Raw genomic sequence first — 52,459 nt, 5'->3', positions numbered from 1 at the left:
AACTTCAATTAATCAATCATTATAGTTGGCAGTTACTTTGAAATTTATTTATTTTTATTGTATATATATTTCAGTATAATCACGAGTTTAAATTTGAATTTGATTTTTATTATAATGTCGGTGTAATGTTCATTAATTTACTACCAGTGGAGTTAACATTTGTTTTTATGAGTCAAAAAATGTACCAGTTGAATTTACATATTACTAAAAATCCGACCTTAAAATAAACTACCCAAAATTCGGTGGACTTTGCATCCTCACTCTTAAAATTGGTAAACAGCTGGTCTTTGTATCAGAATTTTTTTTTTTTATGCATGTGATATTTCAATATTTGATCTGTTTATGAAATACGTCCCGGGAGGAAATAATTTTGTTCTTGTTCTCACAGTTTACTGTTTAGGTAGTCCATTTATTTTCTATTAGGAAATATCCAAGTAGCTAAAATATATAACCACTCATTGCCGACGGCCACGGACCTGTTTATTAAGTAATTGCACAAACGCGTTTAAATTTTCTTGATTTTCACAATGTAGAGATTTTGGGTAGGTATGTACCTACTATGTGTATACAGTATAAGATATATCTGAAAAGTTAAAATATGTTTTTTACCCAAGTGATTAAACACTTTGACGTCACTGAGCAATCCATGTCACCACCGTCACCAATAACCAACCATCTTCCAGACATAATATAAGATTGTACCATCATGGTTTCCAACGACTGTCTGTCTGACCGTTGCAATTCAGACACCGAAAATGAAAACAAAATGGCAACGGGCAATGGTGCCATGGTGGTGGCGACGACGGATTTTAAATTAGAAGAGATTCAAGGCCGACCGTCGGACGATAGGCACATACAGCATGTCCCAGAATATCGAAAAGTCCCACTCGCAAGTTGGGACAATGATGTTTATTTTTTGTAAATTAGATTCCTTAAAACCTTTATTATACGACCAAAGCGCGTGTAGTTTTACGCTTTTACTCTTACTTACTTTCATTGTATAATTACTCTCTTTGTTATCGGATCAATATTATAAGCATATAGTAACAGTCGTACATTATTTGCATATACTGACGCGCATCACAGTGTTCTTTCGTATATGTACCGTATTGTATTTATATATTCTATTTAACATCCCGTTCGGATTCGGAATGGTATAGGTAGGTATACTATACTGTCTATACTACCAAATAGGTCGGATTTTTCGGTGGTCGAAAGACGACCGGTTGACAAAGCGAATAAGTCCCGAAAAGAAAATATCATAATGAGTAATATTTGTAACGACTACCTATACCCACATTATTTACAGTCTACACTGCACACTGTTGAAAAATCAATATTAAGAACTCGACTTTCCTACGATGTACGGACTGTTAACCAAACGTCTTCCAAGTGTACGATGTACAGATATTGTAATATTATAATAATAAAAATAATAACTATTATTATTATTATTTCTTTAGCGTTCCACGGCGAAGAAAACAGTCGACGGAGATCGCCGCCACCCGCGGGATTTGGCATCGTCTCTTGAGGCTGTTTTTTTGGCAACTCGGCTACGACGACGGGTGACGGCGCGCGTAATAAACGACTCTCCGGGTGCCGCCTAAAAAATCACTGGCAAAGCCGGTCTAATAATAACGCCCTTGTCGACGGACACGGCTTATCTTTCTGTCCCGTCGTCTATTATTCGCACCCTCCACTCTTTTTCACTCATTCTCTTTCTCGCAATAACAATATATTATAATTATTATTACGTTATAAGATCAAAAAATAATAATCTTCGCTCACCCTCAGTCGAAGGAGGAAATAATTTTGCATACGTCACTGTTTTCGTCGTATTAACGACACGTCCAATGGAAGGCTTCCCCCCTCCTCCCCAAAGTCAAACCTTTGAAATTTTAAAACTTTAAAAATTTTAAGCTCGTTGTTTTTACATAATATAGTGATAGATAGTTGCAATTGATGTGATAAAAAAAAAAACAAACATATTTTTCATCGCGGTTAACAACAAGAAGGCGTTGCAAGCAGACTTGGCTGTGTTTTTGTTTCCGCTCGACCGGCAGTGTGTCAAACAGTTCAAATTTACAATTTTTGATAAATTGGTGTGACATTACGTCTTTTATACTTCTGTATTACCGGATTTTGTGTACTTGATTTGTATGTATGAACTGAACAAGCAAAAGGATAAATAGAAAATCCACAGATTCGTGGATAATCTGTTAACAGTAAAAAAAAACTGATGCGATCGAGACCAAATGCTCAAAACAAAAATTTGTCGTATGAAGCTATATAATGGGTAAACGATCCGTTAAAAAAAATCGAAAAAGTCTACGGCTAGAAGAGTGTTATCTCGGGTTGTAATATAATGAATTCATGAGACACAAGTTCAAGACGTTCATCCGGTATTGATTATTATTACCGACGGAGGTCTAAAATATTATTGTTGAAATTCGTGTCCTAATAAAATAATATGTTCCTTATATTTCGTAATAATAATATTGTATTACAGTCATATAGATGATTCGCCATCTTTCTTCCCTCGAAGACCAGTTCGTCGCAGAAGTAACTGGAGGCCTTAGTGTAAAGAAAACAACTGCACATTACTATTTAGTTATTTAGCATATATACTGTATAGTAGGTACGTGCACAGTAGTTTTCGTGAATTTGGCAATGTATCTGCGATCTGTGGTGTTACATTGCGCCCATTGCACATCGTACGCGCGGTATAGATAGTCACTATTTGGACACGTTTCAGCTTATTATTACGATTTGCGAGCCGTCTCGTCATTATCATCGCAATGTACACGCTTGTTTAATATTATTATTATCGCTGAGTGAGATAAAATTGATTTGTTTTCAAGCACAGTTATTGAATCTACTATAAAATTAATACAATATAAAAGCGGTACAGTAACACTCAAGTCTCGTCGAAGCTCTAAGCTACTGAATGCTATTTGAATAATATAATAATATATAGGCAATAAGTACCATAAAAATCCAACTGTTATTGATTTCTAATATAATATATTATATTCTGTTAAAAGGTACTCACATAATATAAGTGAAACGACATAATAATAATATGGACAATAGACATTTAAATATGCTAACGAGGATACTATAAACATAAATCATCGCAGAAGAGACATATTCGATAATAATGTTTCTGTTCAAGGATCGTTCAGTTCTCTATCCTCTAATGATTTGTCCAATCTGTGACTGTCCGTACTTTAACAGATTTGCGTATTCGCTCGGTTGCATTATAGTTTATAATAATTATACAGTGATGACATTTTGTCTTGAAACATTTTACTTGACACGGCGTGTGGGCAGTGTACATATAATATTATATAAAGTGATCACAGATGAGTTTTACTGCAGACCAACACAACTATGCCTACGTCATATCTGTATTCTCGGACGCAATATTTGATAGATGATCAAACCCGTTCATCGTATCATCACACGCGACGCGTGATTTTATAAAACTATTTTCTTTTCTCATATTTAGTCTAGAAATAATTTTGACTGCAGAGTGTTTCCATTAATTAAACTAATTGCTGAATAAACCGTGTGGTTTAGTATAATAATAGAAATGTTCAAGGTCAAAAGCCGATTTGTCATTTGGTCTGTTGAAAACTTCGTTATGAAATTTAGCAATCAGTTATTTTTTAGGTTATGTAGATATACCTAATATTATAATCTAATAATCGATCGATTGATCGTAACTAAGTTCAAAAGTATTAATCGTTCGTACAATATTTACGTATAATATGCTTCTAATATACAATAAATTATCGAAGGGAATGTGGCATGTGCCTATAGTGTTTATCAATAATAACATACTATTATAATATCAATTATGAGACACAAAAGTTAATTACGTTTTTAAACAATTAACGATCGGATACATTTACTATTTTCTGTTGAATTTTTTCTGTGAACGTGACCCGAATTGAAACAAGCAATAATTTCTAATGCTCAAATACATTATATTTACTGTTGTCTGTTGTACATCACGTTTATGTATCACGTTTAGTCAAAGGAAAATGCAATGTTAAACGTGTTCATTTTTTCGTAACTTTGCGTCATCGTGCCGTGCTAACCTACCTTTTTTTTGGCACTCGAATGGCTTAACACCAGTATCACATCAGAAGAAGCAACATCGTTCCATGACGTTCATTATAATTTACACGTTATAAAACAAAATAAAAATGTTTTTTTTATATTTAAACAACTGTTATCACATAATGTGCAATCGGAACAGAGTCGACTCGACTGTAATTATTAGTTAAGTTATAGAAGTGTCTTCTTACTTACGGCTATGAACCGTGAACTGATCATAGGATCTGCGTATTTGAAGTTGATAAATTATAAATAATGTCTACATTTTAAAACCACACCAAAATTAATTAAATGTATGTACTACTTCGAAGTTTTTCCTATCTATTATAATTTATCACATTGTCGATATTACTCGATACACACATATTTTAAGTTCAATTTTCAATAATTTTTATTTATGTTAGATTTATTAAAATAAAATATTGAATTACAACTTGTTTGTGGTCCCTATATAGATTCAATGTATTATTATTGAACTTGGTTTTTTCATTTAAAGTATATTTTAACGATAGAAAAAAAAACAATAATACATTTTAATATTCGAGATTAAAAAGAAAATCAATCTAATTATTGAATGACTTCTTATTTTGAATTTTAAAGAAATTCCTTATTTTTAAGTGAAACTAGCAATAACACTAAAAACAACCTTCAGCGGATTATTTCATTTTAAATATTCTGACACTTTTGATTAAACAATTATTTTTAAAAATTAAACACGCGCTCGAAGTCCAAATAGTTTTGCATTTTTAAAATTTAAAGGTTCAATAAATAAATTGCCCTTGTACCATATATTATTCATAAAATATAATTATTTTTTAACGCTTCGCACTCTCGTTTCATGCCAGCGGTTAATTATTAGATCCGCGAGGATAAAATATATTGTGGGCAAGAATTGAACATTTTATGTTCGCCTACGCATATCCATCGTACATAATTCAAAATAACTTCATGAGCCGGCTGTATTAGAAATAATCTTATACATAATCATTCAGTTATTACTTACTGACTTACCCAATGAAGGTAAGTCGTGAAAAGTATTTTTAGAATTTCTAAATGATGAAATTTTTTTTTTGTATACAAAAACTATTTATTAATTTATTATTAATCCCCGTACTTAATTATATTAGGTAAGGTCACTGCCCCAGGTTTTACTAATGTCACAACATTGTTTTATTTTAAATGAATTAATATACCATAATTACTACCTAGTTAAAAATACGATATTCCTACTTGTGAATATATTTCTTAAATTAAATAAATAAGTTTTATTGAAATTAATTTGCAAAGAATTATATTTTACAACTTATAAAAAAACCTAGATAAGTTAAGTATAGGCCACAGGGACCATATATTAAGCCTTCATATTTCATAGTTTTGTTATATCACACGTTTATTCAATAATATGTTGATAAAATGTTGGCTAGTGGTTACGAGCTTTACCACTTATATTATTATAGTTTGCAAATTGTACTATAAATATGATTTTGAATGAGTATACATATCATTATAATTATTATTCAAGTTACACTATTTAATACAAAAATGTTTTAATGAGTGAATTTAAATTAAAACCAATTTTTATTTTTAACTGCTAAAATTGATAATATTAATATATTATCGGAGCACTTAAGTTAGTTGTGAAAAGAAATTTTAAAAAGTCACATTTTTTATAAGGACATCTAATTACTAATGAACATAACAATATTTCATAGAAGTTATTAATTAAAAATGTTAATAATTGGGTGTAGGTATAAGATTTCTGCAATTTTTTAAAGGGTATATTGGCTATTATGTATAAAATTATGATATATTTGTAGCATAAGTTAAGAGGTTTTTGTTCATAGCAATTGTATATTTGTATAGTGTTATGTTCAATTAAAAGAAAATTATAAAATTTCATCGGTATCTATAGGTAAATAGTATTTATAACTATATAAGTGTAATTTAGTATTTTAATATAATTTATAGTTAGTATATACTATATTTTATATTTTACTGTCTACTTATTATCAAAACAATTAGGAGACATTTGAGGAGTAGACCTAAATAAATGGTTATACATTCTTAAGGGTACGTAACAGTGATAATTGTTGTCTCAGTCTAACATAAAAAATTTTACGCTAACCTCTAGAACAAGTTATGAGTATTTTAAACTGGCTTCTAATTTAAAACATAATAAAAAGTCTATAGCATTTCTCAGATAACAATCTTACCTTTAAATTTTATAAGAAGTTAATTTACTCTAATTTTTAAACTAACGGAGATAAACGTGATCTGCTGAGCATACGATTTGCGATATTATGCACTTGTAAGACGGAGGAAACAAATGTCACTGCAGTAACATCCTCCCAAAGAATTTTTTTACTTAACATCATACAGGCGATCTTCAGCATCATACATCCCACGACAAAAATTTATCACTCTAATAATATAATCATAATCCAATTAATAAAAATATGTCTGATTATAGAATATAGATCAGTATATTATTATCTTTAAGAAAAGTACCTACTTTAACTGCTTTTAATATACCAAATATGTATAGGTATCTGTTGTATGTAATTAACCTTATTATCTACAAGTCATTATAAATAAACGTTGACCAACTGGCATGGCTTATTGTGGCAAATGATTAATTTATTGCTCTTCAAACGACAGCATATTATGAATAACATTACTACTAATCATACTATAATCAAATAGTTCAAAATTGTTATTGATAATAATAATTATTAGTAGTATTATATAATAATAAATAAATATATTATTACGCGTTGTATTTTTCAGATAGTGAATTAGTTAATCCCCACAATGAAGATTTAGTGAATTGCAATATCGTTATCGAGTGTAAATCCAACGAATATTTTAGTAAGTAATAATATACCTATCATTCTTAGTTTATCTTAGTAGGTATCTATATTATATTTAAGTGAAATTTATTTTTATAATAATGAACAAGGTTTGATAAAAAATAATAAAGAGCTACAAAGCATAGAGTTGTTGGGTTCGGCACTCGGGAGTGAGGGAGGAGTGAGTATTTATATACATATATAAACAATAACTTATATTATTATAGAACTCAAACCCGATTTTGAGCGGATCTCATCGGATTTCTTAAAAAACTGATATGTGATCTGAAAAAAAGCTTATTATTTGTTATTTGTGTGTATTTTTTTCGACATTTGCTGTGGGATGTTGATGTACATGTTTAGAATGTAACAGAAAAATCAAAGAGCTCATATTATAATGTGTCAAATATTTATCAACAATACAGTAGTACTAATAAGTAATATAATATACTGAAAAACATTTTGTAAAACGATCTACCTGTATGTATAATAACTAATAACTCTTATTGTTATCAGTGGCATATCCAGGGAAGGAAGGTTAGGAGTTTTACCGGGTGGGGGAGCCCTAATGTCCGATAAATCCTCTTATTTGTGTCTCCAATACAACATTTACAACTAATTTTAATTGATTATTCGTTATAACACCTCCTCGTCCTATTGAAAATTCCATGGCACGCCAATGATAGTATACATTTTTAAAATGTAGATATCAAATAATTAATCTTAGGTAATTATAAATATTAAAAAAAAAATACTGGTAATATTGATAGGACCAAAAGTTATTACCATACATACATTATACAACCTACTCAGTGTTAGCACAGGATATATGTAAAATACGATTCGTGTTTAATTTTAAATCTAAAAATGGATTAACAATAAAAAACGTGGAAAAGTATTAATTATTCCTGTGCCCAGGCCTCGGATTTCATTAAAATACAATACAATTTTAAAAACGTATTGTTATAATTCAGACTATAAAATATCTAAATAAATAGCTAGTAAATACTATTAATAAGTTGCGAAACTGCATTGCATATTTGCATTGAAAAATTATTGTAAAATATATAATACCTACTTACGTAACTCAAAGACATTTTTTTTATAAACAAAACGTGAACTATAGTCATTAATGAATTGGCACTTGGTACTTTATTTTGTGTGAGGATTACCTATTATAATTTATGTTAACCATCGTATTTGTTGATTCAAATGTCTTACAATAAAAATTGTAAAAGTGAAAAACAAAAAAACTAAGACTAAGACTTAAAAAATTTTACTTTCGGTCCAAACACAAACTGCTATATTCTATATGTAATTTTAAACGATTTTGGCCAAATTGTAAATCTCTCGCAAACTGCTATCATTTTTCATCCGTTGAGATTGGTGACATATTTCGACAGCTTGCGCAATCTTTTTTGGAATGGTTGGTGGGAGGAGGATTAGTTTTAAAAGCTAAGTCCATGAGACACCATAATAATAATAATATGTACACTTGTCTCTCTATTTATAACACGTCTACATAGAACCTATAATGTGCAACTCAATTAGTAATACCTTATTAGACATAAAAAGGTCTTTGAACGCACATCATAATTTTATGGTTTGTTTTCCATCAATTAGAGTTTTTTTTCGTCTTGCCAGAAATAATGCAATGAAATATCGAACTTAACATCGTATATCGTACTGCATCTAGGAACTTATCCATACGAGTGGAGCGAATTTTCATATACATATACCTACCAAAGGTACTCACAGTTTATGATTTATAATAGATAATGTCATATATTTATTAAACATATGTATACAATATTTGTGACATATTATTAAAGCCCCAGTATGTTCATGACGTACATGCTCCTAAAATATGTTTTCACATTTTCAAATACATTTTTTTTATTATGGAGTACGTTACATAAAAATATAAATCTTTTAACAAGAATAGCTCTGTTAAAAATTTAGATTTTTATAACGTTTGTCAAAAAGAAAATTTTTATCATATCGTCATTCATTAACATATGTTTAATGTGACTCAACATAATATTATACAGTTTTTATTGGCACCATCGAGTAATTATTATTATTTTTAATCGTTTAAAATGTTACTACATTTTGAAGCACATTAATATTATTATTGTAATTCGTTAAAGTAAATTTGATTTAAATATTGTTATCGTATTGTATTACAGGAATTAAAAATAACACTCTGAGAGCTTTAAAAAACATATGATTTGAAATTATATAAGTGAACATTTTATTTCAAAATGATCAAAACATTTAAATGTAATTATATAGTTGATATAAAAATGAAATGTAATAGCCACCTACACATATTTCGTACTACAAAAATTCTTATCTAAACGTCTAAATAATAACATAGACGCATAGTAGTTATTAATTATTACACTAGTATTGAGGCACCTATGTCATTTAGGATTAAACCTAAAAAACACATCATTTAAAATTAACCAAATTATATTTCAATACTAGCCAATAACCACCAAAGAATCAGTAAAATTGAACATGTTTTATACAATACTATTTAAGTAGGTACCTACTATAGTAAGTACGCATACCTATATCTATAAAGTTACAAGAAACAAATTAAAACGTGACCTCTGATTTGCTATTAATATTATTAAAGTTTTTAGTTGTTTGCTTTTGAAATATTATTTTGGATTTAATAATACGAACAGTTTTTAAAATTAATTTATTATACAGTGAACAACTGGTTTTATTATCTAGGTACCAATTTTAAAAAATCAAGCACAATATTACGAACTAAACTATTTCAACCATGCATTTATCGCAAAGCATAAAATCGGTCTCATTACCAGACGACAACAAGGGTTATTATTTTTAGAACATTAATCATTAAAATGTTCATTAAGTTTTTTGAAACCGCGCATTGTCAGTGTATTACGTTTTTGTCTATTATAAGTATATGTACAGGCACCTCAACACTTTCAAGTTCATCGTACACACCCTACATTTCTTAACAGAAATAAAAATAAAAATAATAAGAAAGAATGAAAAATAATAATAAATAAAATAAAACACGTCCCACATAGATAGTCGCCTGTAAGGGACCCTCTAATTTTACAGAGATCTAAATAAAGCACATTACTCAAACGTCGGTCTCCCACCACGACAGTGCCGCCGCCGCCACAGCCGCCATCGTTCCAAGTACCCACAGTGCCACATACTTCGGCGATTCAGTTACCACCAAGGCGAGTCCGAGAGTGAATATCGAAAAGAACAACAAACACGATACCACCGTCGTACTTATACTTAGCGAAAGACATTTTCGGAAATCGCTTGCATACACTTATACAGAACGCGAGACGACCGCGGGTGTCAATTAATATAATTGTGAGAATCTGTGTCGCGTGCGTTTTCCACTCAGGTTTGCACCGTTTTCGTTCGTCCGTTTTTTTTTTGTTTTGATTTTCTTGCAATTCGTTTAACGCTCGTGAAATCTCCGGGTCACAGTAGTCAGTGAAGGATTTCGATCCCGACCTTCGTCCTACCGTCCTGCCGGGGCGCGAGGAGACTTGTGCGTTAGTCATGAACCGACAACAACAACAACAACAACAGATTACCACCACCACCACCTCCTCGTCGTCAAACACGGGACAGAGGAGCGTGAATCGTACCGAACAACAGGTCACGAGACAATTCACGCAGACCACACAGAGACAAGGTACCTATATTTACCATGCCTTTACCTAATTATCATGGTTACCCGGCTACTGGTAAAATTATATTAGGTACCTCTAACACCTTTATAGTTAATATCACGCGTATCCAGGAATCATTAGCCGGCGGTCATCCGCTCACCAAAAAGTCCGGTTGCGTTTACTGCCTCGAAATCCTCTCTGGTTGTTTAATTTTTACGAAACACAAACACTTCCCTAATAGAATACCTAATATTTAGAACTCAGTCTCGCCCAATAATAATTATGGGATTGACCTGTGGCTGTTGATGATGCGGTACATAAAATGCATAGACATAAATTCAACAGGATCTCGAAGAGATCAACTTATCTACTTAGATCGCTAAAATATATCTTAACTAATATTAGTAAATATATACATTTCTTTTCGTAGCAATTATGCATTTTGGTTTTCCCACAAAGAATTTACTCGTAATATATTAAAGTGGAACAATATAAGTATTTATATTAAAAAATAACCTTTCTGACTGCTATCACTATACATAATATTATAATACATTTTAATAAACTATACCTAAATTATAATTTTTGTGTTGAATTTATATGATAAATACTACCTATTTATATGTGACTTTATATCATTGGTATTTTAAGTGCACTTAAGTCAAAATATATAACTAAATAAATTATATTTAGAATTTATAAAGATAAATTAAATTGTATCTAATATTATCTTAAAACTTTAACCTAATATTATTAATATTGAGATGCATCCAAATATCTTATAAGCATTCTCAGGATATTAATCTACCCTTTTATTTCTGGGAATTTTATTTTTAAAAAAATGATTCAGTACTAAAGAATCTATGATGTCATTTTAGGTTATGTAGAGTATTGCATTACAATTATTTAAAAAAAAGTTAAACTTAGATATAAATTTAAATAATTTTCAACAAATTTAAAAAACACTCATGCCAATACAAAATACCTAAATTTAGCTGACTTTCAAATAATTGTTTTTATCTTTCTAGGTACCTATCTATGTTTAAATAATAATAACAATGTTTAATAGTTTTGGCCGTTTTGGGATTAACATGGTCATTTTTATTTATATTATTCAACACATTTGTTTTTATGTTTACCGTATTCGCAAAATAGTAGTTAATTTAAAATGTTTGGAAGATGGATAAGTAATAGGTTTAAATTATTTTGAGCAAATTGAATGATTAATACAATTTAAGTAAGAGACAATAAATTATCATTGATTATAGAAAAGTAGATATTTGGTTTTTACTATTTTTAAATATATAAGGTTTGAAGTACAAAACTTACCAGAGTTAAGCATAACATTTAACTCATTTTAATTTGATAGTTAAGTACCTATATAAGCTGGACACTGATATTCACTCAAGATCATTAACCACGGAGAGTTTTGTTTCAACAAATAGCACATAAATATACATAATAGCACAATACAACTTCGGTAAGACGAAAATCACGGTAACACGGAATATTACTTTGGTCCCGATTTATATACCTACATTATAATGAATGCGAGCCCACCGTCAAGCCGGAGACTCAATTAAAACGGAAAAATTTGACGGTCCTACGCGAATCCGTCTTAGCGAGGTTTTACTGTATTGTTATACCTATCGTATAATATGGCAATTGGCAAACAATAAATAGAGCAAAACTCAATGCGCATACCTTATACCTGTTGTGTCACATCTCGGCGCCTCACATAATACATGTATTGTGGTCAACAAACACGACACATCATTAGTGTTTCGAATAATACGTACCCCATGTTATATTTTATAATTATGGTATTATTAAGTAATGTAGTGATGGAATATTTTGATTTTAAGCTATAGCAACAATAAATTATCAACACGTCGGATACATTACACGTTAAATGCGACAAAAAACATAAATATAAGATATAGGTAGGTACCTAATTTGTATGGTTTCGAATATTCGCCTAAATATCGATAAAAGTAATTTCGAAAATCTCCGTTTTCCACATCGAAATATTTGTAAAACAATAATAAAATCTTTATGTACAATTTCTTTAGACATATAGTCATATTACATAGTGGTTTGGAAGTTATCGAGGTTGTCCGCACGCCGTTTGTTGCGTGGAATTACAGTAAACATTACACCTGAAATCGTAATCTGTCCGTTCATGTTATAATACACACATACACATTCTGATAATCTATTCTCATTAATCTAGCTGTACACAAGCATTTTCATAAACAATAGGTATTTTTGATTTTTAGATAAAAAAAATTTTTTTATCGATCATAATACTATATTATTATTTCGGTTACTATTATAGGTCACTAGTTTTTAATTCAAAATGTTTTCATATTATGATAGGCAATACAAATATTATACCCCGTTTTATTGATCGGGAGTAACTTAACCACATTAAGTTCAAAATTCAATAATATTTGTATTTTAAAGATTTAGAAAAATATTGTGCTTACAATAATGAAGTTTAAAAAAAATTGGATTTTTTTCCTGGTATTATGTTGAAGTGAATAGTGATATAACATTCAAAATTCAAACTATAATAATTTAAAAAAAAAATTTCAAAAAAAACTCAAGACAATCGGTGCCCAAATTTATAAATCAAACGGATATCTCGTATTAAATATTTTATTATACCTCCTACACCGCGCTCTTCGTTAAATATAATATGATAATATCATATGCGTATCGGATGACAGCTGCGATCAGCTGCGATATGAACCACCGCCGCCGTCCTCAGAGTGCATACAGCGTGAGCGAAAAACACCGTATTGTACCGTATGCATACCTAATGTTTACCGGCGGCGTGACTATTTACACGGCGATGATTAATAATTTCATCCAAACTGGAAACCAGCCGTATCGCCTTATACGATTCGCGCAAGGCTGGGGACACTGTGTTAGCAATATTGGTGCTTCGAAATGCTATCGACCTTTCATAAGTTCGATGCTGTTACTCCGCGGCAGTCGGCAGGATGAACGCGCTGTGACCAATAATAATATTATATTGTTCGACTATAAATATCAAATCAATATATGTGTATGAATGCGTGTACGTTTTTCGAGAGGTAAAAAAATAATCAAAAACTATTAATCACGACACTAATATATTGGGAAAAAAAATGATCTTGCGGCCGGCATGGAGACCGAAAATACCGCGAGACTTTTCAATTCACAGTAAGAAATTCGTAATGTATAAATAATGTATAATATAAACAACAATGATGTAATTATTATATTTTTTTTGACGTGGGCGAGCTGGTTAAATTGATTAATAAATTGTTTTGGGGGACGGGGCTATATTTATACCGTACTGTTATCATCATCGTCTTCGCCATGTCGAGTTCCGGATAAAATGTATTCTTCTTGTTTAATATATTATACAGAGTGAGGAGTAAGAATCGTTTCTTATTTTCGGTGTCTCATTTAGCTAACACAGTGGGGAAACGGGAAATAGCGGAGTCCAATCCTGTGCACATCAGAATTTATCGCAATATTATAATACATGGAAATGATAACCATTTTTAAAGCTTTTAAAATATTGTTGTAAACATTTTTGTAAGCTTTTAAACAATTTAGATTTTACTGTACGTTATTATATACTTGTAACGGAATAATAATAACTAATCAATATACCTATATGTTGAAAATTGATTGAAAACCCTTGTTTTTGAATTGTAAGGAATATTTTATTTCTCAACTACTAATTTAAACCTTGGAAATGAATACTGTTAAACAGAGTTGTCTTTTTTTCTCCAAATCAAAAAAATCATAATGAGTACGAAAACATAATTAATATCATTATTTTGCATTTACACTTGTGAAATTTAAACACTAGCCGTGCGTATGAAATCAAAGACTGCAAATACTAAGCTACATAACTATTTTTGATATGTAGTAACATTTTGAACTTTACTTAAATTAGTACCTAATTGTATTTCTTCTCACAATTTGTTTTTATCTAAAATTGTATTAATCGTAATAATAAAGTTAACTTAATTTGATCGTATAGTATTCTTTTATAAAATAACTGTAGGTAGTGTAAATTATGTACATACCTACTTAATATTATTAAGATAACCGATAAATTATTTTGTTACATAGTTAAAACCTAAACAAGTGTCAAATATGTGAATTAAAATGTTCCCTCCAACTTGTATTTCATTGAAAAACCGTTCAATAAAAAATAAAAATCTATAAGTATTCAAATATGATTATACCTTCATTATTATTGGTTATTACATCCATACTAGTATGCATATTAACTTCATTAATTTTGTACTTTAAGAAAATCAAGCATAATAAAATATAAAAAGTCACTGTAAATATCCATAGACTATACGGTACATTTATTTCTTTTAATATATCATATAATAATTTATTCAAGAACGTATTTAACAGTATATTATGTAATCCGTTTCGGTAGGTAAATAAATTAAGCCAAAGTGCATTTTTAAGAACTTACTATATTTTTCATTGACCTAGACTAAACATAAAATTATGGTTTTGGTCAGTCATGTATCTACAATAAATGGGATGTTTTCAAACACTGCATTTCGTCAAGTCAAATACGAAGTATATTAAACCCATATATACATTTTTTGTTAGGCAAATGGAATTCCATTTGTGACATTTTGCCTTATTTATTTTATCGGAAGGTTATATTTTTGTCATCGCTATTAGATTGTCGTAACACGTTTAGTATGCCTGAAGTTCGTTATAAGTATGTTCTCAGTACCTACCATATATTGTATTATTCATTATTATATTTATTTATATAAACCTATAAGTACAGTATTCTGAGATGCAATGTTTCAACACCACACTACTTTATTTCAAGAAGTAATTATAATAAACTGTAACGTTTTTAAGTTCTGAGTATTCTCACGTTTAGCTGTGGTTTCATAGACACGGCCTTTGCGATATTGTGTATTGCTGGAATTATTACACGAGGCATTTATGGTTTCTAGAGAGACTTTATTAGTCATATTATATTATTATGCACTACGTTCCGATTTTGTGAAAGAAGGCCTTGACAACAATTATTATTATAAATGTCCCTTAGCTGAAACCAGATTTATCCATTTTGGGCCGTGCATCGACCAATAAGAAGTGGTTTACATTGAATGTTGTGTTTGATTTTACATTTTTACCAGATTCGCCTCTGTGACGTGCTAGTGAGTTGAATCTGTCGCACCGCTGACACTGTTAAGTTATAAATATATACCCTATAAATCGTGGTACGCTGATAATAGAAATGCACGCGCATGCGCTCCCAGTTCTCGATATTGTGCCGAATCACTTTAGTATAGACTAAATAATAATAATAATTTTTCTTTTAACCGAATCCATTTATTTTTCTCCGTCCCAAGAATTTCATATTTTTACTTCTTTTTTTACTTCACACACTTTTAATTTTTGCATATAATTAAAGAAATTGTGCACATGCCATTAAATTAGATACACAAAACTGTCGTACGAAATAAATGCCACTATAATTTTTAACATCACCTAAATCATAGTGTTTACTTTATTTCGTTGTAATGTCACTTGGCGTAAAACAGCTGCGATCGCCCACAGCGCATGATGCATATATGACCTGTTCCAAAAATGAGTCTTAAGTAATTTGATCCCGTATTTCGCGCGACCATGCCAAGAAACGATATTATTATAATTACCGTTTACTCGAAGGGTGTAATTATAAAATTAAAAAATATGTGTAATACCAACCATAATAATTTTCTAAATGATAAACATACCTAGTGTATATTATTATGATGTATGGTTCATATTTAATATTATAATAGGATCTCGTTTAATAATTTTGCAAATTTAATTTCTATTATTTAAAATTTTAAATGTAAATAACTTTCAAATCTTAAATATCTTATTGAAAAATATTTTTTTGATTTTCTTCGAGACTATTAGATAAACATTAATTTATAATATATTTAATAAAATGTCTTAATTTAACCTTGTTATTATTGGCACATTACATATTACTATATTAGTAAACTATGATAATTATTAATTAATTATGATTAATTATAATATTATTTCTTTTAAATTTCAGTTCACGAAGGGTTTATTGTACAGCAATCTACTCCAAAATTTGGGTAAGTCAGAACTCGAAATGCATACATACATAAATATAAATGACTGTAACGAGGATTTCCAAATAAAACCATTTAACAAAAATTAATACAATTTTAGAAATGACGCTGCTCCTCCAGTATTTGAACAGATATTCAAAAACGCCAGATTTGCTCAGGGCGGAAATGCCGTTTTTGAAGGAAAGGTTACTGGTATTCCAAAACCTTTTGTCTCATGGACCAGAAAAGGCGCTCCACTATTGGGTAAATTTAGTGCAGCATTAATCTATTACAAGTCATTGAACGGCAATAGAAAAAAATATGTAATGTTTAATAATACAACAATCTTTTGAATTAAATATCCATTTTCAGAGTCAAACAAATACAAGATGACGTATGATCAACAAACAGGGAATGTTGTTCTTACGATCAATCAAATTGGTCCAGGAGATGAAGGCGAATACACATGTTCGGCGCGCAATCAATACGGTGAAGCAATTTGTTCGGTTTTCATTCAACCAGAAGGTAAAATAATATCGCACTAAAAATTTGAAAATAAATACATAATGTCAAAATGATCAACTGACTTATAGTTGTAAATTATTATTAACGTGTTGAATTTTGATAGGTCATACCGTTCAAATACCTCAAGGCACGTATGGTTCGCAGCGAGTACAGCAGACACAGAATACTTTATACACAAATAATTACTCAAACATCGATGAAGTAAGCAAATATAATAAATATAATCGTCGATCAACGATTATTATTACTAAAATTGGCTTATTAATATTTCTATTGTCGTGATGTAACAATGGTTTTAATGTTTTTGAATAAGGATTTCAAAGTTGACACTTTCGAATATCGCTTACTTCGTGAAGTGTCCTTCAGGCAATCCGTCACCAAAAGGTATTTGGGTGAAGAGGATGTTAAATTTACAAGCAGCGCACACCAAGGCCCGGTCGTAGCACCTCAAGTGCTCCAGAAACCGCGTAACTCGAAATTAGTAGAAGGATCGAACGCTACGTTTACTGTAAAAGTGTCAACAGCTAAGGATACTAGGGTAAAAAACATGAAACTATAATATCTATAATATACTAAAAAAAAAAAATTAAAACATATTTTTAACGATTTTTTTCTTTTGTATTTTAGTTGACTTGGTTCAAGAACGGCCAAAGACTCGTAAACGGACCAAAACACCAGATCAATTTCACCAATCAAGTCGCTACACTTTATATACCACAAGTTTGTTGTGAGGATTCTGGACATTACACTCTGCTTGTAGAGAACCCACAAGGCTGTGTAGTATCTTCTGCATATCTTGCCATAGAACCGACGCCGATACCATATTATGACAGAACAGAAGACAAGTGAGTTTGGCTATTCCCTATATGTAGACTATTAACCTACCTACTTCGAAATTAAATAAAATATGTGTTTTATGCAAACCAATAATAATATTTTCTAAAAATGTTCATATTCATTCAACATTTAATACAGTATTCAATTTTTATTAGATACACGTAACTATTGAAAATCGAGAAACAATATTATAAAGCCATAAAGGTTTCGATTTTCTATGCCATTATGTGTCTTATACATATTCAACAGTTGTATTATTTGTACGTTTCCTTTCAAACGCCTGTAAACAATTGTTGAAATAGTATAACTTAAGGGTAGATCTTAAATGATACTAATAATAAGTTGTTGGGATTAAAATATGATTATATATTATTCACTCAGGATTAAAATAATTATGATTTATTGTATTATAGTTTTGATAATAGGTGTCATATCTTATTATGGTACTATCCATCATGCATGGATACAAATCTAATATGTAAATATTATCGATTAAAATGTAAATATTTTTTTAGGGAGAACGTAATTACTAAGACTCACAACAAGCTCGAGTCGATAGAAGTGGTTGAAGGCAAGATGTTAGCACCAAACTTCGTGCGTGTATGTGGAGATCGTGACGTGACCGAAGGTAAATTGACACGTTTCGATGTCCGCGTTACGGGCAAACCGTATCCCGAGGTCTCGTGGTATATAAATGGTCAGCAAATTAAGGACGACGCAACTCACAAGATACTGGTCAATGAATCTGGTGACCACGGTTTGATGATAACCAATGTGTCCCAGGCAGACGCAGGTCAAGTGGTTTGTGTTGCAAGAAGTAAATCTGGAGAAACTTCTTTCCAAGTAAATATCATATAGTTCATTTTTTGTGCTAAACTTAACCCTTTAACGAGTATAATGACGTCAAAATTAACTACGTTTTGTTTAAAAATCTATCTTTGGTAAATTATTACGAAAACTGAAAACCACGTTAATAATGTATTGTATCATTGATTATTAATGTAAAATGTTATCAATGTATTGTACGTAAAAACAGAATACATAAATTAATTTTGTGTACTATCCATCTTTTAGCTATCATAAAAAAAATCACAAGTCACAACAATGTGAAAGTGTTTACCAGGAGCCCATTGTTAAATATTTTCAATATCTATCTATTTTGACCGATTTAGGTAATAATAACTTTAATCATTGTGTCAAGCACTGTCATAGAATTAAATATGCAGGATACAGATACATTATAAAGATATCCAGATTATAAAAAACGATCATTTAGTTAAGTAGGTTGCTCATAGGTCATAGGTTATTTCATTCATACAGATGATTTAATCCGTCGTTTAATTAAAAATCCGTTCAGTTCCTTATCGTATAGCCCTACAGGCGGGTCATATACGGTCAACGCGTCGTCGATAACTAACAATTCAAATCTAACGTCTGATTGATCCTGATGGCACTTTTTTATATTATGACCGTTACAATAGGACAATAAATTACTCTTATTTTATAATCATTCGATTTCATCATACAAGTACCTACCTACTACTTATTGATCACTGAATTTATTTTTATTTAATTATTTCTAATTCTATTATACTTTTAATGGTTGGGTATGTATTGACCGAAATTGCTTATTGAAATTTGAGAGATAGCTTACGCAGTGATATCGGGGCAATTGATGGAAATGGTAGTCCTCTAATATGAATTCGAATCATTTATTACTACAGACAATAGCCATATAATATACGTACTTACCACACGTTCCTATGCAGTATACTTACTTATAATATTTAATAATAATGTTGCAATGGACAAATTATAGGTATTCATTTTCGAAGTAGGCTCACATTTTTTTTATAAAATCGAATTCAAACGATAGGTTAGATGCGCCGCTGCTTAAGCAGTCAAGCGGTCCTGCGAAATCGGAATACGAATATAGGCGTGGTCGGTTCCAAGGGTGTGCGAAAGAACAAGCGTTGATCGCGGCCCTTAGTTAAGCTATATGCGCGGCTGGTTGTCTTGCATAACACCAGTGGCGTGGCGACAAGATTTTATAGTAGGGGCGAATACATTTTTTTGGTACCCACCCACGTCTCACAGATTTGTATATCCCCCCCCCCAACCATAATTTTATTACAAACCTCTAAAAAAGTTGTTATTTTTATTTTTATTATTAACCAATTCTAAATAATTATAATAATAATAATAATAATAATAAATAAGAATTCTAGAATAGTATACTGCAGTTGAATGACAAATGTCATAAAGGTAAATTAATATATTATTTACCCTTCTTAGATATCACCTACTAACATAAGCACCCACCCACCCCTGGGTTGTACTAGGGGCGGTTGCCACAAAAAATCTACTTCGCCACGCCACTGCATAACACTGACGGCTGAACATAGTCGTTTGAAATCTATGGTCACTGGTCAGTACCGCCGGATCACCTATTTCCCTGCCATCCCGCGTTTTTATTGTTTGATTTTATATCATATTATACTAACGGCCTCTCTACTCGTAATGCTACATCGATGCATCGTTTGAAATATTCGGAACTGTATAAAAAATTAAAAACCAATAACTCTGCTATCCACATCACGTCCTCATCGGTGGTGGCTGAATCGCGAACGACGTAGGCATATAGGTAGGTACGACATAAGAGTCATACGAGATACGACGCTCCTGAGGTTTTACTTTTCCGAGTTACGTGTTCTATGCCGTAGGTAGGTACTGCGTAGCATAGGTTTTGGCCGGGTAAATCATCGGGCTTCGGTTCATTATTGAAATTGGACGGAAAATGAATAATTGTATTGTATATTATATTATTATGTATCGTTACCTGTTGGGGACGGATCACGTGTGGCCGAAAACAAAAAAAACATGCATCGTTCTCACTTGAGGAAAATAGTAAATACAATTTATGGAATTTCATTAACTCTTGATAGCCAGCTCCATATCTGCACAATGCTCATAATTTTGGTCATCGGATATTCTTTTACCATCATTGCTCATATATTTATTGTAAGATAAATGTTTGAAATATAGTAAACAACTATTTAATTTCCTCTGTAAAACCAATTTTTTCCATTTGTTAATACGACATTATGTAGGTACGTATGCCATTCTTTTAAAAAAATTGATATTTACAAGGGGGGTAGGGTACTATAGAATATTTAAGACTTAGCGAGAATGCTGAAAATGTTTCTGAGGTACCTATGGTTGGCTAGTTAATTATTTTATGACTCTATCACACCAAATATTACCTATAATACATATACACTATTTTGAACTTGATGTAGCCCTATCACTTTCGAATCGTTTTTCGTTTAATCTTTAATACATAATATTATTATTTAACACGTATACTTTCAGCTGTAGGTGTAATTGTATATGAGCGATACAATAATGCACATGCAATGATTTCACTAATGAAATTGATGTACATAGGTACCTAAAATATTTAATAGTTAAATATTATACAGTTATGCCGAACTAGTTAGATCTAAACTATGCGCGTAGTTATCAGTATATTATTATGAATAAATAAATCATGGAGATTACTGATTAGAGATTTCTACTTTACCTCTAATCTTCATGAAATAAATAATGCACAATTTGATTGTGATTACTGATTAGGCATCACTATAGATATCTATTATTTACCTGTGGATAGAACCATAAAACAATAATAGAACATAATAGAACCATTAAAATGTTTTACATCACTGTTTTACTATCACTACCGCTATCAAAATCGGGAAATCTGTCTCAGCCTCGACGGGTCTCAGCTGCAGCCGCTGCCGATTCCCGCCAAAACACATTATCACAAAATATTTACTATAATCACAGAACAAATTGTTCTGTGCTATAATATTATTTTATCCTTATATCAACGTTAAAACTTTGAGTTCCGAGTTTCTGACTTCTGAGTTATGAACGTTCCAAAATCAAAATAGTGAAGGTGAATGCAATGTGCAATATGCTGATCATTAGGTACCTAATAATATTAGGCAATATATTTTCCTTTGAGAATTGTTCAAAAAAGTATTCATGATTATTTTTTCATTGTATATTTCATAAGTTATATGTACATCTTATATTATACCTAACATGTCTTAATAATAATTGCTAACAATAAATTGACGAGACAAGTGATTAATTTCTGGACTGTTACACAATCTGGATTGGCTAATGATAAATTAAGTAAATATGTAAACATTATTGGAGGAAAAGTTATCTTAAGTTATTTAATACCTTCAATTATGTTATACATTTGAAATAAAAAATCTTGGGAGTTTAGCATTTACCTCTCATGTTATTTTGATTTTTGACTTTTTTCGACACATTTTTGTATTGTTTTTTATCATAAAAATCTTCTGTAGAAAATTATGTTCAATGTTTTTAAATTAATTTTTATTAGCAAGGTGGCTCTAATTATTTTATTAAAAATAAATCCACTCATTTATAAATAAGCAATCATTTACATATTATTATGATTGAATTACAACAACAATTTTCCATAACTTTTCCAAAATGTATTTTATAATCCTATAAATATTTTTATTCTTATTCAAAGAAAAGCAACTTAGGCATGATATTATTTTGAGAAATATGAGATTTTTATAATTTAAATTAGTATAATAATAATTATGTCTTTATATTATTATTACAATAATTGTGTATTCCTATTTCCTATCAATATAAGTGAAAACTCAAAGATTAGTTAGTTTCAAGCAGGTATTCATTTTTTACTACTGGAGTTTTTTATTATTTATACTTGTAAACTATTTATGTACAATGCAGCCATTTCACAAGTTTAAGGAAGCATTGTTATTTTTTATGCGAACATTTATTTTTTATAATAAATACTTAAATTTAATATGATTTAATATTTTTATAATTTATATAGATCATAATATATTAGGTAATTCAATGAATATAATGTTTCAATCACAATTTTTTATTTTGTCTTATATACAATGTAAATTAATTCATTTTTAATTGTTACATTGTTGTTGAAGAAATTATGAGTGTATTATTTCTAATTCTTAATGTTATTCTTTTAAAGCGATTATGTATTAATACATAAACATATATTTACAAATGTCAACGACATATTGATGTCTTTACTTTTAATACAGTTCACTAAATCTTTTATAAAGATATTATACTTGTTAATGGGTTAAGACAATTAGTTAATAATTAGTTTTTTTATTTAATTTATTACATTTATTTAGTGTAATTTGGGAGTGGTTGAAAAAGAACTTGTAGTTGCTCCAAAGTTTGTGCAACGTTTTACACCTTTAAATATAAACGAAGGAGAAACAGTTACATTGAGTGTCAGAGCTGTTGGAACCCCGATACCAAGAATAACATGGCAAAAAGTATGCTGAAATAGTTAATTATTTTTAATATTATATGTAGGTAGGAACACAATTTATCAATATTATTATTTTAGGACGGTGTAAACATCAGCGAACAACCAGGAATGGTGTCTGTGTGGACAGAAGGAGGCGGTTCAGTATTAGAAATAGCAAGAGCTTCTCCAACAGATGCAGGTTGGTATCAATGTACAGCTCAAAACACAGCTGGATCAACAGCCACACGGGCTCGACTTAACATTATAAGAAAACCTCGGCCTGAAGATTTCTCAGAAGACCGACGTCTCAGGTTGCCAAAACCAACACGAGTAATCGAACCTGAGTGAGAAATAGTTTTTATTAGATTTTATTTATTTGATCAAACTTATTCTGTATTCTTACATCATCCATAGGCCTGAGCCAGAACCTGAAGTCGTTTTTCTCAAACATGTCGAGAGAGCAAAATACCATACTCCTCGACCGGAAGAAGACAAGATTTATCCACCACCACGGTTCATTGTTCCGCTTGCGAACATATCTCAACAAGAAGATGGTCGAATTCATTTTGAGGCTAGAATTGAACCCATTGGAGATCCAACAATGGTGGCTGAGTGGTTTGTAAATGGTTATCCATTACAAGCAAGTAAGTTTGTACACAATTTGGTTGTTAACTATATATCATTTAACTATTGATTATTATTTATTATTTCAAGGTTCTAGAGCTATGACTTTACTAAATTACGGTTTCATAGCTTTGGATTTGTTAAGTATTATACCAGAAGATGCTGGAGAATACACATGTAGAGTAACTAGTAGCTCGGGAATAGCTCAATCTACTGCTGTTCTCAAAGTTGAAGGTATGGTTGAACAATTATTTTGTTAATGAAAACCCTGGGTTTTGATATTAAATATTATATTATAGGGAAAGATGAAATCGATAAGTCAAGTCAATATCCAGACAGTTTAAAATATATTGAACAATTGGAAGATTATTCCAAATATCAAAGAAGTGATAGTTACGATGAAGTTCAGCCATTACCACCCACTTTAGTTAAGTCATTGCATGATATGGGTAATTTACAAGAAGGAAGAAATGCACATTTCGAAGCTCAACTTAACCCAGTCAGTGATCCAACAATGAAAGTAGAGTGGTATAAAGATGGAAAACCTATTACAGCAAGTATGTTATAATTTTTTTATAAAAAAAAAAGTATCTTTATTATAAATAATACTTACGCTTATGTAATATTTGAAGGTTCAAGAATAACAACAATATTTAATTTTGGTTACGTTTCGTTAAATATTATGCATCTTCGTGCAGAAGACAGTGGAGAATATACTTTAAGAGCAATAAACCGATGGGGAGAAATTATCAGCACATCAACATTAAATGTCATTGGTTAGTATTTAATTAATTAATTATTATTTATTGATATTATAAAATGATAGTTTTATTATTTTTTTATCCATTAGCTCATAGCAGTATTACTGGTGATTTAGGCTACCCAGAACAACAAAGGTATATTGATCAAACTGAGGCTTTAGAACAATCTTACCTGCAACAAAAAAATCAGGAGTATAAAATAAGTGCTCCAGAAAGCGTCGCACCACCACAATTTAAAACACCAATTAAAGATCAACAAAATATCAAAGAAGGTGGTTTCGCTCATTTTGAGGCAAGATTAGAACCATTAGGAGACTCGACACTTCAAGTAGAATGGTTAAAGGATGGTAAACCAGTTGAAGCGAGTATGTATACATTTTATGTATATAAAATAATTGTCTAATATTATTATTAGGCATTAGCTAAATAACGTCGATTTATTTTAGGTTCAAGAATGACTGTATTCTTTAACTTTGGATATGTTGCATTAACAATGAAATATGTTACTGTCTTTGATATCGGAACATATACTTGCAGAGCTTTTAATAATTTAGGAGATGCTTCGACATCTGCTACATTAACTGTTCTTACCAAGAAAGATGTAGTACAAGATAGCCAACATCCTGGAGGTCTCGAACGATTCCAATATTTGGAAGATTCAAGGTAAATAAACAAAATAAATTTTTTTAATTAAGTTGTTCAAATGATTTTTAATCTAACTAAAATTTTAGAAAGAATAAACGAAAGGCGGAAGAAGAAACGATTGTTACACAAAAACCTAGATTCCTTGGACCATTAAAAGGAACAAATAAAATTGCAGAAGGGCAAAGAGCTCATTTTGAAGTTCGAGTAGAACCACAAAATGATGTGACTATGAAGGTAATAATCACTACTTAATATTGCATTTTTATCCACAAATACTTTTTATTTTATTTTTATTCACAAATACAATTTAAATACTTTATTTATTTATAAAACTAGTGATTTTTTAACTTATAGATTAATTATTTATCAATTAATAAAACACCTTTAATATTTTTATACAAATATTTTGTATTCAGCATTTAAAGTATATATTTGAAATGGTTGTAAGAATTGAGAATAAATGTATCTTTATTTACTAGAGTAACATAAAATATAACTACATATTTTTCCAGAATATATTTATTATTTTTGAACATTCGGTATAATTATAGATTGAATGGTATTTCAATGGACGAGTAATAATGAGCGCTAATAGAATTCAAACATATCATGATTTTGGTTATGTGGCTTTGGATATTCTTGGTGTAAGAGCCGAAGATAGTGGTACATATGTGGTTGTTGCAAGGAATGCATTAGGAGAGGCCCAGCTGTCAGCAACAATGGAAGTTGAGGGTAATTTTTAAAAATTTATACAGTCTATATTGAATAATATCTGTACCTAATTTTTAATTATTTTACATATACTTTTAGTCCGTTCAAATATTGATACATCTACTATGCATCGCGGAGTAGTCGAAAAAGCGCCTTATCTTGAATCTAAAAAATTCACCGAACCTCAGTATGATATTGAGGAAATTTCAAAGTCAAAACCCATATTTATACAACCATTGAGCGACCCTGCACCATTAAATGAGGGTAAAAATGTTCATTTGGAATGCCGTCTTGAGCCTATGGGTGATCCTACAATGAGAGTTGAATGGTTCCAAAATGGAAAACCTGTAACAGTTGGTAATTATTAATTCAGATTTACCTTAATAATTTAATTAATGTATAAGTCTATACAAAAAATATTTAATATAAACAATCTATCAAAATACTATGTTTCCAAAAGGTTCAAGATTCCGTACTTACTATGATTTTGGATATGTTGCTTTGGATATCATACATGTCACATCGATTGACTCTGGTGAATACACTGTGAGAGCTACTAACCATTTAGGATCAGCTCATACATCTGCTTGTGTCAATGTAAATATTTTGTGTATCACACTATTTTGATATGAATGTTAGGTATCTAATATTTTGAATTTTATTCAGGTACTCTGCCGATCAGATATATTAACTGAAAGTCAAAATGAGTATGCATTAGAGCAGATACAAATGTTAGAAGACGCTTCAAGATATCAAAAAATGACAACCGAAGAAGAAAGTATTATGCAAGCCCCACAGTTCACAAAACCATTACATAATATTCAGACATCTGAAGGTACAAATGTACATTTAGAATGTAGATTAAAACCAGTTGGAGATCCAACTATGAAAATTGATTGGCTAGTTAACGGACGTCCAGTAAAAACAGGGCATAGGTTCCGCCCTGCCTATGATTTTGATTATGTAGCATTGGATTTATTAAGTGTATATCCTGAAGATTCTGGAGTATATACTTGCCAAGCTAGAAATGAAATGGGCGAAGCTGTTACCTCCAGCTCAGTGAAAGTGATTGCTAAACAGAATTTAATATTAGATTCACAACATCCACATGGTCTGGAAAAAATACAATATCTAGAAGATTCGGCGAGATACAAAAAGGCTGAAATGATTGAAGAGTCTGTTAAAATAAAACCTCGTTTTTTGACCAAACCAAAGAATGTGGACAATTTAAAAGAAGGACAGCATGCTCATTTTGAATGTAAATTAGAACCAGTCACTGATTCTAACTTGGAAGTCCAGTGGTTTAAAAATGGAAAACCAATTATTATTGGTAAGATAAATTTGAAGTAATACAATGATCAACAAACTATATATATTTTTCATAATTTTAATACAAGTATATAACTATATTATATTATTTTATTACAATATAATTTTATAATTTTAATAGGTCATCGCTTTAGACCCATTCATGATTTCGGATATGTGGCCTTAGATATCATAGATGTCATTGAAGAAGACACTGGAACTTATACGTGCCGGGCTGTTAATTTACTCGGTGTTGATGAAACAAATGTTCATCTTACCTGCAGAAGTAAATAATTTTATTATTACTTAATTATAATCTAGTGATTTTTAAATTTTTTTTTATGCAGGTTCATCAGGTATCGTAACAGATACTCAAAATGAAATGGGTCTTGAACAAATTCAATATCTTGAAGAAAAATCTAGGTACAATAGAAGAGAAGATATCGAAGAAACAACTACTCAGGCTCCAATTTTCACTACTTCATTGAAGCATTGTGATATTAAGGAAGGCCAACGAGCTCATTTTGAATGTAGATTAATCCCAGTATCTGATAACACCATGAAAGTTGAATGGTTCCATAATAATGTCCCAATTAAATTCGGATCTCGATTTACTGAAACTAATAACTTTGGATTTGTTGCATTGGATATTCTTCAATGTTTACCTGAAGATTCTGGCACATACACATGTCGCGCAACTAATTGGTTAGGACAATCTATTACATCAGGAAATCTCAATGTTCAATGTAAGTTTATAAAATAATTTATTCAAATAATTTTTTTAACAATTTAATTAAATATAATTTTAGCGAGAAAGTCAATTTATTTGGAATCTCAACACGAAGATGCATTAGGTCGTTTAGCTCAGCTTGAAAATTCAAACCGTTATCAACGTCAATCAGTCATAGAAGATGCAGTAACACAAGCTCCAGTATTTACTCAACCTATGAGAGATATCACAATGATTGAAAGTCAGCCTGCTCATTTTGAAGCAAGATTAATACCAGTGGGCGACGACAAATTAAAAGTAGAATGGTTAAGAAATGGAATTCCTATTCAAGCATGTATGTATACCGTTCAATATATTAACAATCTTAAACTGTTAAATAAAAATAAAATTTTAATTTAACATTTTTAGCTAATCGTGTATCGACAATGCATGATTTTGGTTACGTTGCTCTTAATCTTAAATATGTCTATCCTGAGGATTCTGGTACTTATACATGCAGAGCTATAAATGATTTAGGACAAGCAGTAACCTCAGCCACACTTAATGTGCATTGTGAGCATTATTTTAAACTTATTATTAGTTAATTTTAAAAATATAAGAACTTTAAAATAATACTAAATACCTAATTTTGTGTTTCAGCTAAAGATTCTCTTCAATTGGAAAGTCAACACGAAGCAGCATTAGATAAATTAAGACAGCTCGAAGATTCTAATAGGTACAAGCGAGTAGAACAAAAAGAAGTGGAAGTTACTGAAGCACCTAAGTTTATTGTGCCATTAAATGGAACTGAAAGTTTAATTGAAGGTCAAAGTGCCCATTATGAATGCCGTATAGAGCCTTATCCTGATCATACACTGCAATTAGAATGGTTACACAATGGGAAACCATTACAAACAGGACATAGATTTAGAACAACTTATGATTTTGGTTTTGCGTCATTAGATGTTCTATCTGCTTTACCAGAAGATTCTGGAGAATATACTTGTAGGGCAATCAACAAACTCGGTAGGGCCGAGTCATCAGTGAAGCTAGGAGTTCAATCTAGAGCATCAATTATTAGTGATACTCAACACCAAGGAGCTTTGAACAAAATACAATATTTAGAAGACGACTCTAGATTTAAGAGAGCAGCTGCTGAAGATGTTTTAATGACAGAGAAACCTCAATTTGGGCGACCTCTTAAGAATATAGAACATCTTCCAGAGGGACGCAGTGTACATCTTGAAGCTACATTAATTCCAGTTAATGACCCAACTATGAAGGTTGAGTGGTATAGAAATGGAATACCAATACCTCAAGGCCACAGATTTAAGACAGTTTATGATTTTGGATTTGTTGCTTTGGATGTACTGTATGCTTATCCTGAAGATTCAGGTACATACATGTGCAAAGCCAAAAATGCTGCCGGAGAAGCGGTCACTACTTGCATAGTAACAGTCGACTGTAAGTTTTTTTTAATCAATAAATTATTTTTCAATTTTATTAAAGATTATTATTATTGTATTAAATAACAACTTTTATTTATTTAGCCAAATCTGGTCTTCAGTTGGACACTTTGGATGAAGATAGATTGAAAAAGATTAAACAACTTGAAGCCTACGAAAGACCTACGGCTCAAGAAGCTGTATTTGAACTTCAAAAACCAGTATTCCTTACACCTCTTAACAGGTAAATAAAATTATTTGTTCTTTTATATAACATATTATATTATATTTTAATTGTTTTATTTTATTTATGCATGTTTAGCCTTGAATTATTGAAAGAAGGAGAACATGCTCATTTAGAAACTCGAATTGAACCAATTAATGATGCTGATTTGAAAATAGAATGGTTTGTTAATGGAGTTGCAATTAAAACAGGTCATCGTTTTAAGACTACCCATGATTTTGGATATGTTGCATTGGATATTTTGTATGCATATGCTGAAGATTCTGGTACCTATATGTGTAAAGCCACTAATAAAAAAGGAGAAGCAGTAAATACTTGTCAGATAAATGTTGCATGTAAGTAAATTTATTTATGAACATTTTATGTCCTTTAAATTTTATATATACTTTTATAACATTTATTATAATTTTTTTAAATAGCTCGTAGAAGTATCTACTTAGAAACGCAGCATCCTGATGGTTTGGAAAAGATTCGTGAACTTGAAGCTCAAGGACGCCCAGCAAAACTGGAAATCAATGAGCCTCCACCAACGGCACCAACATTAACTGATCTATGGGTATATTTTTATTTACACTTCTCAATTTCAATAGTATTAAAAAACATAATAATATTTTAACAGGGCACTACTGAGGTAGCTGAAGGAAAAACAGCCCACTTTGAGTGTCAAGTAAAACCTGTACACGATTCTAAATTGAAAGTTGAATTCTTCCATAATGATAAGCCACTTGGATCTGCTTCTCGTTTCCATACTACATATGACTTTGGTTACATATCTTTGGATATTGGCCATGTTGTTCCTGAAGATGCCGGAAAGTATACGGTTAAAGCTACCAATGAATTGGGTCAAGCTACTTCGAATATTAATTTATTAGTTCAAGGTATTTAATAACTAAAAATAAGAATTATATAGACATATAGAAATATATACAGGAATAAAATGTACAATGTCTTGCATAATAGGAGGAGGGAGTATTATTTTGGACTCTCAAAGACCTGAAGGATTAGAAAAAATAAAAGAGTTAGAAATGGCTGTGCCTTTCAAACGTGCAGATTATTCAGAACCTATATCAAAACAAAGACCAATGTTCACACAACCTTTACAAAATATTGACAGCATAAATGAAGGACAAACAGCTCACTTTGAATGTCGTCTTATCCCAATTGGTGATTCGTCGATGACTGTCGAATGGTTTAGAAATGAAAAACCATTAGAAACAAGTATTAGTGACATTTTTTATCAATTTGAAACAATATTATATTGGTAAACATTTTGTTTAGGTTCAAGAATCACAAAAACATATGACTTTGGGTATATATCTTTAGATATTTCTCATGTAAGAGATGAAGATAATGGGGTATATAGTTGTAAAGCCACAAATGCTCTTGGAGAGGCGGTTTCAACAGCCTCTATGAGAGTTAGAAGTAAATAATATAAAAAAAGTTAATAATTGTAATTTTGATAATATTATGAAAAAAATTCTTTTGTTTAGCAAAATCCGATATTCAGTTAGAGAGTCAACATCCAGAAGGTCTTAAAAAAATTGTTGAACTAGAACGTGGTCAAGAGCCATTGAAGAGAGAAGAGGCAGAGAGATCATTTGAGAAACCAATTTTCACACAACTCCTTACAGGCCCTTCGGAGCTTATCGAAGGTCAACATGCTCATTTCGAATGTAGAGTTGTACCAGTAGGTGATCCAACATTACGTTTTGAATGGTATGTGAATGGAGTCGAATTGAAAATGGGTAAGTTGTACAACTTAAATAATTTGAATAGTTTAAATTTATTTATAAAAATTGCATGTAAGGTATCTTATTTAATATTTATTTTTTATTTTTTTTAAATAGGTTCAAGATTCCATGTTACAAATGATTTTGGCTTTGTTACTTTGGATATCAGCTCAACTGTGGCAGAAGATTCTGGAGTTTATACATGCAAAGCTATTAACAGAGCTGGAGAAGCGGTTTCTTCCACTTCAATGAAAATAAAACGTAATTAGTAACTCAAATACATATTATTTGTTACATATAGTTATTTAAAATTTTATGTTAGATCGCTCATCAATTATTCATGAACCATTACAACCTGATGCATGGGAAAAAATCCAACTTAAAGAAGCAGAAATGAATAAAGTTCCTGAAATGTTTATTGATACAAGACCACAACAAGCACCTGTTTTTACGTCACATTTGCAAAATCAAGACCATTTAGCTGAAGGTCAGCATGTTCATTTAGAGGCTCAAGTAGAACCTAGAGCAGATCCTAATCTTCGAATTGAATGGTTTAAAAATGGAGTCACATTAACAACTGGTATGTTAACATAATTTATGTTAAATTTATCTCTTATAAAAAAAATAAAACATGTAAATGCAATTTTATGTAAATACATTTTATTTTCTTAAATAATTGTTAGTTAAATAATCCCTTATACTTTATGAATCATTATTATTCATTTTAATATCCATTATTTTAGGTTCAAGAATACGCAGCACTTTTGATTTTGGTTTGGTCACATTAGCAATAAATAGTTTGAGACCAGATGATTCAGCTATCTATACATGCAAAGCATCAAATCTTTTGGGCGAAGCTGTTTCAACTTGTACATTAAAAATATCTGATAGCCATTGGTTATTGAGTAACACTTTACACCCTGAATCACTTTCAAAAATTGAAGATTTGGAAAAACCACATACTGGACAAGTTGAAGGACCAGAACCAGTTTTTGAAAGCCCTGTTTTCATTTCTCATCTTAATAACTGGGAATGTAAAGAAGGAAATGATGTTCATTTTGAATGTCAAGTAGAACCTTCCAAAGATCCAACTTTGAAAATTGGTATTTAAATATTTAAAAATATATTATTGAATTTTGAGTAAACATTGTATTTATATTTGGCAGATTGGTTTGTAAATGGTAAACCACTTCAAAGTGCAGCAAGATTTAAGTCTGCCTATGATTTTGGTTTTGTGACATTAGATATACACCATGCATACTCAGAAGATTCTGGGATATATACTTGCAGAGCTAGTAATAGCAAAGGCCAGGCTGTAACCACTGGAACATTAAAATGTACAGGTAATATCAATTATTTACGTTTTTATACACTAGTTCATATACACAATTAATTATTATTTTAATTATGAAGGTCTCCAAGGTATTCATTTAGATACACAACATCCACAAGGAAAGACTGGATTAGAAAAGGTACAAAAAGTAGAAGATAATCTTGCTTCTAAATATCAACGGCAAGCATCTTTGCCTGAGGCTACATTCCCAAAACCAATATTTGTTGTACCCCTTGAAGCTGAATTCATATTAGCTGAAAGTAAACCACTGCATTTGGAGGCACAAGTTGAACCCAAGAATGACCCCAATCTCAAAATTGAATGGTACTTTAATGGAAAAGTTCTTGATCTAGGTAAAATTCCATTAACAATTTTTTGATTATTTAAGTCATTACTTCAATTTTGGAAAAACTTTATTTTACTTTTAGGATCACGTTTTAAGACAAACAATGATTTTGGTTTTATAAGTTTGGATTTAACTGATGTGTACGAACGAGATCAAGGAGTGTATACATGCAAAGCATATAACCATTCTGGAGAAACATATACTTCAACAACTGTGTATTGTAGTAGCAACAAAGGATTAATTGAACACACTCAACACCCAAAAGGAGAAGAAGGATTAGAAAAAATTCAAAGCTTGGAAGAATCTTTACAAAGGCAAAAACAAGGAATTACTGACAAAGAGACTGGGCATGCACCTGTTTTTACTTCACAAGTAATATAAATAAAAATTATATAGTATATACTTACATATTTTCTTTATTGTCAATTTTTATTTTGTGATATAGTTCAAAGATCTTGGATTCTTAAGCGAAGGTGAAATTGCTCATTATGAAGCTTCATTAACACCTGTTGGTGATCAGAAAATGGTTGTTGAATGGTTCTACAATGGAAATGCCATCGAAGCTAGTAAGTTGACTGTTAGATTTGAGTCTTCAGTATTCATGTATTAATTAATTTTAAATTATCTAGGTCACCGTATTCGTACAATATATGCATTTGGAATGGTCGTTCTTGAAATTCTTGGTACTAAAATAGCAGATACAGGGACTTACACTTGTAGAGCAACAAATGATTATGGATCTGCAGAGATGAGTGTTACACTAGAATGTGTAGAAAGAATAACTGGTCAAAAACCAAAATTCACATCTCAAATTCAGACTCTTATTGGCTTAAAGGATGGGGATTCTGCACATTTTGAATGCACGTTAATACCTGTCAATGACCCTGATTTAAAAGTAGAATGGTTCCACAATGGCCAACCGCTATTACACAAAAATCGCGTAAAAATGATTTCCGATTTTGGATTTGTCGTCATGGATATAGCATATATACAAAACCACGATTCTGGAGAATATGTGTGTAAAGCAAGCAATAAGTAGGTTTAAAGTTTTAATTAATAAGAACAATTTATGAAATTCTGAATAAAAAATTTTATTTTTCATCAAGGTACGGGGAAGATATAACTAAAGCCACTATTCAGTACTCCGGAAAAGGTGGTGTGTATTTAGATTCATTGCAACCTACTTCTTTAGCTAGAATTCGAGAGTTAGAAAACGCAACAGGACAACCAGTTGGATTTGCATCATCTCCTGTGTTAGAAGCTCCTAAATTCACAACTCAATTGGTCGACATACCAAATTTAAAAGAAGGTCAAAGTGCTCACTTTGAAGCTCGAGTTACACCAGTGAACGATCCAAACCTTGTTGTATGTTCTAGAATTTTATTAAAACCCTAAAAATGAATTTTATGAATGCATTTTTTTCAGGTTGAGTGGTATTTCAATGGTGAAAAGCTACAACATGGTCATAGGTTTAGAACATTCCACGATTTTGGTATAGTAATATTGGATATACTGTATTGTTATGAAGAGAACTCCGGTGTATACGAGTGTAGAGCATCCAATAAAGCAGGAACTGATTCTACTAAGGCAAATCTTCGTTGTTCGTCCAAAACCAATTTGATCTTAGATTCTCAACTGCCTCGGGGAATGGAAGGAGGATTAGAAAAAATTCAAACTCTTGAAGATTTAACTCTCAGAGTTAAAGATGAAAGAGTATCTGTAGAAAATCGCCAAGCTCCAATGTTTACTGAACCATTATCCAATATTGATAGCTTACGAGAAGGTGAAAGTGCACATTTTGAAGGTCGCCTGATACCTATTGACGATCCTAACTTAAAGGTAAATCCACAAATTAACATTACAAAATCAGTTTCAATAATATTTTTAATTATTAGGTGGAATGGTTCTGGAATGGAAAACCATTAAAAGCTGGTTCTAGATTTAGGACTTTCTGTGAGTTTGGTTTTGTTATATTGGAAATATCTCCAGTATATCCTGAAGATTCTGGAGAATATTCATGTCGAGCTTCCAACCATTATGGTGAAGCTGTCACTACAGCCAGCATGAAAGTTCAAGGAAAGAGAAGTATCATTTTTGAATCACAGCTTCCAAAAGGAATGGACACTACTATTGACAGAATTGCAGAGCTTGAAGGTCTTGGAAAATCAAGAGCAACTATTGAAACTGAAGATGATCTGGGAAGAGCACCAGAATTTATTACAACACCAGGTGATCTTAGTTTGTCTGAAAATTCGTTGGCTCATTTTGAATGCAGGCTTGTGCCATCCAACGATGCAAGCATGACCGTTACTTGGTTCCATAATGGCAAAGTATTATCTGCCGGATCACGTATAAAAACTATCAATGATTTTGGATTTGTTATCCTTGAAGTAGCTGGTGTTTATATTAGAGATTCTGGTCTTTATACATGCAAGGTTAGTTTTTGTAAATTTAAAGTCCAGTTATATTTTATATATAATATATATAATACCATTGATTATGGATAATTGTATAGTATTGTGTAAGTACAATACAGGGTGACCTGCAAGGATTTACCCATTGCAATATCTCCCGAGATAATAAATATATCATAAACCTGTTTTTCTTATTAGACTCGTAGAAATAAGGACTATACATATTTTATTTTTGAAACAATTGAAGGTTTCCATTATATAGAGTTTATTTTTCTGAAAATATTGACCTTTCAACATTTTATTTTTATTGATTTCGTGATTTTTAATCATTTTTTTAGTTTATAGGTATACCGGCAAAAAAGCCGGTTTTTATTCTAGTGGCGAGTCCCTTTCTACGGCTAATGGGTGTATCCTCATGGAACACCCTATATAATTACATTCTTAATATTACCCATGATCCTGTCTTACTTTGTACATTTTTTTTTAATTAGTAAATAAATAAATAAGTTTATAAATAGTAATTTATGAAAAAATTGTATTACTCCCCTCAAACCATAGACAATTTTGTAATTATAGGGATTTTATATGACTTATTATATAATATTATGTTGTATATATGTTTATATGATTTTCCTCAATAAATATTCATAATATCTAATCCAATAATCAAAAATAAATTTATATTTAATAGTCAGAACATTTAAATATTTAAAAAATATTAAAACCTTCATTCATTTAGTACTAACAATTTCATTCCTTGACATACACAGATCCATTTGTATGGAGTCTGTTGTATATTTTGGTATAATGAATCTTACTTTTTAGTTGTATTATATTATAATATAAAATACACATTTATTTATAAATTAATAATAATAAAAATTATTGTTTACGATGTAAGTATAAAAGAGTTTTAATAAGTAATTCTTACTTTAGGCTACCAATAAACATGGAGAAGCAACAGTAACTTGTAAGTTACAAGTAAAAGGCAGGCAAGGTATAGTTTTAGAACCTCAATTGCCTAACACATTTAGATCTGGTACAAAAAGTATTCAAAAGCTCGAAGAGAATATGTATAAACGGGAAGAAATATTGGCTGAAGATGAAAAACCAAATCCTCCTAGGTTCACTGTAGAACTGAAGGTTATTTTCTTATAATTAATTTATTATTAAGAATCCAAAATAATAATAAATATTTTTTAGGATGCATTGGATGTTCAAGAAGCCAAATCTGTACATTTTGAATGTAGAGTGGAACCTGTTAATGACTCCACATTACGGATAGATTGGTTTTTCAATGGAAAACCTTTCGCTACTGGCTCACGTGTACATGTGATAAATGATTTTGGATTTATATCTTTGGATATGGACTATGTTTACTCTCGAGATTCTGGCGAATATATATGTCGTGCAACAAATAAATGGGGAACTGCCTTTACTAAAGCAAAATTAACGTGCATTGCCAAACAAAATGTCATATTGGAATCACAATTACCAGAAGGAATGAGTGGAGAAAAGTTAAAAGCTTTAGAGCAAGGTCCAGTACAAGAAAAAAAAATCCATGATGAGATAGAAGCAATGCCACCAAAATTCTTATCTCAGGTAAAAAACTTGTAATAAATATTTAGTAAAAAAAAAAAAACACTGTTGTTTTTTATAACTTATTATGTTTAATTTTTTCATTTGAATATTATTGATAATGTTTTGATTGAAAAAGTTAATAGTCGTATTATGTTTTAATACACAGATTGAGTCAACAACAGTTGAAGAAGCAAGTTCGGTGCATTTTGAAACCAGGGTTGAGCCTAAAAATGATCCAAAATTAAGAGTAGAATGGTACAGAAATGGGAAACCATTACCTTCTGGGCATAGATACAAATCTATATTTGATTTGGGTTTTGTATCTTTGGATATACTTTCTATGTATTCTGAAGACTCAGGAGAGTACATTTGTAGAGCTGTAAATGATCACGGTGAAGCCATTACTAAAGCTATGGTTACTTGCAAACGTACGTTTACATTAATTTCTGATCTTTAAACATACTGACCTAATATTTTTTTAATTTACAGAGCTCCCAACGATATTACTTCAAAATCAAGTACCAAAAGGTATGAAAAAGTCAGAAGCTTTGACTCAAATGGAAGCAGCTATTAAAAAATACACATCTGAGATTCATTTAACCATAGATGATTTGTATGAAGTTGAGAAAAAACAACCACCAAGGTAAGTTAATTTTTTTATTATTTTCTTATTTTATGAATGTTTTTTAAGAAGAAGAATCAATGGATATGCTGTGTAAATTTGATGTTCAGCTTCAGAAACACAATTTTTTTAATATCACCATATTTTAAATACAATCTTACTATTATTTACTGTTATTTATGTTCATTTACTGAATTATCTCACCAACATGATGCCACGAGAAAGAAAGATAAAAATAATGTTTTTTAATTTTAATTTTAGATTTGTCACCCAAATTAAAGATCAGTTGTCATTAGTTGAAATGGAATCAACCAAATTTGAATGTCAATTAGCTCCAGTTGGTGATCCTAATATGAAGGTTGAGTGGTTCTTAAATGGAAAACCACTAAGACACAGTATGTTTAATTAATTAATATACAGGAAAATTTCAATTTAATAACTATCTTATTATTATTTTACAGAGAATAGATTTAATCCGATTTATGATTTCGGCTATGTTGCAATGAATTTTGGTTGGATTTATCCTGAAGACAGTGGAGAATATGTTTGTAGGGCTACTAATTTATATGGTCAAGATGAAACAAGAGCTACCATAAAAACATCTGGTAAGCCAGGTATCATTTATGATTCACAGCTCCCTAAGGGAATGAAGAGTATTGAAAAAATAAGAGAAATGGAAGCGTCATGGCAAGTGTAAGTATAATATAATAATATAATAAAATTAGATATTTCTGATTGATTTATAACATTTTTAGAACACCTGAAATGAAAGAAGAAGAAGAAAAACGCAGAGAACCGCCACAATTTGTAAGCAAGCCAGAACCTGTCACTATATGTGAAGGCGATTGGGCTAGATTCTGTTGTAGAGTCACTGGTTTCCCAAGACCAAGAGTTATGTGGCTAGTCAATGGAAACACTGTGGTCAATGTAAGTATTGAATAAATATTTGGGTTTATCAAATTTGTTAGTTTATGATTTAATATAAATAAATGGTTTATTGTAGGGAATGAGATACAAATTAAATTATGACGGAATGTGGCATCTTGACATACCAAAGACAAGGCAATATGACCACGGTAAAGTTGAAGTTATTGCAAGGAATGCGTGTGGAGAAACTCGTGTCGAAACAATGCTGACTGTGAATTCAAGACATGACGATTATAGAGGAGTTTTGAAGAACTCACCTAGACGTAAGTATAAATATGTGTTAACGCATAAAAACATCAATGGAAGACGCTTAAAATTACTTTTTCATGATTGTGAACGTTATATAATTTATAAAGTACCTATGTCAAAATAGGCTATGCACTGTGCAAGTCTTGGGAGGTAAATAATGCTATAATAATCAATAATATTCAAGTATGTAGATTTAATATTAAAACAAAATATTTCTACACTTATGCACAACACAAAACTCAAAAATACACATACTTTTCCAATTCTTTTCCTTTATATCCAACTATATAAGGCTTTTCTAACATGGTAAATTGGCTTGTCAAGAGGAATTCTTCGTAGCTTCTACTAACTATCTACAGCATTTCAATTTTTGGAGTATTGAATCAGGTATTGTGTTGTTTTTTTTTAAACTTAATGTTTTATAATAATATTCTACATGTAAATATTGTGTAATAAAAATAAACTTTACAACTACCAATGCTTTTTAATATTTTATTGCTCTTTCTAATAATTTTAAGAAGTTTTAAACTTTTATCCTTTTGTATGTTTTGAATACCCATTGTTAAATTTTTCACATAGTATTTTGAAATTTTATTTTAATGTACGTGTATTGCATGAATTGAGGTACCTTTTATCCAATTGTTATCATTTGACAAATGTATGAAGACAAATTGTAATTGAAATGTATGTTTAGCTTGGTACGACAGTGATTTGGTGCAGTATCAAAGGGATCTTAAAGAGAATGAACTAGAAAAAGTGTTTACTGATAGAGCATCAAATGTTCAAAATGTTGATTATAGTAACATGATTATATCAACGGTCGGAGATCAAATGAAACAAAAACAATTAAATGAGGCAAAACCCGAATGGACTGAAGCTGTAAAACAAAAGAAGAATGAAGATTATTATAGTAAATTGAGTAAAGTGAGTAAATGTTGTACAAATTAAAAAATATTAATATTTTTTTATTTAAACATTATCACTTTTTTGTACTTATACCTACTTACTTTATGATAATAGCATTGACTAAAAAAAACTGAAATCCAATGTTTTATTTTTTGGTACATTAATATTAATTATTAAGATCTTTATCAGATCATACCTATAGACCACGTTTTCAAAATACTGGTGAATTATTAGAAATTTTATGATCAATAATTGATAAAACAAGTAAAAATTATAATTGATCACTAAACACAAAATAACATTCACAACATTTGGATTTTTAACAACTTGATTTTTACTATGTTATTGATTATAGACTCTTTTATTACATTGTTATAAAAGTGGTGGTTATACTAATTATTTTTTAAAGAATTAATCATTCTTTCAAAAACAAACAAAACTAATTTAAACATAATATTTTGGAAATTACACATTTTTCATAATTTATTGATTTGGTGTATAGTTGGAAGGAGATCAGGTGGTAAAAGAGGCTAGAATCAGAGAAGCTAATCATCAAGTAACATTAGCAGGCGAGAAATTGAAAACTACATCTAAAAATATGTCTAAAAATTACGAAGAATCTTTGTAAGTGCACAATAAAATAAAGTTTTTATTTACTGAAATTAATTAATAAACATATTTTTAATTAATTCTAAAATACCATATTTAGTATACAATTTTATATAATGAACTATAAAACGTAATTTATTTTATTTAGAGATAAAGATAAAAAAGAAGAATTAATGCCTTGGCAAAAAACAAAGTTACTTAAAGCACGGGGTGGGGATCAAAGTCAACAAATACCTGATCCTTCCGAATCTTCGGTGCACGGAAAAGAAATTCACGTAGCAAAACAACAACAAACACAAAAAGAAGTGAGTAGAAATTAAAGAATTAAGATTAACTTTCGAATATTTATTTATATTTATCACGCAGATACAAGGTGATAAAGAAATACGCAGAAAAATTACTGCTACAGAGACAACTGAAGTAGAACACACACAAAAAAACCAAGAAAGGGTAGTCCAAGGAAAAGTTGTAAGAAAATAACCATTAATGATAATATGAATATTTTATATACGTTATTATTTTTTTTTCAAGGAACCGTCCAAACCACCAATATTTACAACTAAAATTCAACCCTGTCGTGCATTCGAACAGGATCAAGCGCGGTTTGAAGTCGAATTCGATGGCGAACCAATACCCACGATTAAATGGTACAGAGAAGACTTTTTAATACAAAATTCACCTGACTTTCAAATACACACGTTTAGTACAAAGTCCATACTAGTTATTAGACAAGTAATAATTTATATTATTCAATACACAAACGGGACAAATTGATCTGAATATTATATAATATTATTTTGGTTTTAAGGTTTTTATGGAAGATTCTGGTGTGTTTGCCGTCATCGCGGAGAATAGAGGCGGCAAAGCAAAATGCAGTGCCAATCTACTTGTCGAAGAACGTAAACAAGTCGGTAGGAAAGGACCCGGTCCACCGAGTTTCCTTACTACAATGCAAGCAGCGGTCGTGAAAGCCGGCCAACTAGTCAGGTTTGACGTTAAAATCAGCGCTAATAAGCCACTGGATGTATATTGGTTAAAGGTATGTAATTAAAATACGGTAGTTCTCACAAAATGTATGTTTTTAAAAACGATTTCAAAATTATTCTAATATAGAACGGAAAGAAAATCACCCAGGACATTCGTTACAAAACAGTGGACGAAGACAACCAATACACGCTCTTGATTATCGAGTCAGTTACCGAAGACAGCGGAACCTATGAGTGTGTGGCCATCAACAATTCTGGCGAAGCAAGGTGTGAAGCTCCGTTGGTAGTCCAACCCTTGGAACAGAAGGATAAGCCCAAATCAAAACCCAGTGGTAAAGAACAGGCACCAACAATCACTCAGCCGTTATCCGGACAAGTGATTCATGAGGGACAACCCGTGACGTTCAGCTGTAAGATATCTGGACAACCTCGTAAGTCACACAAAAAAAATTAAAAGGTGATAACTTTGTATTCATATTGTTTTTTTTTTTAATTATCACAGCAATATCAGTAAAATGGCAAAAAGGCGATAAAGTGATTAAACCTTCAAAATATTTCCGAATGACGCAAGACGGGGAAACGGTATCACTTCATATATCCGAAGTGTTCCCAGAGGACGAAGGCACGTATAAGTGTCTAGTGTCGAATGCTGGTGGCCAGGCTGTACTGTCAGCTAATTTGAAAGTCATTGGTTAGTCGTGAAATTTTTTTCCATGTGAACAATATTTAATGTATCATATAATAATGTTTCAGTGCCCGAAAATCAAGACGTAGCTCCAACTTTGAGCCCAATGAGAGACGTTATCGTCCCAGAAGGTAATTCGGCTCAGTTCCGCACTCAAGTGTCGGGTCAACCGTCACCGTCTGTACAATGGTTCAGAGAAGGAACACTTATTCCCGAAACGCCAGATTTTAAGGTGAGTTGTAATTTGTATATCTATAATTCGAATGACATATCTAATATATGAGTATAAGATATAAAATTAAAATATAAATATGGGTTCGTAATTTTTCCGAAGTACTACTTACATCTGACCTAACTACAATTATTCCAAGCCTATGAATATAGTTTTAGATTTTGAGTGGTCTAACTTATTGTAATTATTATTTTACAATGGTAATAGGTATATACTTTTTTAGTCGTAGCACTTTTTATGGTAGAAAAATGTTTCGAACTTTATTTTGAGGGTTGTCTATGGTAGAAAATCTGAATCTGGATCGGGTTGGTTCTTTTTTTAATCCCCCCAAACAAAATTACAAAACTCTCAATACTTCTAGAAAGATGGGGGGTTGGAAAGAACTGAATTTTTTACTCAAATTCAATTTTTGATTAAATCGATTTTAATTTTTTGTCGCTAATCAAAAATTAATAATAGTACACTTTAACGAATATATATATATGTATATATTAGTATTTTTTAGACTATAATAATTAAATCTTATTTTGGTTCTTTTTATGTGCTATGTACCTGTAGATATTCTAATATCATGTTTGCTTTTATTGTTTTTTTTTCATTCCTGATTTCCAAAGTTATTTTTTTAAGTGATTATTACTATCTTTGCTCAATTTCTAATCTATAAGTATTATGTATTATGTCATATGAAAACATTTGATTTTTCCATGTACAGGGTGTACCAAGCATGCTAGCCTCCATTTTCTCTTTTAATAATGAAATTATTAAAATTGTGGTTTTTGGAATTTTTAAAGATACTAAAAGACCACTTTTTACCTGAAGTGTGTCTCGTAGTGACACAAACCTCTACTTTTCAAATAAGACCCTCCCCCCTTTTCAACAGTAAATTATTTTTTGCCGGAAATTTTTCTGAAAATATTGATATAACAAAATTGGAACAGTAACTTTTGAGTGATTCAACTTAGTGTACAGGGAAATAGGTCAACAATTATAGGTTTAGAAGATATGGGTCTTTCTTGATTTAAACATTTTGGTGATTTAGGGGATACCTACCGTAATTATCTGTATTTATTGAACACATGCACAGGATTTTAGACGTGTTTTTTGTTAATAGCTTGGTAAAGTGAAGCGATAATGTACTCTGAAAATAGTTTTGAATTTGTCGTCAGGTCTACTTGAGATCGACTTTCCCAAATTTTTGACTTTTTGATTTTAACTTCTCCAAAAATTGAAGTATGACAATTTTTTAATACACTGTTTTTGAGCATTTTTTTTTTTTTTGGGGGGGGGGGGATAATATCAAAAAAGTGGAAAAGTCGATCTCAAGTAATCTTGACGCCAAATTGAAATCTGTTTTTAGAATTTTTATTGTTTCATCAAATAAATTGGTACATTTTGCAAAAAACCCGTCTAAAATCCTGTTACGCGTGTGTTAGACAAATACAGAAAATGACGGTATTGAATACCCTTAATATTAATCTATCAACATTAATAATTTGTAAAAATGATCCTAGTATAATAAATATTAGATCCAATATTACATCAGTTTTGATAACCTTCGAATAAACATTTTAGTAACTGAGAAACTACTTGTTAGAATTTTGAAATATGTAGATACATCAACATTTTCAATAAAAAGTAATCCACTAAATAATTTACTGTAAAAAAAGAGGAAGGGGGTTCACATTTGAAAAACAGAAGTTTGTATCACCACAGAATACAAAATAGTTCTAGAATTTGAAAAAAATGGTCTTCAACATTTTTAAAAAATCCAAAAATCCGGACTTGAATGATTGAATGAGGTAAAAATGGTAAAAATGAGTGCCGCATGCTTGGTGAATCATCTTGTATATCTTAATAATTGTTTATAAAAGTTAAATAAATTAGTTTTGCACCCAAATTAACTTATCTCAACTCAAAAACACAATTTATTGTAAAACTTATGTTTACTTCGTTCCACTCAGAATCTGAAGTATAAAAGAGTATAAAGAGAAAAAATAATTACTCTAGTTAGTTTTATACAAAAGTGTTTTCCGTAATTAAAAAACGTATTTATTGTAAAACCAAACATACCTCCGTCATAATCTAAAATAGTTTAAAAATAAATGTATACATTAAGCACCTACATACCTATAGGTACAATGTAATAATTAATAATTAGCAACTTAATAAAACGTATATTTAGAACAGCACTAGTCGTCTGATCTGACATGTTTATAATGTATGAAATTATCATCTATAATTGTTAAACAAATTTTAATTTTAATAAATGGTTATTCATTATTATATGACGATTATCAGGTTAGGTATTTAGTTTCTTAATTTAGTAAATATTATATTTCGTGTTTGAATTTATGAACATTTTCTATGCACGATTACAGATGATGTACGAAGGTAACATGGCCGTTCTATTGATAACATCTACATACGAAGAAGATTCTGGTGTATTCACTTGCCGTGCCACAAATAGCGCTGGACAAGTAGAGACCTCGGCCAAACTTACGGTGAAAAGTAAGAAATAATCACGATTACGTATAATCATATAATCAAATATATATTTGTACAGTATATATATATTTATAATACATGATGTATCATAACATATATATACTGTGTCGGTTAATAGAATTAAAATATTATCGTTAAGTCACATATGGAAATGCTACCTGTGCTTTCAAATATTAATTTAAGAACCACGAATTTTCCTGAGGGAAAAATATGCTTAGGTTTTATTTGTTTCTTCTCTCTCCCTCTCTCTTTTTTAGTCAATCCTTCAAGGTTGAGTGCTATTTATCATTTTAATAATGCCGATACTGAAAATGATAATCTATAAAGCTTAGTGTTTAGGCTTTGTTTTAACCCATGAATACTTATCAAGTGCCATACAATTATACGAATTATTTCTTATTATTTATTTATTAGAATTAATTTTAAGTGTGCTACAAGAATTTTGTCTTATTTATTAAAATGGCTTTCGCGGCTATAATTATTGTTATCAAAATGTATTTTTCATTTTTAACTTGATTTTTATTTTGTTTTTATATAATCATATTATATTTATTAAATTATTTAAGCTGGTGCGATTATATAATAAATTGTATTAACAAATATTACATTATTATGTTTAATAAACGTTTATTGAATGCAAGTACTTATGTATCCTGTAATTTAGCCAATAAGTAGTATTAATAGAACATAAGCCATCGGTTGCAAAACTTAAATAAGAAACTAAATGGACAATATTTCCTTTTTGCTGATTTGCGAAACGTTCGAGGTACCTAATTACGATTTGACGTCGGATTTTTATTTCTTAGTAATTAATGTATGATCCTAGTAACAGATTTGCAACCGAAAAGTACGTCCGTAAACACGACGATGTCGAGTTAGAATTTAAAATTATGTCACAAAACAGAATATGTCAGTACTGTAGGATTTATCTGTGGATATGCCTCATGTCAAAAAATATTGCAGTAAGACTCATGTTTTAACCATTAAATTGACAGAAAAAATACAAATCAAAAGGCACCATTGAAATAGTTCAAACAAAATCAGTGTGTTGTAATGAACGATACCGCCGATCCAGCGTGAGCGGTTCAAGTTTTTTTGTTTTAATTTCTTTTGTAGAATAAAATTATTCTGCCCTACACCAACGATTTCGCTTCACTGTGTTAACGATGCAAAAATGTTAATGACTAAAGAGCCAAAAAAAAAACTTGAACTTGGGTTAAAATGCCGGGAAACGTTGAACCGCAGACTGAATAACTAATCGTAGTAAGCACCACCACCCCGGCAATAATAATATTAGTAATAATCGAGAAGATTGAATACCAATATGGCAACAAATGAATCTGTTGTTCCTCTCGCGCCGCGGCCCTTCGGAAGTTGTTCAACCGATTGCCACCTTGGCCGTGTCTAGGAAGATTTCCTTTTTTGCCACTGTTCGTATTATTTTGCACTCGACGATTCTGCGAATCGGTGTGTATATTTAAATATGAAAGCAATGCCATTTAATTATCGGGGCCATAATTTAACTGCAGTTGTTGTATGCAATGTTTGTGTTCACGGTAATCCGCCAAGGGGGAAATGTGTAAGGACCAGAAACGTCTGTGTGGGAGTATAGCTAACAGGAACGGTGAGCGACAGAGAGAGAGAGAGAGAAAGAGAGGGAGAGAGAGAGAGAGAGAGAGTGAGGGAGGGAGGGGGAGATATGGATAGATAACGAGACAGAGAGAGATAGACACACCGACAGATCTTGACAGGGACGTTGGGAGAAAGATAGAGGGAGATAGAAGTAATACAGTATTATTGTTAAGGCAATCTATTTTTGAACTAACTGACTGGTGGTGCTTGGTACTGCCTTGTGACGTGCGCACAACCCTCGGCGAGTCACTATTTATGGAAATTCTTCGGTGTGTGTGTTTAAACATTACACACACATGCGCGTGGACAGAATAAACTCATACACGGCGGTGGCACTTTTTTACCAAGGGAAAATTTTTTAACTCACGTTTTTGTACCTAATCACACGGCCGTTTATAATTAAAACTCACAACATTGTGTTGATTATACACTTGGCACGCGTCAGTCTTTTGGCGATTCTAATTGATTGTCGTAACGACGGCCGTGTGACATCTGTGCACAGCGATGAATCGCAGGATAAGCGTCAAGAGAGAAAAAAAAAATGATTTATGACCCTGAAAAGAGAGTGAAAAAAAATCCGGCAACGAATCCTCAAGGCCCCGCCTGTATACATACATCTGCAGATGCTGGAGACGCTCCGAATCGAACTGCCACCGCCTCCGTCATCATTGCTGCCGCCACTGCTACTGCCACCGCTGCTTAAAGACTGTTTAGAAAAATATCATGAGATGGAATAAACTTTTGCAATCAATAAGACAACAAGCGATCATTATCATCGGAAAAATCATAAAATACAAACGATGTGTGGCTTTATTTTTGGAAAAAAGATTAAAATATTAATTAGAAAAAAAAACAATATAGTTATTTTATGTGTATACAACTATATGATTTGTATAAATATAGAATTAGAATACAATATTATATTATTATTGTACAATAGTAAATCGCCGAAACGTTCTTGGCTGCCAAACGATGATGTAGTCGTCCGCGAACTGGTCGAACACAGCGGATCCGCTGCGAGTCTGTAACAAACAAAACCAACGATGGACTATAGTGAAAAACTAGTTTTGCAACACGGCCTCGGCCGTTTTGTAACATGATAATAATATTTGTATTGCTTCAACGCGCGACGTCGCAGTTAGGGCTTACGGCGTCCGCGATCACCTTTCGCCCGAGATAAATGTTATTTATCATCGTCCAAGTTACGATAATTGCGGTCTTATATGGTCATATTGTCATACCTATACGCCACGGCGACGTGTGTCGTCCCGTCATGGTATTATTTTTAGCCAGGCGGGTCGTGTCGTTACCTGGCGTGATACCTAGGTACGTGTAATCGGGTCATGCAGACCTACAGACGCGTTCCGGAAAAATCGGGATTCCCAGCTCCACCGCCACCGCCGAAGATTACGCGGTTTGCCAAAAAGCCGCAAACATTGAAATTCGTTTAAAAATAGCCATTTTTCACAGTCGTCTAACGCATTACACATGAAACCGGCAAAAAAATTATACGAGCGTCCGTGACTTACACGACTGTCGCAAGTTTTCACACAAAGCTCGTTGATTACCTGACCGTAAAATTTATTTGATTTAATTGGTACGTTTCGCCGTGCGTGACTAATGCGAATCTAATGCGAATCTTTGCGTAGTCACGGTTGCATTACCTAGCTACCTCGAAACGTTTCTGTTTTTGATTTATTAATAAACATGATGTTCGTTTTTTTTTATTGAACATATATTATAATATTGTTGTTTTTTTATCGTGGTTATTACCTACTTATAATGTACATCTAGAACAGATTATTTAAGACCTGAAGTTGAGAAGTTTAGTTTTAAGTTTATGTGTTAGACATTTATATTGTATGAGTCAGTATGAAAACTACGTCTACATCTATGTATATTGTAATTGTATGGCCTCGATAATCCCGATTATACTCACAGAACACAACATTGTGTATAGATATAAATATATATGAGTATACATATTATAAATAATACGAGGAGCCAAGTACAGAACCGCGCGTTAGATCATTGTTGTTTATTTATGCTTTTTACAAATAAAAGGAATCACATTTTTGTTTAACTATTTTATTTATACAATTCAAAGTTACATAGAATGCTCCAATTGTAGTGTGTTTAAAAAATATGATCTAATCGTATCTCATTGCAGTGAGGGTTTGCGTTTTCTGTATACCTAATTGTTATTAGAATATTTTGAAATCTTACTTTTTATTACCTATTAACAATCATTGATTACAGAAAAATAAGCTTTTTGAATTGAGTATTTTTGAAATGTATTTCAATTGAAATTATTATTTTTTTTGTAAGTCTAGGTACATCATTGTTTATTTATTATAATATTTTTCTAACTGTATTTAAATTCTACAAGTATTTGTCTGTTTTTTCTGTATATTGTACTGCATCATTTAATTATGATACTAATTTTTAGTCATGTTATCTATGCCCATCTGCATATTTTTTAATAATGAAAGTTAAATGATAAAATTCATATAACATACAGAATACAGATGTACAAGTGCAAACAAGTTGTTAATTACACTAGGTTAAATTAGTTAGTTTTTTTAATTTATATAAAAAAAATACGATAAATTCTAAAATGTTTTGCCATAGTTTGGTAATTATAATAAAAAATAAAATTGTATTATTGAATTTGAAATTAAATTTTAAACAAATTATGTTATATTATTATTTAAAATATAATACTCACATTTTCAGTAGTAGACACAGTAGTAGTAGTAGTAGATAGGAGTAGTATTATAGAAATCTTGTTTTCTTGCCGTACTTGTATGAATGTTTTTGACAGAAGCCTCAGACCGTACTGTTCTACAGTAGCACGTTGGCATCTGTAGCATCTCCCCTTCTCGGTTAGCAATAATAACTCTTTCATCACACTTGGGGGGCCACTACACATGCGGTACATCGATGAAACCTTCAACATGCCGCCGGTAGATTTGAACTCCTACCAAGAAGAAACAAAACAGAAAAAATCTATTATAATAATAATAATAATAATTTGAATGCCAAACATTAATCATATGACAATTATGTCGATGAACAGTCATTGTTCCACATGCCAAATGCATTTGGCTGCCTTTGAGTTTTAAATTAATTTATTAGTTATTATATTAAGCATTACTTTACGCATTACATATTACATAATGTAATATTTTAGAATAAAATACACAAAACGTTTCCATATGTGACAATAAAGCAGAAACGACTATATTTTACTTCTATTTATGGTAATATTTATAACTACGAGTATATGGTTATTGGAATATGGTCTGATATATAATATATTATATTAAAAGTTATACAATATAGACTTGAATCGAAAATAATGTTCAAAATCTATAATCTTTTAGTTGTAATGATAGTTTTGTTATAATACTATTATTTTAATGCATTATTTAAATATTTCAATCAATAAAATAGATTTAGAATATCAATAAATATTTAAAACATCTGGCACAGCTACTAACGATTAGGGATGTCAATTATTTATCACATTTAATGTGGACATTTGAGTACTATACAATACAATTTCTATACATAATATTAAATTGTAATGTATTGTAAGATATATTCAATTATTAATTAAAACTATAGATTAATTTACCATATTTAAAAAAAATGAGTTGAACATTTTTTATTTGAATCTAAAACATGTTTTGACATCATTCAATATAAAACAATTATAAATAAGAAAATAATTTGATGACAGTTAAAAGAATGCTTATGACTGTTCATCTATATTTTAACATTTTTTTTTGTTATTCATGGAATGCTAAAGTTTAAATTAATAAAAAAATCTCTAACATAAATATTAAAATGGTGGAACACAAGAAAATCCATGAAAATGGCAGTAGAACAATATTAAAAGAACATTTTAATTTGATTTATTGTAGAACAGAAATAAATAGATTCTACAATTGCCAAATTTCAAAAATCTCTGTATATAAAATCTTCACACATATATATAATTTAATAATATATTTATAATAATAAAAACAATACTCTTAATGACCTCGAAAATAAAAAAGTGTTGCCCACATATTAAAGATTTAGTTTAAAAGTTTTAAAATTAGTTATGAATTCCATGTGACACTGAGTAAGACAAATATAATGAGTCATTTACTTGTGGGAGGTAAATTGTTAAAGCTACATAATAAAAACTATTTAAAGAATTTACTATTTTTATTTTGACTATTTACTATTTATTCATACTTAATAGCTGTAATTTAAATCTAAGACAACTAATAATGTTTTTACAGGACAACACGGGGTAACTTATAAACTTGGTACATTTGACGATAAAGGTGTAGTGGATAGTATACAACTAAATCAAGGGTTAGGAAAAACAAAAGAAATAGGTCCTCAATTTTCTATAAAAAATATTAAAAGTGATAAAAAAGGATTACAAAAAAATAATGATTTATTGCCATGGCGAAGAGGAATCGTAATAGACAGAATCAGAAAAACCTCAGTAGAAGCGAAAAGCATAATTACTGAGAATGTACTTATTGAACCTACAGAAATTGGTGATTTAATCACAGTTAAACAAGAAGGTAGATTCATATATACATACGTTACAGAACAGATATTTACCTTAATACAAAATAAAATTGATACTAAAGATGTAGAAAAAGCAAAACAAATAATAAATCAAGTTTTAGTAAAAAAAATGAAACAAGGTGATATCGTGACATTAAACGAAAATGACAAAAAAGAAATAGTTGGCGAGGTAACAAATAAGTTAACTCAGTTATATACAAAGAAAGTCGATAACAAATTGTTTGCGAAAGATATATTGAACAAAGTTTTAACACGAACTATGGAAAAGGAACAAAAAACTCAACCATATACATCAGAACAACAAAGGAATGATGAAACATTCGTAACATCAACAGAAATGATTTTCAAAAATAAAAACACATCACAAAAGGAAAACTCACAACTATCAGGAGAAATGATAGAACCTAAAAAACTGAAAACAATAAAACAAGTAACACAATCCGAAGATATACTTCTTCCCAATCAAAAAAATCAAAGTAAATTTTATTTCGGAGAACAGCCAACTGAGAATTATGAAATCGTTCCAGACGAATACAAACCCAAATTAAAAATTGGAAGTACTGCAGATATTGAAACCGAAGGGCAAATAAATGAACAACAAAATGACAATACGCGTCAATGGCTAATCAAAGAAAAAATCGATAAAACCGATCAGCAAGAAAGAAAACTAACAGTACCATGGCGTGAAGAAACTGTTACTCTTAAGAAAACAAAAACTGAAAAGAAGCCGATTTCCAAAGAATCCGTTGAAAAGGTTACTCTTAAACCTTTCAAGAAGCCATTGGTGGATGATGTTCCTGTAACCGAAGAAACACCGGAAATTGAGGCTACTGAAGTAGTGGAAACAGTCCTCGAGAAAGGCGATAGAAACGTCAGGAAAACCAAAACTGTGGTCAAAGATGAGGAAATTGCTACCGACGCAGTAAACAAGAAAGACAAACCTACTATTGAGAAAGTCAAGGAGTCCCCGCTTGAAGAATTCCCAACTGAACAGAAAAGAAAACCATTAGTTCCATGGCGAGAAGAGACTGTTACTCTTAAGAAAACTAAAACTGAAAAGAAGCCAATTTCCAAAGAATCCGTTGAAAAGGTGACTCTTAAACCTTTCAAGATGCCTGTGGTGGACGACGTTCCTGTAACCGAAGATACACAGGAAATT

General features: G+C 30.8%; 1 protein-coding gene and 1 long non-coding RNA gene across 2 annotated transcripts; one reads left to right on the top strand and one right to left on the bottom strand.

Moving 5' to 3' along the window:
* The first annotated feature begins 10,541 nt into the window (after window positions 1–10,541).
* Window positions 10,542–45,385, top strand: LOC111037508 (titin). Its single transcript, XM_022320128.1, has 62 exons — window positions 10,542–10,677; window positions 16,761–16,803; window positions 16,901–17,043; window positions 17,152–17,304; window positions 17,408–17,505; window positions 17,618–17,842; window positions 17,932–18,149; window positions 18,657–18,984; window positions 23,379–23,525; window positions 23,600–23,844; window positions 23,915–24,144; window positions 24,215–24,358; window positions 24,424–24,681; window positions 24,757–24,900; window positions 24,975–25,250; window positions 25,332–25,548; window positions 25,617–25,764; window positions 26,082–26,262; window positions 26,341–26,598; window positions 26,702–26,838; window positions 26,908–27,571; window positions 27,692–27,835; window positions 27,897–28,295; window positions 28,359–28,613; window positions 28,688–28,831; window positions 28,919–29,722; window positions 29,809–29,947; window positions 30,026–30,282; window positions 30,367–30,503; window positions 30,567–30,825; window positions 30,908–31,165; window positions 31,226–31,369; window positions 31,438–31,692; window positions 31,795–31,938; window positions 32,000–32,257; window positions 32,421–32,780; window positions 32,844–33,020; window positions 33,091–33,363; window positions 33,439–33,728; window positions 33,802–33,922; window positions 33,986–34,391; window positions 34,463–34,721; window positions 34,782–35,195; window positions 35,252–35,791; window positions 36,707–36,913; window positions 36,974–37,372; window positions 37,518–37,779; window positions 37,841–37,994; window positions 38,235–38,368; window positions 38,435–38,666; window positions 38,729–38,900; window positions 38,977–39,163; window positions 39,844–40,073; window positions 40,558–40,679; window positions 40,813–40,969; window positions 41,031–41,132; window positions 41,196–41,396; window positions 41,473–41,703; window positions 41,778–42,081; window positions 42,153–42,341; window positions 42,404–42,567; window positions 44,946–45,385. Exons 1-62 carry the CDS (start codon window positions 10,542–10,544, stop codon window positions 45,084–45,086), a joined length of 14,418 nt encoding a protein of 4,805 aa, XP_022175820.1. The 3' UTR covers window positions 45,087–45,385.
* On the bottom strand, window positions 45,308–49,706 carry LOC111037514. Its single transcript, XR_002604890.1, has 2 exons — window positions 49,433–49,706; window positions 45,308–47,726 (listed from the first exon to the last, which is right to left on the bottom strand). It is a non-coding gene; the product is annotated as an uncharacterized LOC111037514 (long non-coding RNA).
* Between the last annotated feature and the right edge of the window lie 2,753 nt (window positions 49,707–52,459).

This window comes from Myzus persicae, unplaced genomic scaffold (genome assembly GCF_001856785.1).
Source record: "Myzus persicae strain clone G006 unplaced genomic scaffold, MPER_G0061.0, whole genome shotgun sequence".
In the NCBI taxonomy this organism is placed as follows: Eukaryota; Metazoa; Arthropoda; class Insecta; order Hemiptera; family Aphididae; genus Myzus; species Myzus persicae.
The sequence above is the reverse complement of the archived record's forward strand: the minus strand, read 5'-3'. Positions and strand labels throughout refer to the sequence as shown.

Excerpts from the sequence above, each read along its gene's own strand:
- LOC111037508 (XM_022320128.1), top strand. The coding sequence starts at position 10,542 with ATGAACCGACAACAACAACAACAACAACAGATTACCACCACCACCACC. Across the intron at positions 24,682-24,756 it reads TGGAAAACCTATTACAGCAA|GTTCAAGAATAACAACAATA; the intron begins GTATGTTATAAT and ends TAATATTTGAAG. Across the intron at positions 28,832-28,918 it reads AGCCACACTTAATGTGCATT|CTAAAGATTCTCTTCAATTG; the intron begins GTGAGCATTATT and ends TTTGTGTTTCAG.